At 48.9% G+C, this 71,117-nt stretch overlaps 2 protein-coding genes across 8 annotated transcripts; both read left to right on the top strand.

Moving 5' to 3' along the window:
• The first annotated feature begins 29,044 nt into the window (after positions 1 to 29,044).
• On the top strand, positions 29,045 to 55,742 carry GJB5 (gap junction protein beta 5). 4 transcript variants are annotated; one of them, XR_006552005.2, is made up of 3 exons: positions 29,045 to 29,626; positions 38,608 to 38,689; positions 40,733 to 40,760. XR_006552005.2 is itself a non-coding variant. In XM_044945278.2 (3 exons), exon 3 carries the CDS (start codon positions 54,741 to 54,743, stop codon positions 55,560 to 55,562), a length of 822 nt encoding a protein of 273 aa, XP_044801213.1. In that variant the 5' UTR covers positions 29,339 to 29,626; positions 38,608 to 38,689; positions 54,717 to 54,740; the 3' UTR covers positions 55,563 to 55,742. The 4 variants fall into 4 exon arrangements, 3 of the variants coding, with proteins under 3 accessions (XP_044801213.1, XP_006061349.1, XP_006061348.1); XM_044945278.2 differs by lacking the exon at positions 40,733 to 40,760 and adding an exon at positions 54,717 to 55,742 and having other exon boundaries at positions 29,339 to 29,626; XM_006061287.4 differs by lacking the exons at positions 29,045 to 29,626; positions 38,608 to 38,689; positions 40,733 to 40,760 and adding exons at positions 51,828 to 52,764; positions 54,720 to 55,742.
• A 1,371-nt stretch (positions 55,743 to 57,113) lies between these two features.
• GJB4 (gap junction protein beta 4) lies at positions 57,114 to 59,639 on the top strand. Of its 4 annotated transcripts, none has more exons than XM_044945280.2 (2): positions 57,114 to 57,240; positions 58,543 to 59,639. In XM_044945280.2, the coding sequence occupies exon 2, from the start codon at positions 58,839 to 58,841 to the stop codon at positions 59,637 to 59,639; it is 801 nt and encodes a 266-aa protein (XP_044801215.2). In that variant the 5' UTR covers positions 57,114 to 57,240; positions 58,543 to 58,838. The 4 variants fall into 4 exon arrangements, with proteins under 4 accessions (XP_044801215.2, XP_044801214.2, XP_044801217.2 ...); XM_044945279.2 differs by having other exon boundaries at positions 57,123 to 57,240; positions 58,773 to 59,639; XM_044945282.2 differs by having other exon boundaries at positions 57,150 to 57,287; positions 58,773 to 59,639.
• The last annotated feature ends 11,478 nt before the right edge of the window (positions 59,640 to 71,117 follow it).

The raw sequence follows: 71,117 nt of genomic DNA, 5'->3' as shown, positions 1-71,117 counted from the left end.
AGGGTGACAATAAACAGCCTTGACATACTCCTTTCCCAATTTGGAACCAGTCTGTTTTTCCATGTCCAGTTCTAACTGTTGCTTATATAAATAATTATAAATGGAGTATAGCTTTAAAAAATTGCAAATCACTAAGTTGTATGTCTGAAACTTTATAACATTGTACTTAAACTATACCTTTAAAAAAAAAAAAGCCAGTACTCAGGCAGCACCAACACAGGAATTAAAACATGTTTGCCATCCCCATCCTAGGAGAGCAGGTCTCAAAGAGTCAGGTAGAAATGGTTACAAACTCACCCAGGTCTCCTAACTCCTCATTTCATCCACAGGAAAACTGAAGCTTTCCTAAGGACACACCAGGAGTTTAATTTCCCCCCGCTACACCCTGCTGGCCTTCACATTCCAGCCTAAACCATGGGCCCCCGCACACCTGGGTGGAGAAGGCAGACAGAGCAGTCAGCTGGGATGATCTCTTCGAGGACTCCCAGGTAGGAACATCACAGTTGCTCCTCACAACGAGCCTGCTTCTGCATCCAGAGTTCCCTTCCCTAAACAACTGGGCCACTCTCTTCCCTAACCGCCATCACTGAGACTAAGACTCCTTTAAAGTCGTCCTTCCAGGCTCTGGAATGAAGTCGACCCATAGGGTGTGGTCAAGAGGCTCCAGCCAAAAGGATGGAGGGCTCCTGGTGAGGTGGAAGATAGACGGGCCACTGAGTTGGACCAGCTGTTATTTGCCAAGTGGAGTATTAACTGAAGCTTTGTTTTCCCCCAGACATTCCAAGGACAAAGCTAGTGGCAAAAGTTGAGTTCTGCTGGAGTAAAGAGGTATGACAACCACTCCTGAGGTCAAGGAAACTTCCCCTACTGCACAAATGCAAGAATATTCCTTGGAATTGAAAAGGGAGTGGGCACCACCCCATAATAAGTGTGGCCATACCCCCACAGGCCTCTGCAGTGGAATTTATCTTAGGAAAAAGTTTTGCACGCATCTTGGGGAGGCTTCTAGGGCAGGGCGGGTGTGAAGAAAGAAACAAGATAATGGTCAAAGGTAAACAAAGACCCAAAAGAACTGCCCTGCATAAGTGATTTATCCTCCTCTTCAATGTGCTCCTCCTCATTAGAGTGGACACCCATACCCTTTCTCTCTGGATTTTGCCTCCTTGAAACAGTCTTGCTTTCAAAGAGGGGCAAAAGTCAGGGCCACTCTGCTTCTAGCCTCTATCCTATGGTGGTCTAGTGGCTAGGATTCCTGGTTTTCATGCAGGTTCAATTCCTGGGCAGGGAACTGAGATCTCTCTTCAGGACTGCTCACCGCTGTCTCTTTGAGATCACTGGGGCTGGACCCAGGTCAAAGGGCCAACACATGCTCTCGAGCTGTCTCAACCTTCTTTAGACAAAGGACCCTTTGAGAATTTGAATAAAACTATGGACCCTCTCCTGAGTTAAATACATCAAAACACAACATTTTTCACTTAATGTCGAAGGGCAAGGAGAAGAACTTAAGAATTCTACTGCATGATGCTGTGATGACAGTAACCATTTCCTCTGCGTTTATCACGTGGCAGGATGGTGCTAAGTACTACAGAGCTTAACCCTATTTAACTCCCTCAACACCAGCATGAAGTAGGGACCGTGATCGCCTCCACTTTACAGATGAAGTAAGGCATAGGGAGATGATAGCCACAGGTTCAAAATTCAAATTCAAGTCTCTCATTCTTAAATGACTCATCCAAGTTTTTGATCTGGTACCACTTATGTCAGAATTTCCTGGATCACTCATTTGAAAATGCACATTCCCCAGTCTGGGGTTCAGGAATCTGTATCCGTTTTTAAAAACTATTTATTTATGTATTTGGCTGTGCCAGGTCTTCGCTGCAGCATATGGGACACGTGATCCTCCTTTCAACATGTGGGATCTTTCATTGCAGCATGAGGACTCTTAGTTGCAGCATGGGATCTAGTCCCCTGACCAAAGATGGAACAAGGGCCCCCTGCCCTGGGAGCATGGAGTCTTAGCCACCAGTCCACCAGGGAAGTGCCAGGAATCTGCATTCTTCTTTTTCTAATTTCTCTCTTTGGCTATGCTGCGTTTTCGTTGCTGCCCCCAGCCTTTCTCTAGTTGCAGCGAGCGGGGGCTCCTCTCTAGTCGCAGTCCATGGGGCTCTAGAGCATGGGATCCGCAGTTGTGGCGCACAGGCTTAGTCGCCCTGCAGCATGAGGAATCTTCCCGGGCCAGGAATCAAACCTGTGGCCCCTGCATTGGCAGGCAGATTCCTAACTACTAGACCACCAGAAAAGCCAGGAATCTGCATTCTTAAGGAGAGTCCCAGTTGATTCCCAGGTACCCAAGTTTGAAAATTGCTGCACTGTACCCAATAAGCAGTGGCCACACGGTCCAGTTTCAATGGCTGTATAACAAATCACCCAAGAATTTAGAGATGTAAAACAGCCACCATTTTATTCTGCTCCCAAATTTGTGGTTCAGAAGTTCAGGCGGGGTGTCATTTCTACCAGACCCCATTGACCAAAGTACCGAGCTGGCCCAGATTCAAGAGGAAAGGAATCAGCCTCCACCTCCCGGTGGGGTGTGACCTAGTCCCACCGTGCACAAGCTTCTGCAATGGGCGCTCCTGTCTCCGCCATCTCTGCAATGAGCAATCTGCCCTTCGAAGCCCTGTTCACATGCAAAATCGGGTCAAAACAACCAGGCTGCTTCCATGAGAAGCCTGGAGAGAACAAAGCTCAACATTCATCAAAGTCGCTTTCTAACAGGCTTGCTCATGCTCCGTGGTTCGCCCTTTCAGCTTGGGGAAGCGCCGCGGCAGCTGCACCACACACCTCAACAGCCACCCTCAGGAAGTGCCCCAGTGACCACCTTTTCCGGGCAGCTCATGATCTCATGGACTAATCAAAAAAATATGTGTTCACCCAGCTTTCTTCTTCGGTCAGATGGCCTCACCTGGGGCATAGGGTAATCTGATGAGCAACCGAGAGTTCAAATGAAAAAGGTTCAAAAAGGGACGTCGTTGAGAGGGAAGATGTAAATTGGTACAACCTTTCCAAAGGGCAGCTTGGCCATATGTATCAAAATGTAAAATGTGTGGTCCTCTTTGACCCAGCACTCTCACCTCTAGAATTTAGCCCAAGGAGATAACACCCCAAATGCAAGAAAACATATGCATAAGCACTACGTGGGCAGGAATACACAGTGTTGTTTATAGCACAGAAAAATTAGAAACAACCTCCACGCCCCCCCTGGCAGTGATAGATTAGGCAAATAAACTGCCTAGTATTAATTTTCAAAGAGTGAAGTAGCTCTGTATGGAGTGATATGGAAAAATCTCTAAGACACACAGTTAAGTTGGGAGGGGGGTGAGTATTTGAACCATACATATCATAAATCATATTTATATAAAACTATATATGCTTCAGCACAAAAAGAGATGACTGGAGGAAGGTCCCCTGGAATGTAGCATTTGGTGTGAATTTTGGTTTCTTCTGTATTGTTAAACTGTTTAATAATGAGGAGGCTTATACTTACTATGGCTGGAGCTGTTGTAATCCCCTTACGTATGTTAACTCACCTTATCCTGACAACAATGCTATGAAGTGAACACTGTTATCATCTCCATCGGAGAGGACATGCGTACGGAGGCACATAGAGACCGACAGTGCACCCCCAGCCAGTAAACGGCAAAGACGGGAGCCAAACCAGGGAGTCAGGCTCTACAATCCATGCCCTTATCCATTAAGCTACCCTGCCTCTACCCAGCAATTTCATGAAGCATATTCACCAAAACATTAAAGCCTTTTTTTAAAAGTCACCAAATGGGCCCTAACAATTTATTACGTTTCAAGAAAGAGTCTCCACGGGTCTCTGCAGGGGATTTTCCTGCCCTTTTATCCACTGGGTGTACAGACAGAATTCCTCCTGGGAGAAGTCCAAGGGATGCCACACAGTCTCCCCCAGGGAGCCCTGTGGTGCAAACAAGAAATGAAGGAGACCCAGTGGGAGGCTTGTTCCCTTGTGTCAGAGTGTGGGGTCCTTCAGGCCCGTGGCTGATCAAAGTTCAAGAAAGGGACCCCTGGAGCCTGCATCCCGCAAGCTGCAGCTCCTGACCTGAGGCTAGAAAAATGTGTTACGATAAATGTCTGTTTCAAATGAGACCCCAGTGGCTAGACCATGAGATTAGCAGATGGTGGTATCAAAGGATGATCACCAGAAGGGGTGATGGGTGGGGCCAAAGGATGCAGGGATCCATCCAGAGTCTGTCTGTGGACTCAGGCGTGCCTGCAGGAGGGCGCGAGGCCTCACACCAGCAGCTGTGGTATGAGGATGGAAGAAGAATAGGGGGGAAAACTCATCCTAAAGGAAGGGAGAATTGCAGCCCAGATCTTGGTCCAAAGACAAAGGTGGAGGTAATTCTGAGCACAGCTCCACTGTGTCACCTGGTTCCCCAGCACATCCCAAGAGCCTCGGCCCTAGGACCTGATACAAGATGCCCCCATAAACACAAGCGGGAGTTTGAGGAACGTTTCTCTCCTACCTCCCTGGGTATCTGCCAGCAGCTGAATCAGCAACAGCCCCCCACCCCCACCCCAGGACCCTAGGCACAGTGACACAGGAGTTGCAGCCCTTTTGGCCCAGGAGACTTTGCACTTCTGCAGGGTTGGGAGGGAAACAGCAGACACTGGTGGCTGTTGAAGACACTTGAGGCACTCTCGGGATGCCAGGAAGAACCTGAGAAGGGATTTAAGGTATCAGGACTTGCCTCAGAGCAGTTAAGGGTTAAGCTACCCAAGGATGGGCTTCCCTGGGGGCTCAGCCAGTAAAGAATCCACCTGCAATGCAGGAGACCCAGGTTTTTTCCCTGGATTGGGAAGATGGGTCAGGGAGATCTCCTGGAGAAGGGAATGGCTACCCACTCCACTATTCTTGCCTGGAGAATTCCATGGGCAGAGGAGCCTGGAGGGCTACAGTCCATGGGGTCACAAAGAGCTGGACGTGACTGATTGACTAACACTTTCACTTACCCAAGGAAAGTGTGTAGTGTGAGAAGCAGAGTTTCAGGTACAAGTTCGCAGATGGACAGGAGAGAAACTGAGCGTGCAAGGAGATCAAAAGTGAGATCTTCTACGTGCTGGGGCTTCCATATCCTGGGGCTTCCCACCTCATCATCCCCAGGCCACCCCAGCCTGCTCCTCCTCCTCACACTCGAGAGCCCCCTCCCCAGCTAGCTTTCAGTGCCCCCTGCCCTGTCCACACCATCTCGACACCCTGGTCGGGGTCTTCCTCCCATTAGGAGTCCTCAAGAATCAGGTACTGCTGCCAGGCTGGAGGCAGAAGGGATCTTACTCTGGAAACTTTATTTTTAAAGCAGAGCAAGAAACAAATGGCTCTGCAGTCCACCCGGATCACCTAGGATTGGAAATTTATGCTTGGGGCTGGTGCACTGGGACGACCCAGAGGGATGGAATGGGGAGGGAGGAGGGAGGAGGGTTCAGGATGGGGAACACATGTATACCTGTGGCAGATTCATTTTGATATTTGGCAAAACTAATACAGTTATGTAAAGTTTAAAAATAAAATAAAATAAAAAAATAAATAAATAAAATGCATTAAGGTTGAGAGACCTATAAACATGTCATAACATGCTCTGCAAGCTGCTGCCTCTGGGACTTGCAGGCATGGGAACCCCAATGGGCACTGGCAGACACGTTCACAGTGAACACAGATGGGCACACATGCCCATCAAGCCTATCCCTGAACACACTCCTTCACACCTGTGCTCCTATGTGCATGCACATGACAGACACACACAGATCTGCACACATGGTCCCCCAAATAGAGGTGCACATACAGACCCTGCACGCACACTCCCATAGGAAGCAATGCACAGCTACATTCAGCCCCACCCCTGGGTCTATTCTCACCGGCTGCATTCACACATGCACACAAATTTGTACACTCATCACCCCACAACCTGCACACATCTTCACCCTGCATATAAACAGATGCACACACTCACACACACTCATCGCACCCACATTTAAGGACAGTGTTTACTTTGTTGCTGTTGTTGTTTAGTCTCTACGCGTCTGAGTTTTTCAGACCCTGTGGACTGTAGCCCTCAGGCTCCCCTGTCCATGAAATGTTTCAGGCAAGAATACTGGAGTGGGTTGCCGTTTCCATCTCCAGGGGATCTTCCTAACCCAGAGATTGAACCTGTGTCTCCTGCCTTGGCAGGCAGACTCTTTACCACTGAGCCACCAGGGAAGCCCACACATTCGCATACACTCATCCAAAATGTAGACATTAATATGCATACACAGTCATCCCACACCAAACGTATGCATTCACTTTACTCAAAGCAGAGATGTGCACAAACATGAATGCGTGCCCGCCCACATGGAGTGTGTATACAAACTCAGGCCACCAGGATGAAACATAATTACATAAACATTCAGCATTCCCGCCGACTCCAACAGCCATCTGGGTGACCATCCAACAGCCTGGACTCTTGAGTTTTTTTAATTGAAGCTTTCTTTTCTTTGGAAATGGTGCCACCATTTGCCCAGTGACTCTTCCTAGAGCCTGAGCATCACCCTTGATTCTGAAATCTTCCTCGCCCTCCACATCTAGACCAACTGTAAAGCCAATCATTTCTCTCATCTCTGAAGCCATCATTCTGCTCCATGGCACCATCCCCTATCAGCACCACTGCTGGACCCCACCTCAGAGTTCTTAATTCCACTGCGGCCACCTCCAATCCCTCCTCCACACGGCAGCACGGAGCACAAGACCCTTCAGTGGCTCCCCTCACACTCTAACTAAGTGGGCAAACTCCCTACCCAAGTCCACAAGTGATCAGACCTCTGTCCCTCCCACCCTTACCTCACTTCATACCCTCCTACCCATCCCCCCCCCCACTACACTGGTCTCCTTTCACAGACTCGAGCACCCAATCCCTTCCTCCTTCAGAACTTTTCATAAACATCTCCGTCCACCTAAGATGCTCCTCACCTCTTCCTATGGCCACACACACCCTCTAGGTCTCTACCAAAACGTCACCTCCTCCAAGAGGAACTCCCTTGATTTTCTAAACAGGATGTGTCTCATCATGTTTTTATTTTTTTAATTGAAGTATAGCTGATTTACAGCATTGTGACAGCCTCTGCTGTATAGCAAAGTGACTCAGTTTTACACATATATACATTTTTTTTAATATTTTTTTCCGTCATGATTTATCCCAGGAGATTGGATATAGCACAGTTCCCTGTGCTATACAGCAGGAGCTTGGTATTTATCCATTCTAAACTTAATAGTTTGTGTCAACCAACCCCAAACTCCCCGTCTATCCCTCTCCCCACTCCTTGGCAAACACAAGTCTGTTCTCCATGTCTGTGAGTCTCTGTTTTGTAGATAGGTTCATTTGTGCCATATTTTAGATTCCACATAAAAGTGATATCATATGGTATTGGTCTTCTTCTTTTTGACTGACTTCACTTGGTATGATAATCTTGAGTTGCATCCATGTTGCTGCAAATGGAATTATTTTGTTCTTTTTTATGGCTGAGTAGTATTCCATTGTTTATATGTAACACATCCTTATCCATTCATCTGTCAATGGACATTTAGGTGATGCTGGGAGGGATTGGGGGCAGGAGGAGAAGGGGACGACAAAGGATGAGATGGCTGGATGGCATCACTGACTCGATGGACGTGAGTCAGAGTGAACTCTGGGAGTTGGTCTTGAACAGGGAGGCCTGGCGTGCTGCGATTCATGGGGTCGCAAAGAGTCGGACACACTGAGCAACTGAACTGAACTGAACTGATGTCTTGGCTATTGTAACTAGTGCTGCTATGAACAAAGGGGTGCATGTATCTCTGTGAATTACAGTTTTACCAGGGTATATGCCCAGAAGGGGGCTTGCAGGATCATACTCCCCATCATTTTGAGCCCATGCATCTCGTCTCCAGAACAGCACTTCCCCCATAAGCAGCTTATGTTCACGTCTGCCTCCCCTAAGCCTGCACTACCCAGTAGAGCAGCCACAAGTGGCTGATTCAACAAAATCAAATACAATCACAATTTTAGCTCCTTAAGCTAGCCACATTTCAAGTGCTCAGGAGCCACATGCAGCTAGTGGCTACTGCACTGCACAGCATGAACATTTCCATCATCACAGAAAGTTCTAGACTGCAGCTTGGAGAGCAGGGCAACGTCTCCTCTACTCACCAACAGGTACTGTGTGATCACCGTGGTGTCTGGCACATAGTAGGGGCTCAAGGGATACATATTGAATGAATTCACGCACGTGTACTCAGCCCTAAATGGAGAGTCCCTCTTCCTGTCAAAGACCCCTTTCAAATGCCACCTCTTTCTTGAAGTCGTCTCAACATCCTTCCCTTCCCCTTCCTCCCAGCCAGAACGCTTATATCTCTGTCACAGACAGACAGGTCCTATGGGGCACCGTCCAGCGTTCGCTGCAAGCACTTTTACCCGACACCGGCTATGAGATAAGACAAGAGGAGGAATGGGCCAGGCTGTATCCTCAAGACGCCCTTCCATCCATCTCTCTGGAGGCAGCAGAACAACTGCATTAAAAGCACAGGCACTGGACGCAGCAACCCCGGCTCACACCCAGCTCGGCCTCTTCCTAGCAGTGACTTTGGGGAGCTGGTTAAACCTCTTTGAGCCTCCACTTCCTCATCTGTAAAATGTGGGTACTAATGCAAGCTTCACTGCTATTAAAAGTGAAAGAACCCTAGTCAGAAGTGTTGCAGTGTTCCCTTGAGGGCGTTGCCTACCTTAGCAGAAAGAGGATTCATTTACATCCCACCAGCTGTATACGCAGCCTTATGTGAAAACCCCAGCTTGTTCCCAACTTATTCCAAAGATGTCTGCAATTCTTGATAGATAGGTGCTTCAGGTCACTGCCCAGATGGCCTAATGATTAACAAGGCTCTGATGCTAGCCCCATGGCTGCAAGTCAGGAGCAAAACAGCTGATGGCTGTATCTCAGTAATTAGTTTAGATGATACTAAAAAACTAGTACTCATACCAAAATTTCGCTAAAAGCAAGCTATGTTTACCTCTGAGCCCCAGGCAAGGCTTCAAAGGTTGTATCACCCAAGATGGGGTGGGAGCCACATCTGACCCTACTTGGTCCTCCTGGCTTGAGTCTCTCCAGGTAGGATGAGGGGGGAAAAGGCCCTGGCCAAAATGAATGATCAGAAAGGGAGGAGCAGTCCCCATGAGGATGCTCAGGAAGATATAGGAGGGGAGATTATAGGGAGTTTAACCCTCGAGAAAAATACAGCATGTGCAGTGCTAAAGTCATGGAATTTGATGCCAAACTGCCTTGGTTCAATCCCAGGCTGATCCTCACTGGCTGGGTGACCTTGACCAAGTAATTTGTCCTCTCTATGCCCTTCTCTGTGTAAGCAGGGGAAATGGTAGTACCTACTTCAGTGGTTCTTTGGGGGAGTGAATTAGTTAATATTATATAACGCTTAGAATAAAGCCTGGAACCCGTTAAGTTCTGTACATGTTTGTTACATAAATTGGGAAAGAGAGTGGAGGAGGGCTAAGAACTGGGTCTGGAGAATCTCCCTCCCCCTTTGCCCTTTCCTCTTTCCTATGTCACCTTACAAAACCTCCTTCCCACTTTCTCCAAAGCCCTTTGCACCTAGCCATCCCACCCCCCAATTCTAGGCAGATTCCATCAGACCCCAAGTGGCTCTGAAGGAAATACAGGGGATTGAAACATGGGGATAGAGGCTCATCATCAGCCAGAGTGTGGGAATTAAAACTGCAGTGAGGGTTCTGGAAGGCCTCACAGAGGCCAAGAAGTGCTCGGAATGCTTTCTGAATGAATGCAGCTTTGTTCAATTGGAAATCTTAATGCAGCATATAATTCTCTGGGTAGGTCTCACATGGCCATAATTTGGCTTTTTTAAAATACTGAAATAACACTGGTACATTAGCAAAAATCACCTACATTTCAGTACAACAATACACAGTACCAGAACACTGGCATATTAAATCTTAAGAAGTCTTAGAATCCCCTTATCACTCTCAGATTTCATGGTCAAGAGCTGCTTGGGAAGAGAATTCATGGCATATCCACTGAGGCAGCCTCTCAGTTGTGAAGCCTGGGACTGGGATGGAAGTCAGAGAGAAAGGAGAAAGAGAAGAAATCATTGAAATAGACAGATGAGCATCAGGCCTAAGGAAGGCAGCATAAGAGCCCCCAAGTTCAGTTCAGTCACTCAGTCATGTCCAACTCTTTGCGACCCCATGAATCACAGCACACCAGGCCTCCCTGTCCATCACCAACTCCTGGAGCTCACTCAGACTCACATCCACGTCCATCGAGTCAGTGATGCCACCCAGCCATCTCATCCTCTGTCGTCCCCTTCTCCTCCTGCCCCCAATCCCTCCCAGCATCAGAGTCTTTTCCAATGAGTCAACTCTTCGAATGAGGTGGCCAAAGTACTGGAGTTTTAGCTTTAGCATCATTCCTTCCAAAGAAATCCCAGGGCTGATCTCCTTCAGAATGGACTGGTTGGATCTCCTTGCAGTCCAAGGGACTCTCAAGAGTCTTCTCCAACACCACAGTTCAAGAGCATCAAGTCTTCGGCGCTCAGCTTTCTTCACAGTCCAACTCTCACATCCATACATGACCACTGGAAAAACCATAGCCTTGACTAGACTACTTTGTTGGCAAAGTAATATTTCTGCTTTTGAATATGCTATCTAGGTTGGTCATAACTTTCCTTCCAAGGAGTAAGTGTCTTTTAATTTCATGGCTGCAGTCACCATCTGCAGTGATTTTGGAGCCCCCCAAAATAAAGTCTGACACTGTTTCCACTGTTTCCCATGAAGTGATGGGACCAGATGCCATGATCTTCATTTTCTGAATGTTGAGCTTTAAGCCAGCTTTTTCACTCTCCTCCTTCACTTTCATCCCCCAAAGATGCCCACATTTTAGTCCTCAGGATGTGTGAACGTAACCTTGCAAGGCAAGAGACTTGCAGGTGTGATTCCATTAAGGCTTCTTTCCAGATTATCCTGGGTCTTCTGTGTGGGCCCAGTGATATCCTTATATCAGGATTCTGCAGGATCCTTATAAGAAGGGGGCAGGAGAATCAGAGTCAGGGAAAAAGAGATGACAGTGATGACAGAAGCAGAAATTGAAGTGACGCAAGGCCATGAGCCAAGGAATGAGCGAGGCCTGGAGAAGCCAGAAAAGGCAAGAAGACAGATTCCTGCCCCCTCACAGAAGTGACACAACCCACTACCCATGTTCTACTTCTGAACTCTAGAACTGCAAGGCCATACATTTGTTGTTGTCTTCAGCCACAAAGTTTGTGATAATTCATCACAACAAGGATAGGAAATTCATACAGAATCCAGGGACTTCTCTGGTGGTCCAGTGGTAAGACTCCACACTCCCAATGCAGGGGGCCCAGGTTCAATCCTTGGCCAGGTAACTAGATCTCACATGCCGTAACCAAGAGTTCACATACCGCAACAAAGATTGACACTCCCACATGCTGCAGTTAAGACCCAGTGCAGCCAAATAAGTAATTTTTTAAAAAATACAGAATCCATAACCGATAGGAGGGTGATTGATTTAACAAAGATTTACTGAAGTCCTACCCCGTGCCAGGCACTGCCCTGGGCACTGGAGAGATGGACAAAGTCACTCTCCAAAGCTTCTCATTCTAGTGAAAAGAGACAGATAAATAAATGAATAAAAAGTACATAGGGAAAATAAGAAAGGGTGACTTGAACGCTACTAGTTACAGAAAGGGGCTCCTGTAGATTGCGTGGTCAGGGAAAACTGTCATAGGAAGTGGCCAGAATGATGACGAGCCAGCCATGTACAGATCCAGGAGGAGAGCATCTCAGACAATATGGTTAGCCTTTGCTCTGTAACAAACTACCCCAGAACTCAATAGTATAAAACTACCCTGTATTTGCTCCCAATTTTGCAATTTTGGCAGAGTTCAGTGACAACAGCTTATCTCTGCTCCACGTCGCATCAGTTGAGATGATCCAACTGGGGCTGGAGAGGGTACTTCCAATATGGCTCACCCAGATGTCCCAGCAAGTTGGGAGCCAGACGCTGTGCTAGGCACTTCCACATCCACTAGCCTCCCTCTATCTTCCCAACAGCAGCGTGATTAAGAATTGGGGGCTTCAAATGCCAGGCAGAATCATTTATACAGGCACCCAAAGAGCTGCATGATGTGGTCCCTGGTGTGTCACAGACACACAGTCGCCAGTTGTCACCCCTGCTGCTTCTAGAACTCAGAGCGGAGGAGCCACTTCCTGCATGCCAGGCACACATTCTAAACTTTCCAGATGTGCTACCTCATTATATCCTCACAGTAGCCTTATGAAATAAGTCCCCACATGACAGATGCGAGCACTGAGACCCAGAGTCACACAGTTAGAAATTGGCAGATTTAGAATTTGAGCCCAGGAAGGTTAACTCCAGGGACCATAACCTATACTGCCACACAGCCAGCATCTGGAATACCCAGATCTAAGGATGGCTTCCCTCTTATGGGGGGAGGCACAGGAGATACCACAGACTTTGCTGGAGAGGGGCACGGACCAAGGCAGCATGATGCTTCAGGAGGAGAACCTGCTTGGAGTAACATACACACACTTACTATATATAAAATAGACAAGCAACAGGACATACTGTATGGCACAAGGAACTACACTCAATATTTTGCAATAACCTCTATGGGAAAAGAATCTGAAAGAGAGCTCAGATACATATGTGTAAAACTGAATCACTTTGCTGTGTACCTGAAACTAACACAACACTGTAAATCAACTATACTTCAATTTAAAAAAAAAAAAAAAAAAAAGGAACCAGCTTGAGAATAAGATCAATGTGAGGCCAAGGTCTGACTGCCACTTCTTAAACCACATCGAAAAACCTTATATTCACTGAGCCTCCACTTCCTTTCAATAACAGGGAGATCCTCATTTATCCACTCATGCATTCATTCAACCAATAGATATTGCTGCTGTTGCTGCTGCTGCTAAATCGCTTCAGTCTTGTCCAACTCTGTGCGACCCCATAGACGGCAGCCCACCAGGCTCCTCCATCCCTGGGATTCTCCAAGCAAGAACACTGGAGTGGGTTGCCATTTCCTCCTTCAATGCATGCATGCATGCTAAGTCGCTTCAATCATGTCTGACCTTGTGCGACCCTATGGACAACAGCCCACCAGGCTCCTCTGTCCATGGGATCCTCTAGGCAAGAATACTGGAGTGAGTTGCCCTTTCCTTCTCCTGCAATAGATACTGAGAGTCTTATATGCCAGGAGCTATGCCACGAATGCCACACATACACTCTCCCCTATCCTCGTGAATCTGACATTCTAGCTGGGAAGACAAATGGGAAAACAGGTGAACACACAAAACAGAGTTAAGCCCTAATGAGCACCATGAAGGAAATCAGCAAGGAACGGAGGGGAAAGAGCAGGAAGGGGATCTCCTTTGGATGAGAATGGTCACGGTAAGCATGAGAAGGAGCTGGCCACGCAGAGAGGAGAAGCGAGAACACCCAGGCTGGGGAAAGGGCAGGTGCCAGAACCCCAAAGAAGTTTGAGAACAGCCTAGCAAAGCTGGCGTGCAATGAAGGGATCATCGAGGAAGACGCTCATCACTCTTCCCGGCTTGTCATGAGCTTGAAAAGGGATCCTGCTTGGAAGGCAAGCAGCATGACAACACCTGATACGCGGTAGACACTTAATAAATGTAAGCTCTCTTTTCTCCCTCCGCGAGCCGGGCGCTCTGGGTCCAGAGAGAAAGGCTCCTTCTCGGGGAGGGGGTGGGGGCAAAACTTCTGGGCATCTTCAGCCACGAAGCCCCGATGGCTCCTAGAGGTCCCCGAGCTCCAAGCCTGTTTGCCACCATCCAAGTGCGCACTTTCTCCCTTTGTCTAATTATTCCTAATTGGGAGAAAAATTGTTTGGCAAATCAGCTGGCATCTCCTCCGCTCCGGTGTCCTAGCAACCCAGCTCTCAGGGGTGACACGGGAGAGGAGAAGCTTTGCCGCCTCCGCAACCGCAGGGAGCGCCAAGGCAGGGCGGGTGCCTCCGCGACGCCCCCAGACTGGCGGCTCCCCCGCCCCTGCGTCCCTATCCGCTGCACCCCGTCCCCTCCCGCGTGCGCACACACCCGCGCACAGACGCGCGCACACTCCCTCCGCCGAGGCCACCCGCTCCGGCCCTCCCCGAAACGTCACCTCAGCCTTTCCGGAAAGCAGAAGGTGTCTCAGAAATAGATTTCTAATTTTCCAGCCACCTGCTCGGCTGAAAGATATTCTGGAGTTTATAATTACTTTTTAGGCACTTACTAGAGTCTAGTTTCTAGGGCAACTCGGTGCACCTCTTAGTACGTGTATGGATAAATCGCAGCTTCCGGCTTAGCTGGGGTGGCCTGAAGGGCCCCAGCCAGGCCGGGGGAGGAGACTGCCTTCCAGCTTCGTTCAGGCTGTTTAAGAAAAGCAACACTGACCTCGAGGGGTGCGGGAAGGCGTGAATGAGATGATGCGGGTACAGCTCCTGGAACAGGCCCCAGGAAGTTCGCCGAGATTATTTAGCAGCTGTAGTAACGGTTTTAATGAAAACAGATGGCGTGGCCTCCACCTTCTGGAAGCATGCAGACTCGGGGGCCAGGCCTCCGAGGCAGAAACGCCTTTGGAAGCCAGAGAGTGTGGTGGCGGGACCAGAGTTCAAATCCCCACCGCACCATTAGCTGGCCATGTGATCATGGCGAGTTATTCACCGCGTCTGTGCCTCAGCCTCCCCTCCCGGGAGGTAGAGATAATAAGGGCTTCCACCTCAGAGGGCTGTGAAGGGGCTTAAAACAGTTAATTCATGGAAAGCGCTTAGCGTGGTACCTAGCTTATGGTGAGCACCAAGTATTCTATTACTGTTACTATTTAAAAAAAAAAAAAAAATCACAGAACAGCTCCCCAGGGCCAAGAAAGCCCTTTGTGGGTAACAAGAAACACCAGTGGCTTCAGGGAGCTTACAAACCAGAGCAGAGGTCTCCCAGGGGAGGAAAAATACCCACATATTGTAATTTCCTCTTATATTTTTATCTCATCCTTTTTCATTTATATTTCTTGTATGTCTTACAATGAGTATATTATGTATAAATAGCCTCATTTAAGCATGTTTCAAGGACAGGGAAACATGATTTTAAAAAGGTAGGAGAGAGGGTGAGTAAAACAAATTATTTCAAATGGAAGGGGCCCTAGGAGTCATTCAGTCAACCCACAGACACTTTTCACACGTGGAGACACTGAAGGCCAGCAAGGGAACCACACTCAACTCAAAGTCTCACCAGAAACAAGGAGCCAAAGCCCTGAGAAATCCACAGAGAGCCAAAGAAGCTGGAGCCACAGGACTCCTGGGAGACAAGGGCGCCCATGGGCAGTGCAGTCAGGAAGGCTTCCTGGAGGAGGGCATGGGAACCAAACTTGGAGTGAAAGAGCAGGGTCACATCTGGGCAAACCCAAAACAGAGAGGAGGAGCCATTGCTTACAAAGGCCCCTACAGGGGCTCCCCAAGGGTCATGATGTGGGTGGGCACTCCCCCAGGTCCTGGTCCACTGACCGTGGCACACACTCACTCTCAGTTGCCACCTCCTCCCCTCCTCCCCTTAGTCTGCCTGTCTTCTTTGGGTCAGTCTCTGTCTTTTCTGAGGTCTGTTGTCTCATTCTCTGACCTGGGGCAAGGGGCCAGGGGGGCGAGGGGGTGGGGGTCTCCTCCCTGGATCTGTGCTGTGGGTCCTGTCTCTCTGGGTCTCTCGACCTCCTCAGTCTCTCTGCCTCAGAGCAGAGCAGGCCTATGGGTTGACTGGACTGTCTGTCAGCTCCTGGGCCTGTTTCTCCAAGTCTCTCTCTCTGCTTCTGAGTATGTATGAATGGGGGCGATACACACCTGGGTTTCTTCATCTCAGAGTCTGTCTGTCCATCAGTCTGTCTGCCTGAGTTCTTTCTGGGCCTCTCTTTAAGCTGGTGATTCTCAGTCGGGAGACCAGTAGCATTTCTTGGGAATTTGATAGAAATATATATTCTCGGCCCCTCCTCCCCACAAAGATTCTTTCTTTGACCAAACTCTATTCACACTCCTTTGAGCTTGTACAACTGAGCTCTTTCCCAGTGGTTTCCACGTTCATCTCTGCATTGTCTGATTTTAGCAAGAATCCTGCTAAGTCTGTGTAACCAGAAGCCCCTACTCTCTCGATAGATATCTGATCAATTTCCTCATCCTCCACCATCCCTCACGGGATGTCTGATCACCCTGATCTGCCACCAGCAAGAGTCCTGCAAAGTTGATTTAGCCAAAATCTCCCTTCACCCATGATGTTTCCACTTAGCAGTTTTTCATCCACTGACCCTGCCCACTCTGCTCTTTGGCTGTAAATTCCCACTAGCCCAGTCTTTCTCCCTCGATGCAAAATCCCATGGCAGCACACTTGGTACCTATCTGGGTATCACCCCCACACCACACCCCAAATAAAGTCTTCCTTACTGTGCTCTAAGAAGCAGCATTGAATGTTTTTTTGCCTTTAACACCCCAGACAGACTGAATCTGAACACTGGAGATGGGCCCAAGCAATCTCTGTTTCTATAAGCTCCCCCACCCCCACCCCCGGGTAGCTGGGGGTGTCAGATAAGTTTAAGCATCAAGTCAATCTTTCTGGTCTGTTCAGAGTGGGGGATGGAGGAGGGCTCCTTACTCTCGGCCTTCTCTGTCACCGTGTCACTGTCCCTCTAGGTCTGTGTCTGTCACATCAGAGGCCACGAGACAGGAAGCATCTGCATCCCCAGGGTGTCCCTCCCTTGCTGCCCGCTGTCCCCAGTGGCTCAGATGCAGACAAAGAGTAGACAGCTGAGAAAAGGAGAGCTGCCCAGTTAGAAGCGCTCAGCAGCTTGTTGACTGACCACAAAGGCTGGGAAGTCTGCTCTGGATTAACTGGGAGAAACATCCACTGCTCCTTCTGCTGGAGAGGGTCACACGGCTCTGGTCAGATCACCTATTCCAGCTGCAGCACACAGTCACCTGGAGCTTTAGAAAAAGCTGCCAGTGCAGCAACATGGACGGACCTAGAGACTGTCGTACTGAGCAAAGTAAATCCGCCAGAGAAGGAGAAATAGCTTATGACATCCCTTATATGTGGACGCAAGAGAAACGATACAAATGAACTTCTTTACAAAACAGAAACTGGCTCACAGACTTAGTTGCCAGAGGGGAAGAGACAGTTAGGGAGTCTGAGATCAACATGTACACACTGCTGTATTTAAAAATGAGTAACCAACGAGGTCCCACTGTACGGCACAGGGAATTCTGCTCAATGGTAAGTGGCAGCCTGGATGGGAAGGGAGTTTGGTGGAGAAGGGGACCATATATATGTATGGCTGAGTCCCTTTGCTGTCCACCTGAAACTTTCACAAAATTGTTAATCAGGTATACTCCAATATAAAATAAAATTTTAAAAATAAATAAAGCTGCCAGGAAAGACTGCTGGAAATTCTGATACATTTGGTCTGGGTGAAAGCCTGGGCATCAGCATTTTTAAGCACTACCTGGGTGATTCTAATGTGCAGAAAGCAAAGTCGGAATGTAACCCTCGTTACATTCCCCTTAGAGATGGAGATTGAGATCCCCCTTTTACAGATGGAGAAACTGAGGCTCACAGAGGGAAAGGGCTTGAGCAAAGTCAGGTAACCACAGTGGCATAGCTGAAGTCTGAACCCAGAGCTGGTCCTCGGTCTTTATCCCCCTGGGTGCTTGCATTTGGCGTGTAACACTGTCATTCCATGCGACTCGCTCACTTTCAGTCTCCCAGAGTGGTGTATGCTTCTCTTTCCAGCCAAGACAATGGCAGCCCCCACACACGACCACAGTCCTCTGCCCTGGCCCTGGACCACCAGCTCTGCATCTCGGAAACAGCTGACCCCTCCCAGCAAGTGAACTCTCCTCCCTGGGCTGCTTGCAAGATTATTATTTCCCCACCACGGAGATTTCCTTCCTGATAACCCCTGGAGTGCCTTCCTACATCCCTACTCCAAGTAAACACTCTTCCCCAGGCCCAAGCCCCAGAATCTGGCTGGCAGATTTCACCTGATAAAAGGCTGGTGTTTGCTTTCTCTTGGAGTCCAGCACCCCATGCTTTGCAGCTAATAGCAGCGTGATTGCCTGACAAGGGTATCTTAGACCTACCGCAGAAATGCCCCAATCCACAGGAGCGACCCCAGACCTGCGCGCGGGTTGGACCACAGGCCCTCTTAAGCTCAAAATGTCTTTGAAGCCTCATATTTTCTCTTTAAAGCCTTGTCAACTTTGCATTCTACTCCATCATGCATCACAGTTTGTTTCAATATAAAAATCATGCCGACTGATTGAATGCTGACAAGGACCATGTATTACTTTTGTAATGTAAAATATTCAATTAGTAAGTAAATAAAAGGCTTCTAATTCCTTACCATCAAGTAAAGCTGATGATCCAGTGAGATACCAGATTTACTCTGTGGCTTTATGAATTCCCGACACACCTGGGGACATCCCATAATGTATTTATTCTTTCTTTTACTGACTCATTCAACAAATATTCTTAGTAACTACAGAGTCCCAGGCATGGGGCTCAAGTCTGAGGATATGATGGTGCCTAAAACAGAAATGCTCCCTGCCTCCAGGGAGCTTCCAGTCCACTCAGGGAACCAAGATGTTACAACACACACGTACACACACAAATAAAAGTGTAATTAATAACATAATAAATGCACTGTAGAAAAAGCAAAGGATGCACTGAGCAAGATTAATGGAGGGAACTAAACTTAATTCCAAAGGAGTGACATATAAAAGATTGACATGATTTAGGCAGGTAAAAGGGAGCAGTGGGAGAATGTTCCAGACATAGGTAATAGCCCAGGGGAAGAAGGAAAAAGAGATAAACCCAAACCTTTCAAGAGGCTCAGAGATGACTCCTTCATCCTCTGCAGCCAGAGCTCCCAGGCTGGAAGTAGGAGCAGGCCCCTTCACGAGCCCTGGGAGACAGCCAGGCACTCTGCCAGCCACAATCCAGCTGCAGTCTCTGGGCACAAGGCCACCTGTGATCACACAGCCAGCTTCCAGCTCCACACCGGCCCTGAAGGAGAACCTAGAGCCAGGTGGGGTGAGGTCTGCTGAGACCCACGGATTAAGCCCTTGATGGCAAAGCACAGGACTGTGTCAACTCTAGATCAGGGCCAAACCCAAAGAATCCTCTGGGCTTCCCCACATCTTCTCTGAAGTCTGACAACAGTATCTGCAGGGCACATGGATATAGGTGAACAGCCTTTAGGCACCATAGGCCCAGCTGCCCTCTGAGCCCAGGTCTGGTCAGAGGTTCCATCTGTTGCCAAAGTCAGCACCTCACCTTGTGCTCCGAGTGTGGACCTTTGGCCCCCGGTCCTGATTTGCTCCCCTGATGAATGAGTGAAAGGCGCTTAGTCATGTCCCACTCTTTGCGACCCCATGGACTACACAGTCCACGGAATTCTCCAGGCCAGAATACTGGAGTGGGTAGCCTTTCCCTTCTCCAGAGGATCTTCGCAACCCAGGGATTGAACCCAAGTCTCCCACGGATGGATTACTTGCCAGAGAGAATCCTGGAGTGGGTAGCCTATCCCTTCTCCAATGGATCTTCCCAACCCAGGAATCGAACTGGGGTCTCCTGCATTGCAGATGGATTCTTTACCAACTGAGCTATCAGGAAAGCAGCTCTGATACTCTCCTGGCAAACCAGTCCAGGTACGATTGGGGACTGCCCCCGTCCTGTCGGGGCCAGACCTATGTCCTGAGCACTCAGAAACCACAGCAGTGATGGGTTTCTTCGGGGGACCTAACTGAGCCCAGTTCCTCCCCAGGGTGACTCCCACAGCTACCTAGAGGCCTGGCTGGTTCCCCTCCAGGACCCTCGCCTCCTCCCAGCTGGACTACTGCCCAGCTTCCTGTCTGGACTTTCAGTTTCCATCATCCTGCCTCCCGAAGCCAGAGTGACCTTTCTAAACACACACATCTGATAGTGTTACTTCCCTGCTTCAGATATTTCTGTGAGCTTTGTATCCTTAGAATAAAGTCCAAGCTCCTTGGTAAAACTCAGGCAAATTCTGCACCCCCAGCCCACCCTTCTTCTCCCATCTTCCAGAAGAAAAAAAAAAAAAGACTTGTAAAGGAGGAGGGGACATAGGAGAAGGCTGAGGGGAGTGTGTAGGAAAGCATTCAGAGGCAGGAGCACAGGCTGGAACGTCCCAAATCTTGGGCCTGAGCGCCCCTCCACCCACCCAGCTGGCGGCAGAGAATGGCTCCTCTGCGGGCTCTGATGGTGGCCAACCTGGCCCTCTGCTGCCACCCAGAGGCTGAACAGATCAGGACAGGCAGGTGAACTGGCCACAGCGACCCAGAGGGGAGCCCCTCTCCCCAGGACTCCTCAGTGGTGAACAAGGTCGGGTCAAGAAGGGGAGAGGACAAAAGCAATGGTCTCAGACAAGGGTGACAGTGTCAGGATCCAGTTTAAAGGGTCCTAAGCACAGTTCTATTATGCATCTGCCATAATGTTTTGTAATTTACCTATTCCCACATCAGGAAGAGAAAGGGAGGACAGAGGATGAGATAGTTGGATGGCATTACCGACTCAATGCACATGAGTTTGAGCAAGCTCCAGGGGTTGGTGATGGACAGGGAAGTCTGGCGTGCTGCAGTCCATGGGGTCGCAAAGAGTCAGACATAACTGAACGACTGAACTGTTCCCACATCTGACTCCCCCACTAGATCCTATAATTTAAGGTCTCTACTCACAAAATAATCCCCTCCCCTCTGGTCAGCCAGCCTCCCCAGCCTCTCCTGCCCTTACCACTCTGCCTTTTTCTCTCCAAATCCGTGCATCCTGGGGAACCGTCTCAGGACAACTAACTCCAGTCTAGCTTCAGCCTGTCCACACACCACCCCACCACCACCACCCGCCTGCCTGAAGTGGTTCCTGCCTCTCTCACCACCACCTGTGGTCCTGTAATTTATTCATTCATGAAATACGGAGAGCCTCCTAGGAACCTGACTACACACTAGACCCTGGAGTGACCATGGTGAGCAGACAGACAAGGCTTCCCCTCTCATGGAGCTTACCTTCCAGCTGGGGCAGACAAATGAAAAAGGTACTTTCCGGTGGTGATACACTGAGTGATGATCAGAGTACTAGGAGTGGCACTGAGGAGATAAACTGTGGTTGGGAAGACCTCCCTGAAGCCAGGTGTAATTTTTTTTGGTGGGGGGATGTATAATTGCTTTGTAATGTTGTGTTAGTTCAACTGTACAACAAAGTGAATCAGCTATATGTAAATATATATCCCCTCCCTCTTGGACCTCTCTTCGAATCCCCCATCACACCCTCTAGGTCTTCACAGAGCACCAGGCTGAGCTTCCTGTGCTTTATACAGGTTCCCACTAGCTATATACACATGGTGGTATAAATATGTCAGTCCTATCTCCCAATCAGTCCCACCCTCCCCTTCCTCCCCTAGGTATACATGTTCGTTCTCTATTCCTGCCCTGCAAATAGCTTCATTTGCACCATTTTTATAGATAAATATCATATGTTAACACATATATGTGGAATCCAGGTGTCATGGTTTTACAGTATGTCCACAAAGCCTATGAAATATTTCCACCCCTTTCAAAAAGTAGAATCTCTTTGGTGACTCATTTCTAACACGAAGAATAAGGCAGAAGAATGTGTTGACCAGGTATGACTTCCAAGATTAAAAGGCACTGTGGATTCCTCCTGACATGACTCTGTCTTGCTCTTGTTTTCATCCTAGGGGACCAGCCAGTCATGAAGATGCTCAGGGAGCCCCGTGGAGAGGCCCAGATGGCTGGGACCTGGGGCCTCCTGCCAGCAACCGTGTGAGCACATCATCTTGGAAGCGTATCCTTCGGGTTCAGTCAAGCCTTTGGATGGCTGAAGCCAGTGCCAATATCCTCTGTGCGGCCACATGAGAGACCCTGAGCCAGAACTACCTGGCTAAGCCACCCTGGGCCAATTCTGCCACTAGACACACAGGCCCAGTGCCCAGGGCCCACAGGACTTTCTAGGACCCACAAAAATGTTTTCATTTCCATTCAAGTTAGGAGAAAGAAAGAAATTTTAGGCCAAAAAAAAAAATGCTTTAATATATAATATGAAGGTAACTATCTTTATACCAACACAGTCATAAAATAAAATTTTTAATATTCTTTGAAGAAGGACATGGTCAGCAAAGACAAACATCATAACGTGGTGCTGAAGCTGCCCTCAAATTCCTGACCACAGAAACTTTGAGATAACAAATATTTGCGATTTTAGGCTACTAATTGGGAGGGTAATTTGTTACGTGTCAAGAGAGCACTAATGTACTAGCCTCAGGAAGAGCACTGCAGACAGGAAAGAGCAAACATGAAGGCCCCCGGGGTAGATGTAATCTTGCTCAAAGATCAGATCAGATCAGTCACTCAGTCGTGTCCAACTCTTTGCGACCCCATGAATCACAGCACGCCAGGCCTCCCTGTCCATCACCAACTCCCGGAGCTCACTCAGACTCACGTCCATAGAGTCAGTGATGCCATCCAGCCATCTCATCCTCTGTCGTCCCCTTCTCCTCCTGCCCCCAGTCCCTCCCAGCATCACAGTCTTTTCCAGTGAGTCAACTCTTAGCATGAGGTGGCCAAAGTACTGGAGTTTTAGCTTTAGCATCATTCCTTCCAAAGAAATCCCAGGGCTGATCTCCTTCAGAATGGACTGGTTGGATCTCCTTGCAGTCCAAGGGACTCTCAAGAGTCTTCTCCAACACCACAGTTCAAAAGCATCAATTCTTTGGCGCTCAGCCTTCTTCACAGTCCAATTCTCACATCCATACATGACCACAAGAAAAACCATAGCCTTGACTAGATGAACCTTTGTTGGCAAAGTAATGTCTCTGCTTTTGAATATGCTTATCTAGGTTGGTCATAACTTTCCTTCCAAGGAGTAAGCGTCTTTTAATTTCATGGCTGCAGTCACCATCTGCAGTGATTTTGGAGCCCAGAAAAATAAAGTCTGACACTGTTTCCACTGTTTCCCCATCTATTTCCCATGAAGTGATGGGACCGGATGCCATGATCTTCGTTTTCTGAATGTTGAGCTTTAAGCCAACTTTTTCACTCTCCACTTTCACTTTCATCAAGAGGCTCTTGAGTTCCTCTTCACTTTCTGCCATAAGGGTGGTGTCATCTGCATTATTGATATTTCTGAGGTTATTGATATTTCTCCTGGCAATCTTGATTCCAGTTTGTGTTTCTTCCAGTCCAGCGTTTCTCATGATGTACTCTGCATATAAGTTAAATAAACAGGGTGACAATATACAGCCTTGACAAACTCCTTTTCCTATTTGGAACCAGTCTGTTGTTCCATGTCCAGTTCTAACTGTTGCTTCCTGACCTGCATACAAATTTCTCAAGAGGCAGATCAGGTGGTCTGGTATTCCCATCTCTTTCAGGATTTTCCACAGTTTGTTGTGATCCACACAGTCAAAGGCTTTGGCATAGTCAATAAAGCAGAAATAGATGTTTTTCTGGAACTCTCTTGCTTTTTCCCTGATCCAGCGGATGTTGGCAATTTGATCTCTGGTTCCTCTGCCTTTTCTAAAACCAGCTTGAACATCTGGAAGTTCACGGTTCACATATTGCTGAAGCCTGGCTTGGAGAATTTTGAGCATTACTTTACTAGCGTGTGAGATGAGTGCAATTGTACGGTAGTTTGAACATTCTTTGGCATTGCCTTTCTTTGGGATTGGAATGAAAACTGACCTTTTCCAGTCCTGTGGCCACTGCTGAGTTTTCCACATTTGCTGGCGTATTGAGTGCAGCACTTTCACAGCATCATCTTTCAGGATTTGAAATAGCTCAACTGGAATTCTATCACCTTCACTAGCTTTGTTCGTAGTGATGCTTTCTAAGGCCCACTTGACTTCAAATTCCAGGATGTCTGGCTCTAGGTCAGTGATCACACCATCATGATTATCTGGGTCATGAAGATCTTTTTTGTACAGTTCTTCTGTGTATTCTTGCCATCTCTTCTTAATATCTTCTGCTTCTGTTAAGTCCATACCATTTCTGTCCTTTATCGAGCTCACCTTTGCATGAAATATTCCTTTGGTATCTCTGATTTTCTTGAAGAGATCCCTGTCTTTCCCATTCTGTTGTTTTCCTCTATTTCTTTGCATTGATCGCTGAAGAAGGCTTTCTTATCTCTTCTTGCTATTCTTTGGAACTCTGCATTCAGATGTTTATATCTTTCCTTTTCTCCTTTGCTTTTCACTTCTCTTCTTTTCACAGCTATTTGTAAGGCCTCCCCAGACAGCCATTTTGCTCTTTTGCATTTCTTTTCTATGGGAATGGTCTTGATCCCTGTCTCCTGTACAATGTCACAAACCTCATTCCATAGTTCATCAGGCACTCTATCAGATCTAGGCCCTTAAATCTATTTCTCACTTCCACTGTATAATCATAAGGGATTTGATTTAGGTCATACCTGAATGGTCTAGTGGTTTTCCCTACTTTCTTCAATTTAAGTCTGAATTTGGCAATAAGGAGTTCATGGTCTGAGCCACAGTCAGCTCCTGGTCTTGTTTTTGCTGACTGTATAGAGCTTCTCCATCTTTGGCTGCAAAGAATATAATCAGTCTGATTTCGGTGTTGACCATCTGGTGATGTCCATGTATAGAGTCTTCTCTTGTGTTGTTGGAAGAGGGTGTTTGTTATGACCAGTGCATTTTCTTGGCAAAACTCTATTAGTCTTTGCCCTGCTTCATTCTGTATTCCAAGGCCAAATTTGCCTGTTACTCCAGGTGTTTCTTGACTTCCTACTTTTGCATTCCAGTCCCCTATAATGAAAAGGACATCTTTTTTGGGTGTTAGTTCTAAAAGGCCTTGTAGGTCTTCACAGAACCGTTCAACTTCAGCTTCTTCAGCATTATTGGTTGGGGCATAGACTTGGATTACTGTGATATTGAATGGTTTGCCTTGGAAACGAACAGAGATCATTCTGTCGTTTTTGAGATTGCATCCAAGTACTGCATTTCAGACTCTTTTGTTGACCATGATGGCCACTCCATTTCTTCTGAGGGATTCCTGCCCGCAGTAGTAGATATAATGGTCATCTGAGTTAAATTGCTCAAAATGACTTACTTAATCCCTTTTGGCCTCAGTTTTCTCATCTGTAAAATGGGGGTGATATCATCACAGCTCCCCATTAGGCTGTTTTTGGGGATTAAATGAACAGGATCTGGCACAGAGTAAGCCCTCTATGTTTGCTATTATTATTCAGCGTCCTCCTGACCTCTTTTTCTCTTTTCATGTCCTGCTGGCCCCTGATATCTGAAGGCCTGAGCCATCCTCTCACCTCTCACCCAGCCTTCTCCCATCCTGATCTCCACCAACAAACACATCCAACAAAAAGGTTTCCAGATGGGATTTTGAGCTAGGCGAAGTAGCTGTTCCACAGATGGGGATGGGAGACGTTCAAGTTTTGCAGCTCAGTCCTTAAATCACCACCTTCTTTGCCCATTACCCGCTTCTTTGTTAACTTTATTAAAAGTAACTTTATAAAAAAATAAAATAAAAAAATAAAAGTAACTTTATGTGTTTACTTATGGCTGTGCTGGGTCTTCGTTGCTGTGACTGCTGGTCTCTAGTTGCCGTGAGCAGAGGCTGCTCTGGTTGCGGCGCACAGGCCTCTCGCTGCAGCGGCTTCCCTTGTCGCAGAGCACGGCCCTCGCTCGTGGGCTTCAGCAGGACCAGCTCCCAGGCTCCAGGGCACAGGCTCAGTAGTTGCGGTGCATGGGCTTAGTTGCTCCACAGCTTGTGGGATCTTCTGGATCAGGGATCGAACCCGTGTCTCCTGCATGGTAGGCAGATTCTTTACCACTGAGCCATCAGGGAAGACCCCACTGGCTAACTTCCCCAGATCCACTGAAAGTCTCCTACAACCCTAGAAAATTCCTGATTCTCAGGCAAAGCCCCTGCTTTCTACTAAAACCCCACTGTTCTCCCATGCATCCCCCTGTGCTCTTCCACCACTGTGACAGTGTAAAGGCCAAAGCAGGGCCACAGCCCAGGGTCCCAGACGCAGGGTGGAGAGTGGGTCAAAGTTAACTTATAGGGACTTCCCTGGTGGTCCAGTGGTTAAGACTCCACGCTCCCAGTGCAGAGGACCTGGGATCAATCCCTGGTCAGGGAACTAGATTCCACACACCGCAACTAAAGGTGCAGCCAAATAAATTTTTTTTTAAAAATCAGATCAGTTCAGCCACTCAGTTGTGTCCGACTCTTTGTGACCCCATGAATCGCAGCACGCCAGGCCTCCCTGTCCATCACCAAAAAAAATAGAATTGCATAAAAACAAACAAAAAAAAGCAAACAAACCAAAAAAGATTAGATATATTCACATACATTCCTGTAACCAGAAAGAAGGCTGAACTGTCCCTTTGCTTAGGACGAGTCCTTCCCACAGGATCACAAACAGGTGAGATGGGAGGTCATTGTCCGTGGTGGACTGGCTGGGTGTGGCAGACATGTCAGTGAGGTTTGCCCCGCTTACTCCCCCTGCTCAGTAAACACACTGTATTCCATCACGGTAATAACAACAGCAATAATACTGATCAGTAGTCAGAGTGCTTCTTCTACACCAGGCACCATCGTACGGCATTTACATGCACTCTGTCCTCACAGCAACCCCATGGGGACTGGACCATTATTACCTCCAGTGATAAACTGAGAGTACAGAAAGGTGAAGTAAGTTGCCCAAAGTCACACAGGGGTCAAGTAGGAATTCAAAGCCAAGCACCCCATCAGCAGAGTGCAGCCTGAGCCATACCGGCCTGCATGCCCCGCCCATCTAGTCCTCAGTGGCTTGGAGCCCAGGGTGGCCAGTCCACAGGAGGAGGAGCCGAGTCCATCAGTCGCTCTGTTAGCTCACCTGGCAGCAGGGGGCACAGAGGTCACAGGAGAAGCTGAGCCTCCAGGATGTAGCGGGGACAGATGACCTTTGGGGCCCGGTGTCAGAGAGGACCAAGCAGCAGGGCAGACAAGAGCCAGGATGGGATGATGTGGGAGCTAGCGGGAGAGGAGCCTGGGACAACCTCAGTTCTGCAGCTCCCAAGTTCCAGGCTGCTGGAGGCCTGGTGGTCGAGTGCTTCTGCACTCGGAGACCTAGAAACCCTGCTGCATCTGAAACAGGAGGGAAGGAGACAGGGCACAACTTCTGAAAGAATGGCACAGCCCACGGACACAGCATAAACCTATTGGAATCAAATGGTTCCAAGATGGCAGACAGGCCAACTTCAACTAGACCTTGATCCTCAATCAGCAAGCTAAGTGACACATCCAGAGACAGTTCCAAGGCACCCTCAGAAGACCAAAAAATAGGCTGTGGCCCAATTCCTGGAAACCTCACCACCTCTCCAAAACAGTTGGAATAATCCTCCCACTCATTAGCCTATGAAATTACTTCAGTTCAGTTCAGTTGCTCAGTCGTGTCCGATTCTTTGCAACTCCATGAACTGCAGCACACCAGGCCTCCCTGTCCATCACCAACTCCTGGAATTCACCCAAACCCATGTCCATTGAGTCGGTGATGCCATCCAACCATATCATCCTCTGTCGTCCCCTTCTCCTCCCGCCTTCGATCTTTCCCAGCATCAGGGTCTTTTCAAATTGAAATTACTTAGCCCATTAGAAGTAACTACCCCACATTTTGGGGCTGCCGCACCCGCCCTCTGCAATGGCCCACACTCTGTCTGCGGAGTATGTTTGTCCCTAAATAAATCCGCTTCTTACCTATCACTTTGTCTCTCACTGAATTCTTTCTGCAATAAGACATCAAGAACCTGAGCTTCATTAGGTCCTGAAACCAGGTACTGTGAGTTTTGGCTGGGTTTGAGTCCCAGCACATGGATTCAAGTCCCAACCTGAGGTAAACAGTTTCACATCTTTAGGAAATCCCCTTCGTGAGGCGAGCTAGGGAAAGTCTCCCATCCTGGCTCTCAGAAGAGCGCTGAACGTACTATGTGACCTTGGGCAAGTTACCTAAACTGTCTGAGCCTCAGACTACTGCGTGGGATGGAATTTTTTGAGAATTCAGATACTGTGTGTGGAGCAATTTATCGCCGCCGGCACGCAATAGGTGTGAAGTAAATGGTAGAGACTTTCAGAAGATTTCGGTGTTTCTCCCCCACCTACTCTCTTTTAGGTCTTCCCTGGTGGTTCAGACAGTAAAGAATCTGTCTGCAATGCGTGAGACTCAGGTTCGATCCCTGGGTTGGGAAGATCCCCTGGAGGAAGGCATGGCAACCCACTCCAGTATTCTTGCCTGCAGAATCCTATGGACAGAGGAGCCAGGTGGGCTACAATCCCTTTTGGTGAACTGAATCCTGGGTGGGCCCAGTTCAGACTTGGGCTGGGGCCCTGGTGACACTCGGCCAATGGGACCCTAAGTGAGCTGTGTGGCCTGACTGTGGTACCCTAGGTGCCACCTCCCATGCCCTGTCTGGGTGAGAACATTGCTGTGGGACACCTGGGTCAACTGTCCACAGCCCAGCTCCTCTCTGGGGCCCTGACCTCTGCCCAGCCATCATCAACTCCCTTCCCTGCCCCAACAGCTGGAATCTGTCCCCATTATTTTCCTTTAATAAACTCGTTTGGAGATGATGTAAAAATTCACACGCAGTTCAGAGAGCTGTTGTATACCCTTTGTGCTTGCGTGCTCAGTCATGTCCATCCCTTTGCAACCCTTTGGGTGCAGCCGACCAGGCTCCTCTGTCCATAGGATTTTTCAGGCAAGAATACTGGAATAGGTTGCCATTTCCTTCTCCAGGGGATCTTCCCGACCCAGGGATCAAACCCACATCCCTTGCATTGCAGGCGGATTCTTTATCCCCGAGCCATCGGGGGAGGCTGCCGTATACCCTTCACCTAGTTTCTTTCCTGTTAACTTCTTACACAACGTGGTGGTATGCTTATCAAAACCCAGCTATTAACATTCACACGGTCTGTATCCCGAACTTCAGATGTATTCAGACTCCAATGTCACTGTCTCTTTTCCACGCAGTGTTTAACTTTACTGAGTGTCCTGTACCAGGATAGAAATGTTCCCAGCCCAGCTCTGCCCTCAAGGAGCGCACAGGCTGGGAAGGTGTGGGCAGGGCAGGGACCAGATATGGAAAAAAGTTGCTGATTAACGGTGGGAGGAAGCGTGCCTTGCCCTTAGCTCCCTCGGACGATGGTCTCAGTCTGAGCCAAGGTTTGAGAGACAAGTAATACCAGCCCCCTTTTCTTTCTTCACTGTCTCCAGAAACCAAAAGCTCTTCCCCAGGTAGTGGCCTGGGGGTTCCTGCAGACCCATTTCCCAGTTACTTCCCAGTGAAGACAAAGGCTTGAACCACAGAGCGATGGAAGACTAGGAGCTCTGGAAGCAGACAGACCGGCCAAAGCCCAGCTCTACCTCACTGCTGTGTGACTGAGCAGGTGACTTAACCTCTCTGAACTTCAGTTTCCTTGCTCTTTCCTTCCCTCTCTCTCTCCATCTCTCTTTCTGACCCTACTTTTGCAGACACTTTCAGACTCAGCGGCTTCCTGTCTCTAGTTCATCTCCCCTCAGTCACCCCCAGCCTTGGCCCTCCCCCATCTCAAACCCCTTGGAGTCCCATTAATTCTGAGAGGCTGTGTGTATGGATTGCCGCCTGGCCCAGTCCTGGGGCTCAGAGAACTGTGTAATTATCCACTTGGAGCCGAGGGGAAGCGATAACCAGTTCTTCCTCCCTCCTTCCCCGCCTGCCTTACGCTCATCCATTTCCCACAAACATCCCCAGGGAAGCTGATTACAGAGAAGCCGGAAGCTGATTACGGGAGAAGCCCGCTGGGCCGGGCGGGGTGGGGTCCTCATTAGGTTGCAGAAGGTCAGAGAAAGTGAGCAGGGGCATCCCTCCCACCTCTACCAGGACTACGGCCCTGTGTCCCTCACCCCTCCACCCCACCCACTCCACCCCCTGCCCTACCCCATCCCCCCTAACCCCCACCACACCACACCCCACTGCCCCCCAAAACCCCAGACTGGGCCATTTGTCTGCTTGTTCATCACAGCTTAATCTTTAGACCATTACCTCCAGCCTGGAGCTTGCCTGTGTTCCAGCCTCACTCAGCCAGCTCTCCCTGGAACATCTCCGCATGTACATTCATTCCACTGGCCCTTAACTCTCCAAATCTGGACACACTGTCTGCCCCTGCTCCTCCTGATGTCCCGAAGCACCAGCCACCCAGGTTCTCAGTAACACATCCGACATCATTCTTGCCTCCCTCCTCTCAGCGAATCCTCAATAACCACCCATTTCTCTGTTTACCACAGACACCAGCACCAGCTTCCATGTCCTAAAAGTCCCCTGGGAACAGACCCCTTTGTCTTGGACAGCCTGGGGTCCCTTCAAATTGGCAATGCTCAGGTCTGACTAGATCATCTTCCCCCTCCCCGCCTCTCCGATCTCTCAGCTTCTATCCATGGCACCCGTTCTTCCCAGTCACTGATCCCAAACCTCTCTGCCTCCTCCTCCTCTCTACCTGCAGCCAAACATCCCCTGTGTTTTGACAGAAGAATGAACTTCGGGGTCAGTAAGAATTGACCTACCATCCCAGCTTCATCATTTCTTAACTGTGTGATCTGGAGCAGATAGTTTCACCTCTGAACCTCCATTTGCTCGTAAAATGGGGCTAAGGGTACCCACCTTGCAAAACTGTTGGGAAGATGAGTTGTAAATGTCCAAAATTACCATCTCAAATGACTGTAGAGCCAGGCAAGTCCCGTACAGGAGTGTAGAGGCCTGGAGGGGTCAGTTCAAACTGGAGCGCAGAGGCCTTGTCAGAGGGGGGCTGTGCTGTGCTTAGTTGCTCGGCTGTGTCTGCCTCTTTGGACCCTATGGACTGCAGCCCACCAGGCTCCTCTGTCCGTGGAATTCTCCAGGCAAGAATACTGGAGCGGGTTGCCATGCCCTCCTCCAGGACATTAAACCTAGGCACAATGAAAATACCGTGCTTAATGTTAATGACTCTTAGACATGTCTATATTAGATTAGCAAACAGACATTAATACTAGATTTTTAATATTGAATATTTCCCAGTTCACGTGAACCTGAAATTCATTTAAGCTAATTTCTCTTGTATTTAGAATACAGAAGCGGGCAGCCATTCGTAACTCCAGCTATTGATGCCACAGGGAATATGGGCCCCATGTTGCTAAACTTCTAGTTTTTCAAGAGCATCCCCCAACCATCTTTTCATGTGGAATCTCCAGATTTGTGTACATTGGCAATTAGTGAAATGTTTCTTTAAGGTCTAGGAAGGCCAAACAAAACATTTGCCTCCAGGTCACCAGTTGGTATTCTCTGATGTGTGCAAGGAGTTAGACCCAGTGCACATTCATAAGTAAGAGTCAATAAACATTAATTTCCTTCCCTGCCCTGCTTATTGATTCTCTCAAAAGGAAGAAAAAAAAAAATAGTAATTCCCAGCTTCTCTTCCCACTCTACTCACATCATCATCATTACCTCCATGCAGTTCTTACTGGCCAGCAGGCCTGTCCAGTCACAGACCCAGCAGGACTCTGCACCCTCACCCAAGATGCCTCCCGTCACCAGCTCTTCCCTCCTAACCCTCACCACCCCTACCCCACCACCCCTACTCCATCCCTGCCAGTCTTCTGGGCAGAAGGGAGCTCTTTGCTTCTTTGCTTAGGTCTGATCCTTCAAAGCCCTCTCCGTTTCATTGTCTCAGTTATCCTTTCAACAATCTATAAAGTAATTATTATTGACCCCAATATGCAAATGAGGAAAATAGGTTCCGGAGAGTGTCTGTCAGTCAGCAAACGCTTTTCCAACACCTGATATCCACCAAACTCTGTTAAATGGCAAACCCAAGGTCACACAGAGTACTCTTGGTTGCAAATGTTGTTATTGTTCGGTTGCTAAGTTAGGTCCAACTCTCTGCAACCCCTATGGACTACAGCACGCCAGGCTCCTCTGTCCTCCACTATCTTTCAAAGTTTGTTCAAACTCATGTCCATTGAGTCAGTGATGCTATCTAATCATCTCATCATCTGCTGCCCTCTTCTCCTTTTGCCTTCAATCTTTCCCAGCATCAGAGTCTTTTCCAATGAGTTAGCTTTTTACATCAGGTGGCCAAAGTATTGGAGCTTCAGCTTCAGCATTTCCTTTAGGACTGACTGGTTTGACTTTTGGACTCCTTGCAGTCCAAGAGTCTCAAGAGTCTTCTCCAGCACCACAGTTCGAAACATCAATTCTTTGGCATTCAGCCTTCTTTATGGTCCAGTTCTCACATCCATTCATGACTACTGGAAAAACGGAACTCTAAACTAAACAGACTTGGGCAAAGGAACCATGTAGTAGGGAACAGGAGAAGGCAATGGCACCCCACTCCAGTACTCTTGCCTGGAAAATCCCATGGATGGAGGAGCCTGGTGGGCCACAGTCCATGGGGTCACTAAGAGTCAGACAAGACTCAGCGACTTCACTTTCACTTTTCACTTTCCTGCATTGGACAAGGAAATGGCAACCCACTCCAGTGTTCTTGCCTGGAGAATCCCAGGGACGGGGGAGCCTGGTGGGCTGCCGTCTATGGGGTCGCACAGAGTCGGACACGACTGAAGCGACTTAGCAGCAGCAGTAGGGAACAACACTGGGTTCCAAAGACAAATGGAGCCAGGGACACAAGTGTCTCCCAAGCATTCACTTGCTCTACTTTTGTTTCTGCTTTCCTCTCTGTCTGTGGATTATCGTCTCACCCAGCAGAGCAGCATTTCCAAACAGCAGGCTGCCAGCTGGTCCAGAGCCTCACTTCTCACAGTGTTCATCCCTGCCCATGTTCAAAAGCCTCAGGGAAGGACCCTTGGTAGATCAGCGTGGGTGACATTGTCACATTGGGCTGACCTACTGAGCAAGGTAAGTGTGACTCATGAGCTCAGTTTCAGGTCAGTTTCACCCTGGGCCAGTCAACAGTCCATAGAAGAGCAAGCTTATGAGGCTTGCTGGTGAGTGTAAGGATGGCAGAATCGAATCGGGCAGGAATGAGGCTGCTGCTTGTTCAACAACAGATGTCTTAGTTTGAGCCCCTCCAAAAGGCAAGTCTGAGATGCAGATTTGCAAGCCAGTTGCTTTTTGGGGAGGTGATCCCAGGAAACATGACCATGGGAATGGGGGGTAAGGCCGAGAATGGAAGGAAAATGGTGAAGGGTATGTAATTGAGTGAGTTTCTGTGAGCAACTGGGCTCGGTCATGCTGGGGATTGAACTCAGTCTGGGGAAGATTAGGATGTGGTTGAGATAGCTATCTCAACCCACCGGGGAGGAGGCTAGAGGAATCATGCCCTGACTTCCACCCATCAATATTTGAGGGCTGCCCCTGGGAAGGCATCAACCCCCTGGTACTTCCAGGCTGCCCCATACACAGACAGAGGGGTCCCAGAAGCCAAGAGAGCCTCAGCCAAGAGGCGGGTGCTGGCCACTGGGCGCTGGGGGCCCTCCTGCTATAAATCACCAGGCTTTACAAAAGTCCCCTCAACCATCAAAACAAAGCGGGTAAAGGAGAAATGGCCTGGTTTCTGACAGCACTCACTACCTGTACTGACCACCGGATGGAACAAAACTTAAATTCAGATCTGTCCAATTGTTTGCAATAAGCCATATGGTCCCCACACTAGGCTATGACTGCACAGAGGTGCTGAGCATCCAGGCCAGAGCCCAGAGGGAGGTCCTTGGCCCTGGGATGCCAGCCCTGGAGAATGTGGTGACCAGTGGCCAAAACGGCAAGAACTGTACATCGGCCTCCCCACCCTCTGCAAAGGAGGTCACACAAGCTGCTCAAAGACAGCAGGACACCCGGTGACTGGGGCATCAGTTCAGTCTTACTGTGGGCCTGGCTGGAGGGATGCAGAGCCGTGGAAGCCTTTGGGCCCCAGCTTCAGCTATTGTGGGTCACACTGCTGCCAAGATCCAGTCTGCCCAGAGTCACAGAAATAGTAGAGAGGCCAAGGGGCAAAACCAGCTCCAGCCCCCTTGGCTGAGAATTGGAGCTTAGGGAGAACTGGCAGAGGGGGGCTTCCCCCTGCACTCCAGTGGTTAGGAGTCTGCACTTCCAATGGAAGGAGTGCAGGTTCAATCCCTGGCCTGGAAACTAAGATCCCCCATGCTGTGCAGTGTGGCCAAAAAGTCAAAGTTTGTTTGTTTGTTTGTTTCTAATAAAGAAGATGAAGAACCAACTGGCAATGGGTCTAGGGCCCCAAAGGAAGAGCATGGCTATGTGCCCACCTGGGGCCAGCAGAAAATAAGAATGTCCACCCAACCAACCAGATAGCCAGAGTCTACAGAACGGGAAGTAAGAAGGATTGCTGGGCTGGGAATTAAGGCAGCTGAGTTCCATAGCCTGAGCTCTCAAAACTGTATCACTTCAGCACCCTCGTGCCCAAGGATTTGGCAGTGTTGTGGCTTTTTTACTTTTGACAACCAGAATCATTCCTCCATTCATCTTCAAATATCCATAAAGCACTTACTATGTGCCAGGTGCCATGCCTGGTGGTGGAGATGCAGCAACGAGCATGGTTCCCATGGCCCAGCCTCTGGGCCTGGTCCTTGTGAAGATCATAGTCTAAAGGAGAAAAGGACATGAAACACACAAGCACACCGATAACTCTAGGGATGCAGCTGTGATAGGGACACAAGGGAGAAGCACATGCAAAGAGAATAAAAAGCAAAGAACCTGACCTAGTTACAAGGGTTGAGGATGGCTTTTCTGAGAGTGACGTTTATGTCTGGAACTTGATGCTAGCTAGCTTGTTCTGCCACTCAGTCATTTCTGATTCTTTGCAACCCCGTGGACTGCAGCACGCCAGGCTTCCCTATCCTCCACTGTCTCCCAGAGTTTGCTCAAACTCATGTCCATTGAGTCCGTAATGCCATCCAACCACGTCATCCCCTCTCCTGCCTTCATCTTTCCCAGCCGTCAGGGTCTTTTCCAATTGGTTGGCTCTTCACATCAGGTGGCCAAAGTATTGCAGCTTCAGCTTCAGTATCAGTCCTTCCAGTGAATATTCAGGGTTCATTTCCTTTAAGATTGACTGGTTTGATCTCCTTGCTCTGCTAGGGACACTCAAGAATCAAGCACCACAATTCAAAAGCATCAGTTCTTCAGCACTCAGCCTTCTTTATGGTCCAACTCTCACATCTGAACATGACTACTGGAAAAACCATAGTTTTGACTATATGGACTTCCCTGGTGGCTCAGACGGTTAAGCGTCTGTCTACAATGTGGGAGACCCAAGTTTGATCCCTGGCTCGGGAAGATCCCCTGGAGAAGGAAATGGCAATGCACTCCAGTACTATTGCCTGGAAAATCCCATGGACAGAGGAGCCTGGTAGGCTACAGTCCACGGGGTCGCAAAGAGTCGGACGCGACTGAGCAACTTCACTTTCACTTTGCCTATATGGACCTTTGTCAGCAAAGTGATGATGTTTCTGCTTTTTAAGATAGTGTCTAGGTTTGACATGGCTTTTCTTCTAAGGAGCAAGCGTCTTTTAATTTCGGGGCTGCAGTCACCATCCCCAGTGATTTTGGAGCCCAAGAAAATAAAAATCTGTCATTCTTTCCACATTTCCCCCATCTATTTGCCATGAAGTGATGGGATCAGATGCTATGATCTTAGTTTTTTGAATGTTGAGTTTTAAGCCAGCTTTTTCACTCTCCTCTTTCACTTTCATCAAGAGACTCTTTAGTTCCTCTTCACATTCTACCATTAGAATGATTTCCTTGTATATCTGAAGTTGTTGGTATTTCTCCCAGCAATCTTGATTTCAGCTTGGGGTCCATCCAGCCTAGCATTTCACATGATGTACTCCACATAGAAGTTAAATAAGCAGGGGGGCAGTATACAGCCTTGATGTACCCCTTTCCCAATATTGAACCAGTCCGTTGTTCCATGTCTGGTTCTAACTGTTGCTTTTTGACCTGCATGCAGGCCCCTCAGGAGGCAGCTCAGGTGGTGTGGCATGTTGTGACCCACACAGTCAAAGGCTTTAGCATAGTTGAAATTAAGCAGAAGTAGACGTTTTTCTGGAACTCTCTTGCTTTCTCTATGATTCAACAGATGTTGGTAATTTGATCTCTGGTTCCTTTGCCTTTCCTAAAACCAGCTTGTACATCTGGAACTTCTCAGTTCACGTACTGCTGAAGCCCAGATTGAAGGATTTTGAGCATTACCTTGCCAGCATGTGAAATGAGCACAATTGTGCAGTAGTTTGACATTCTTTGACATTGCCTTTCTTTGGGATTGGAATGAAAGCTGACTTTTCCAGTCCAAAATTTGCTGAGTTTTCCAAATTTGCTGACATATTGAGTCCAGCACTTTAACAGCATGATCGTTTAGGATTTGAAATAGGTCAACTGGCATTCCATCACCTCCACTAGCTTTGTTCTTAGTAATGCTTCCTAAGGCCCACTTGACTTCACACTCCAGGATGTCTGGCTCTAGTTGAGTGCCCACACCATCATCATTATCTGGGTCATTAAAACCTTTTTTGTATAGTTGTTCTGTGTATTCTTACCACCTCTTCTTAATCTCATCTGCTTTTGTTAGGTCTTTGCCGTTTCTCCCTTTTATTGTGCCCATCTTTTTGCATGACGTGTTCCCTTGGTATCTCCAATTTTCTTGAAGAGATCTCTAGTCTTTCCCATTCTATTGTTTTCCTCTATTTCTTTGCATTGTTCTCTTAAGAAGTCTTTCTTATCTCCTTGCTATTCTTTGGAACTCTGCATTCTGTTGGGTATGTCTTTTTCCTTTGCCTTTCACGTCTCTTCTTTTCTCAGCTATTTTAAAGTCTCCTCAGACAATCTTTACCCACTCCAGTGTTCTTGCCTGGAGAATCCCAGGGACAGGGGAGCCTGGTGGGCTGCCGTCTGTGGGGTCGCACAGAGTCGGACATGACTGAAGTGACTTAGCAGCAGCATCAGACAATCATTTTGCCTTCTTGCATTTTTTTTTTCTTTGGAATGGTTTTGGTCACTGCCTCCTGTACAATGTTATGAACCTCCATCCATAGTTCTTCAGGCACTCTGTCTACTAGATCTGATCCCTTAAATCTATTGGTCACTTCCACTGTATAATCAAAAGGGAATTTGATTTAGGTCATGCCTGAATGCTCCTGTGGTTTTCCCTACTTTCTTCAATTTAAGTCTGAATTTTTCAATGAGGGGTTCGTGTTCTGAGCCACAGTCAGCTCCAGGTCTTGTTTTTGCTGACTATATAGAGCTTCTCCATCTTTAGCTGCAAAGAATATAATCAGTCTGATTTTGGTGTTGACCATCTGGAGATGTCCATGTGTAGAGTCATCTCTTGTGTTGTTGGAAGAGGGTGTTTGCTATGACCAGTGTGTTCTCTTGGCAAAACTGTTATCCTTTGCCCTGCTTCATTTTGTACTCCAAAACCAAACTTGCCTGTTACTCCAGGTATCTCTTGATTTCCTACTTTTACATTCCAGTCCTCTATGGTGAAAAGGACAACTTTTTTGTGTGTTCTATAAATTCTTATAGGTCTTCATAGAACCATTCAACTTCAGCTTCTTCAGCATTAGTGGTTGAGGCATAGACTTGGATTACTGTGATACTGAATGATTTACCTTGAAAACGAAAAGAGATCATTCGATCTTTTTTGAGATCGCACCCAAGTACTGCATTTCAGACTCTTTTGTTAACTATGAGGGCTACTCTATTTCTTCCAAGGGATTCTTGCCCACAGTAGTAGATAAAAGGGTCATGTGAATTAAATTTACCCATTCCCCTTCCATTTTAGTTCACTGTTTCATAAAATGTAAATGTGCAAAATGTAACACATTCATAAAATGTCAGTGTTCACTCTTACCATCTCCTGCTTGACCACGTCCAATTTACCTTGATTCATGGATCTAACTTTCCAGGTTCCTAAGCAACATTGTTCTTTACAATATCCGGCTCGGCTCTTGAGGTACAGCCTGCTCTGTTCCCCTTTGCCTGGCAAAGTAATAAAGCCAGTCTTACTTCTCCTCCATTACTCTGTTTCTGTGTTTCTGTTTGACATGGATGCACAGAAAGCCAAGATTTTGGCAACAAACCTGGGGGCTCGTCCTGGATCTGATCACTGGCAGGCAGCCCCTCAGGGCCACTCAGCTTGATTGGATGCTTGGGGATTTCTCTCTGCACCAGCTTCCTCCAGGGGAGTAGAAGGTTGGAGGATTTCTCTGAGGTCAGATGGTCAGGGTTCCCCTGCTGTAGGGTTGGGCCTTGGTCACACCCCGTCCACCACCTTGGCTGTGGAACTCGAGGCTGCCGTGGAGAACAGGGCAGAGGTTGCCCTAGCAGCTGCCCGGGCTTTCTTTGTCTTGAGGATACTTTCGTTTTCCCTTCTCTGCATTGCCCCAGACTTCCACTCCTAGAAGACGTTACTTCTGGAGGATCAGAAAGAGGGCATTTGGTACCTCGCAACACACCTGCCAGCAATTTGGTAAGTCTCCTGGAGTGCACACCAGGGCTTCCTTGACCTTGCCTGTTTGGGGAAACTTTGATTCCAATTTGGGGAGCTCTCCCTGTGAAAGGCAACTCCATTTGTAAGGTGTGCGTTGGACAAGGTCACATGTCTAGTGGGACTGGGAAGTCACATTTGAGGGCATTTGTGCCATTTGGCTTTTGACTTCTGGGCATCTCTTTGCCATCCATTTTATTTCTAGTGTGACTTCCAGCTGGCGAGGTTCTGCTTCAGTTTGGTTGGCTTGGTTTGGCTCTTTTGGTTTGAGCACACTGACATCTGGTATAAATTGCCTGAGCTGAAACGGGGAGCACTTCCTCTAAGCTCCCACTCACAGCATGAGAAGCCCTTTGGAAACATTTTAAGTGACAGGTGGACATACAGCTATGATCCAATGCCCAAAAAAGAGGCCTAAAAATGACCCTCTTACAATTAGATTTTTATTGCCACAAGATGAGAAAATAGACTGAAGTTCCCTAAGGTTCAGGATTCTTCTATAATTAACAGTCTGGGGCTGATCATACCAAGACCCCACCTCCCCAGAGGAAAAATCCCTGCTGGGACAAGTCTGCTCTTGTTATCAGGGCCAATTTGACCACTGGTCTAAATTTGGGCTGTGAAACTATGACCACAGAAAAAGATGATTTTTTTTTTTTTTTTTTACTGTATTGCCACAATATTCTTTAGACTCCAGAGAAAACTGGTTAAAATTTTTATGAAATTGTCCTACTAGGAGAAGATGCTTTTCTTTCCTTGTGCCTTGAGACCATGGATCTCAGGGACATTTATCTGAACCATCTTTAATTCCTAAAAATGAAAAGAAAAAAAGAAAAAAAACAGGAAAAGAAGCCTTAAAATTTTTTTCTTATTCCAACTGTTATTTTTAAACTAGTGTTTTATATTATGATATCTGATTCATGACTAAGTTTGGAAAACAAAGTTATGAGATCTCTTGTTGTGTCTGTTTGGATATATGTATATCTCAGTATGTATCTTTGTCTCTTTTTATTGCTTCTGAGATTAATTTGTAAGTGAGCTCTATTTAATTGGCTTAAAGAAAAGTACGTGCATGTTTAGGTGTTCAGTTGTGTCCAATTATATGGGACCCCACGGGCTGTAGCCCACCAGGCTCCTCTGTCCATGGAGCTCTCCAGGCAAGAATACTGGAGTGGGCTGCCATTCCCTTTTCCGGGGGATCTTCCTGACCCAGGGATCCAACCTGTATCTCTTGAGTTTCCTGCATTGGCAGGCAGATTCTTTACCACTGGGAGGTAGGCACTTAAAAATCAAACAATTCTAAGTGCAAGAGAAATTAAGCTAAAGGATTTCAGGTTCATGTGAACTGGGAAATATTCAGTATCAGATTACTACTTGATATTAATGTTTGTTTGTTGATCTATATGTCAGTACTCGTAATGACTGTGGTAAATATTGGTAACAAGACAGGGCTCACACGTGGCAACAGCAGGAAACCCTTCCCCGTTGCTTCAGGCTCTGCCTGTGGCAAAAGAGTGGTTGGGATTTTCCCTCTTTGACCAGCCTTGTTATGGGTAAGATTTGTTCCATCTTGAAGCCACCACCCCTTCAGGGTATTTTTACAAGACTAGGAGATCTTCAACTATGCCCCCATGAAAAACAACTGGTATTTCTCTCCCTGTGCCCAGGCCCTCGGGAGAAAAAAATAGAGTGGGGAATGGGGAAAAGCCTTTTGAACTCAAGAGGAAAAAATTGAGATTTCTCATTCAGTCTTTATGTAAAAGTTAACTTGTAAATGGACTATTTTAATTGACTTGAAAGTAAGCACTTAAAATTAAATCTATAGAAAATTGGCCAAGATAAATTTTAGGACCCATGATCTGGGAAAGATTCAGTACTGAATTGATATCTACTATTGAAAGTGGCTTAAACTTGTTGGTTTGATTAATATAGAAATGTCCTTAGAGTTATCAATGTTAAGTATAGTATTATTGTTGTACCCAGGTGTATTAGAGGTCAAATAAGACCTTATTCCATCTTTTACAGATTTGTCAACAAGAAAAGTAACTCAACGTAAAAAAAAAAAAAACAAAAAGAAGAACTTCTAAGAAAAGTAAGATATGTGTTTTTCAGTAGAAGATGTAAGAAATCAGATATTGAATTATGTATGATTAGGATTCTCTGAGATTGGACCCAGTTTAGTTGGATAAATGGATTTTTTGTTAGAAAGGGACTAGAACAAGACTGGATTTGGTTTCTCCCTCAAGTATTCTTGAAACACTGCTTTTGATGAAGGATCATGTGAGTTTCTGTGCCTTTAAGTGATCTGTATGATTTACTTTTGATGACAGATCATGTGAGTTTCTGTGCCTTTAAGTGATCTGTATGATTTACTTTTGATGACAGATCATGTGAGTTTCTGTGCCTTTAAGTGATCTGTATGATTTACCTTTGACATCTGTGGTCACTTTAAGGAAGTATATTGTCTCACACTGACTGATGATCTTAATCAAGTGTTTTAAAACTTTTTGACAAGCTTCCTAATATCAAATTTTAATTAAAGTTCTTTTGATTTCCAGCTAGCTTTGGGACACATGAGATGGCCCCCAAGTTGTCTTAAAGAGAAACATTTCGCTAGCATTATTTTGTATGTTAAATATGATCATTCATACTTCTGGCTCCTGTAACCCAGTTTCTTTATCAATTAATCAGATGTTTAACCATACCTTTTTGTACTCTGATGCTGTTACAAAAAGTGTTTCATTATCAAGGAAAATGAAAGTGTTAATCACTCAGTCGTGTTTGACTGTGATCTCATGGCCTGTAGCTTGCTTGTCTGTCCATGGAATTCTCCGGTCAAGAATACTGGAGTGGGTTGCCATTCCTTTCTCCAGGGGATTTTCCCAACCCAGGTATCAAACCCAGGTCTCTAGCATCATGGGCAGATTCTTTACCATCTGAGCCACCAGAGAAGCCCTTCATTATCAACACGATTCATAGGAAGGCATAGAAGCAGTTACAATAGCTCCTCATTAAGGTGATGGTTATGCAAGGATTCCAGCCCAAACTGACTAAAATCAGAAACCGCCCCGCCCCTGGGGCCCCCACATCGCAGTCCAGAGATTTTCACTCCCTGACAGGCAGAGTGGACACCCCTGCTCAGCCTTGAAGCAGTTACATAAGATGGACATCACCCTTCTGCTTCCAATAAGAGTATGGGAGTAAAATCTGGGGGTGGGGCATGGGGGATAAAATAGGAGGGAAGGGGCAGGGCACAAACTTTGAAGGAATGAGGTAGCCTGAGGACATGAAATGGATTAATTAGAAGCAAATCAGTCCAAGATAGTGGACTAGTACTTGAGCTTCAGTATACATTCTTTATAACACATCAGCAAGCTAAGTGAAGGAGGTCACTTGGTTTTTGAAGGGGGTCGCCATTATCTTCCTTACCTCCACCATAGTTTGGCCTCAGGTCAAACAACAGGGAGGGAACACAGCCCCACCCATCAACAGAAAATTGGATTAAAGATGTACTGAGTGTGGCCCTGCCTATCAGAACCAGACCCAATCTCCCCCTCAGTCTATCTCTCCCATCAGAAAGCTTCCATAAGCCTCTTATCCTTATCCATCAGAGGACAGACAGACTGAAAACCACAATCACAGAGAACTAACCAAACTGATCACATGGACCACAGCCTTGTCTAACTCAATGAAACTATGAGCCATGCAGTGTAGGGCCACCCGAGATGGACAGGTCATGGTGGAGAGTTCTGACAAAATGTGGTCCACTGGAGAAGGGAATGCTAAACCACTTCAGTATTCTTGCCTTGAGAACTCCATGAACAGTATGAAAGGGCAAAAAGATAGGACACTGAAAGAGGAACTCTCCAGGTCGGTAGGTGCCCAATATGCTATTTGAGATCAGTGGAGAAATAACTCTAGAAAGAATGAAGAGACAAAGCCAAAGCAAAAACAACACCCAGTTGTGGATGTGACTGGTGATAGAAGCAAGGTCTGATGCTGTAAAGAGCAATATTGCATAGGAACCTGGAATGTTAGGTCCATGAATCAAGGCAAATTGGAAATGGTCAAACAGGAGATGGCAAGAGTGAACATCGACATTTTAGGAATCAGTGAAACTAACATCCAAAAAACGATGTCCTTTTCATTATAGGAGACTAGAATGCAAAAGTAGGGAGTCAAGTGATACTGGGAATAACAGGCAAACTTGGCCTAGGAGTACAAAATGAAGCAGGGCAAAGGCTAACAGAGTTTTGCCAAGAGAACACACTGGTCATAGCAAACACCCTCTTCCAACAATACAAGAGAAGACTCTACACATGGACATCACCAGATGGTGATAATTAGATTGATTATATTCTTTGCAGCTAAAGATGGAGAAGCTCTATACAGTCAGCAAAAACACGACCTGGAGCTGACTGTGGCTCAGAACATGAACTCCTTATTGCCAAATTCAGACTTAAATTGAAGAAAGTTGGCAAAACCACTAGACCACTCAGATATGACCTAAATCAAATACCTTTTGATTATACAGTGGAAGTGACAAATAGATTCAAGGGATTAGATCTGATACACAGAGTCCCTGAAGAACTATGGACAGAGGTTCATGACATTGTACAGGAGGCAGTGATCAAGATCATCCCCAAGAAAAAGAACTGCAAAAAAGGCAAAATGGTTGTCTGAAGTTGCCTTAAAAATAGCTCAGAAAAGAAGAGAAGCTAAAGGCAAAGGAGAAAAGGAGAGATATACTGATTTGAATGCAGAGTTCCAAAGAATAGCAAGGAGAGGTAAGAAAGCCTTCCTCAGTGATCAATGCAAAGAAATAGAGGAAAACAATATAATGGGAAAGACTAGAGATCTCTTCAAGAAAATTAGAGATATTAAGGGAACATTTCATGCAAAGATGGGCACAATAAAGGACAGAAATGGTATGGACCTAAGAGAAGCAGAAGATATTAAGAAGAGGTGGCAAGAATACACAGAAGAATGATACAACAAAGATCTTCATGACCCAGACAATCACGATAGTGTGGTCACTCACCTAGAGCCAGACATCCTGGAATGTGAAGTCAAATGAGCCTTAGAAAGCATCACTATGAACAAAGCTAGTGGAGGTGATGGAATTCCAGTTGAGCTATTTCAAATCCTGAAAGATGATGCTGTGAAAGTGCTGCACTCAATATGCCAGCAAATCTGGAAAACTCAGCAGTGGCCACAGGACTGGAAAAGGTCAGTTTTCACTCCAATCCCAAAGAAAGGCAATGCCAAAGAATGTTCAAACTACCGCACAATTGCACTCATCTCACATGCTAGCAAAGTAATGCTCAAAATTCTCCAAGCCAGACTTCAATAGTATGTGAACCATGAACTTCCTGATGTTCAAGCTGGATTTAGAAAAGGCAGGGGAACCAGAGATCAAATTGCCAACATCTGCTCGATCGTCGAAAAAGCAAGAAAGTTCCAGAGAAACATCTGCTGCTACTGCTAAGTCACTTCAGTCATGTCCGACTCTGTGCGACCCCATAGACAGTAGCCCACCAGGCTCCCCCATCCCTGGGATTCTCCAGGCAAGAATACTGGAGTGGGTTGCCATTTCCTTCTCCAATGCATGAAAGTGGAAAGTGAAAGTGAAAGTGAAGTCGCTCGGTCGTGTCTGACCCTCAGCAACCAAATGGACTGCAGCCTTCCAGGCTCCTCCTTCCACGGGATTTTCCAGGCAAGAGTACTGCAGTGGGGTGCCATTGCCTTCTCCAAGAAAAAACACCTACTTTTGCTTTAGTGACTATGCCAAAGCCTTTGACTGTATGCATCACAACTGTGGAAAATTCAAGAGACGGGAATACCAGACCACCTGACCTGCCTCCTGAGAAATCTGTGTGCAGGTCAAGAAGCAACAGTTAGAGTTGGACATGGAACATCGGACTTGTTCCAAATAGGGAAAGGAGTACATCAAGGCTGTATATTGTCACCCTGCTTATTTAACTTATATGCAGAGTACATCATGCGAAATGCCAAGCTGGATGAAGCACAAGCTGGAATTAAGATTGCTGGGAGAAATATCAATAACTTCAGATATGCAGATGACATCACCCTTATGGCAGAAAGCAAAGAACTAAAGAGCCTCTTGATGAAACTGAAAGAGGAGAGTGAAAAAATTGGCTTAAAACTCAGCATTCAGAAAACTAAGATCATGGCATCTGGTCCCACCACTTCATGGCAAATAGATGGAGAAACAATGGAAACAGTGACAGACTTTATTTTTCTGGGCTCTAAAATCCTTGCAGATGGTGACTGCAGCCATGAAATTAAAAGACACTTGCTCCTTGGAAGAAAAGCTATGACCAACCTAGACAGCATATGAAAAAGCAGAGATATTACTTTGCCAAAGAAGGTCCATCTAGTCAAGGCTATGGTTTTTCCAGTAGTCATGTATGGATGTGAGAGTTGGACTATAAAGAAAGCTGAGCACTGAAGAATGGATGCTTTTGAACTGTGGTGTTGGAGAAGACTCTTGAGAGTCCCTTGGACTGCAAAGAGATCCAACCAGTCTATCCTAAAGGAAATGAATCCTGAATATTCATTGGAAGGACTGATGCTGAAGCTGAAACTCCAATACTTTGGCCACCTGATGGGAAGAACTGACTCATTTGAAAAGACCCTGATGCTGGGAAAGATTGAAGGCGGGAGGAGAAGGAGATGACAGAGGATGAGATGGTTGGATGTTATCACTGACTCAACGGACATGAGTTTGAGTAAGCTCCAGGATTTGGTGATGGACAGGGAAGCCTGGCGTGCTGCAGTTCATGGGGTCGCAAAGACTTGGACATGACTGAGTGACTGAACTGACTGAAACTGAAAGCTAAATGACACTCCCACCAGTGGGTGGTGGCCCAATTCCATATAAAGAAACTTTTAAGGAAAGAAAATGTAAATGAGGAAGCTTTCAGATAAGCTGTTTAGAATGATTATGCTTTAGAAATATGTCTAAAATATTCTCTCCAGATTTTTGTAACTTGAAATTCTAGAGTTATACTAAATTAAGTGAGGAAAGTTTATTGAATAGCTGGGTCATTCCCAAATAAGATACCAAAACATTAATTACTGAATATTGGCTTCCTCTTACAGAGAAACTAAAGGTATTTGGGCATGCCTGTTGGTTCAGTGGTAAGGAATCTGGCTACAATGCAGGAACCACAGGAGAGGCAATTTCAATCCCTAGATCAGGAAGATCCCCCAGAGGAAGGCATGGAAACCCACTCCAGTATTCTTGCCTGGAGAATCTCATGGACAGAGGAGCCTGATGGGCTACAGTTCATCGATCGCAGAGTTGGACACCACTGAAGCGACTTAGCACACGTGCAACATTGTTCTTTACATCATCAGACTTTCCTTTCACCACCAGGCACATCCCTTGTGCTTTGACCCAGCCCCTTCATTCTTTCTGGAGTTATTTCTCTGTTCTTCCCCAGGAGCATATTGGATACCTACCAACCTGGGGTGCTCATCTTCCAATGTCATATCTTTTTGCCTTTTCATTCTGTTCATGGGACTCTCAAGGCAAGAATACTGGAGTGGTTTGCCATCCCTTCTCCAGAGAACTCTCCATTATGACCCGTCCATCTATGGCATGGCTCATAGCTTCATGGGGTTGCACAGGCTGTGATCCACGTGATCATTTTGGTTAGCTTTCTGTGATTATAGTTTTCATTCTGGAGTCTGTGGATTGTAGTTCTTGCTTCTTCTGTCTCATAGATGAGGATAAGAGGCTTGTGCAAGCTTCCTGATGGGAGGGACAGACTAAGGGGAAAACTGGATCTTGCTCTGGTGCTCTGGGCCATGCTCAGTAAATTTTTAATCCAGTTGTCTGCTGTGCTCCCTCCCTGTTCGTTGTTTGGCCTGAGGCAACCCAATCCTAGGGTCTACAAGCTCTTGTTGTTTTGTTGTTGTTTAGACTCTTTTCGACCCCATGGACTGCAGCACACCAGGATTCCCTGTCCTTCTCTATCTTCCAGAGTTTGCTCAGATTCATGACTACAGGCTCTATGGGAGGGCTGTTGGCAACCTCTAAGAGGACTTATGCCAACCTCCCAAGACTGCTGCTGCTGGTGCCCTTGGCCCTGCAGCAGGCGACAGCTGACCCATGCCTCCACAGGAGACCCTCAAACACTCACAGGCAGGTCGGCCTCAGTCTGTTGTGGGTCACTGAACCTTTCCTCAGAGAAAATGAAGAAAGAGCATTAAGGTATGTGCAAAGGCCCTGAGATAACAAAGAGATTCCTCCATTCTAAGAACTAAAAGAAGGCCACGGTGCTAAAGCACAAACACGGAAGGAAACAAAGGGTGGCAGAGGCCAGATGGCTCAAGACTTTACAGGCCATATTAGCCAACAGGAGATTTTTCATTTATTTTGGGTTGGGCTTCGTTGCTGCACGGGCTTCTCATCTCGGTGGCCTCTCTCTTTGCGGAGCACAGGCTCTAGAGTATTTGGGCTTCAGTAGTTACAGAACATAGATTTGGTTGCCCCACCACGTGTGTGATCTCCCCAGACCAGGCTTGAACCCATGTCCCCTGTATTGGCAGGCATATTCGTAACCACTGGACCACCAGGGAAGTCCAACAATAAGACATTTTTTATTTCAAGACAATGGGGGGAGACTCTGAAAAACCTGGAACATTTTAAGGCCTGTTTTACCATGTTTTGCATTTTCCAAAGATGACTGCTACAAGTGGGCAACATCTTAGAGAGGGGTGAGGTAGTTCTCTCTCTTAGAGAGAGAAGAGTGGGCAGTGTTACACGCCTGATGCATTTAGAGGGTTTGGCCCAGTTTCTGGCACAGAGGAGGCATCCAGTGATGAAACTGACATTATTACCCAATCACCCAACCTCCCCACCTCCCGAGTGGGAAGTGAAAAGACACCACCTTGGCCCCACAGGCAGACCTAGCTTGTTACTGCAGGACCCAAAGTATGCTCGCTGTTAGGAATAGCAGTTTTAATAGGTAACTGGTAGGGTATCAGGTCCTGGTGCCTGTGCATTCAGAAGGGAGCCTGGGGGGATAACTGGTCGCTGGAAAAGACTCCTGCTCTCACCTACCCTACACCCATTAACTGGGAGAACAGGTAGGGGTCAGTCCAAGCCAGAACATGTCAGAGGTGATGACAAGAGTCGGGAATGCCTGGGCTAAGGACTGGGGGAACACAGAGGGCAGAGAAGGAGCCAGGGAACAAGAAAGAGCAGAGTGCGGAGGGGAGAGGATGGCAGGTCTATTTGCAGGTCAAATGGCTCTGCAGCAGCTCCTTTGACACGTCTGTTCCCATCTCCCCAGAAGGAGCAAGCCCTTCTCCAGCCCTGATTCCCACTGCCTATCTCCCTCACTTGCCGGCTTCCTGAACACGTGCAGTCTGCACTTTCCCCACCCACTGCTCTCTGGCTTCCGTCCCCATCACTCTGCAGAAATCCCTCTAGCAAAAGTCCCCAGGGACCTGACAGCCTCTCTGACACTAGGTCTCCTCCTCTCCGCCCTGTCTTTGCTTTCTCCTCCAACAGCATCTTTCTGATCTGCTTCCTAAAACGTCAGTGCTCCTGAGAGCTCTGCCTGGACCATCATCTCTTCTCACTCCACACACTCTCCCAAAGCCACCCGGTCCACTCCAGTGGCTCCCACCACCTCCTTGGGACTGGGAAGCCCCAAAGTACCTCCCCAGCTATTGCTGCCAACTGCTGGCTATGAACAGTCCACGTGACCGCCCTCCACACCCTCTCATCCAGCACGTGGAACACTGAACCCACTAACTCCCGAACATCCGGGAAGAACCTCCCATCATCTTCCCCTCCCCACCTCCAACAACTTGCTCTCCTCCTGTAAACTGTTTTTTTAAACTCGTCTCACATGCCTCTTCTCTTGCACAGAGGGAGCTTTCTACACATACAAGCATCATTTTTACAGATATTTACAAGCATCATGTTTACAGATTCCATATGGGTGAGTTCATCGAGTCACTAAAATTTACTTGTTTAACCCCGAAATCAATGCCTTCGCTGTCACCTGTGGACAGGCACAGGGCAGTGGAATGCTTGAGTTGCCTGATGTGCAAGGTCCCAGCTGAGGTTGAACAAGCAGATGCTTTGCCTTCCACTTTCAGCTGATACTGTAAACAAATGTCCCATGGGAGGTCAATTGGTTGCTATTTTTTTCACATTTTTGGGCTTGTGGAGGTGATTCTGCTGTTTAAACTGGCCTCCAAGTATGGCACTGAAATTGTCTGGTATTCCCAAGCACAGAAAGGTTGTGGCGGGCCTTGGGGAGAAAATACCAGTGTTAGATGAGTTTTTTGGGGGGATATTTGGGTCCAGTGGTTAAGACACTGTGCTTCTGCTGCAAGGGGGCACAGGTTCAATCCCTGGTTGGGGAACTAAGACCCTGCATGCCAAGGCCAAAAATAAAAAAAGGATAGAAGGATGAGCTTTGTTCAGGAGTGAGTTATAGTGCTGTTGGCTGTGAGTTCAACATTAATAATTCCACACTGTATATAAGTAAGGTATGTTTCAAGAGAAACACACATAAAACATGGTTATATATTGATCAGTTGATGAAAATGTCATGGTCAGAGGCTCGTAGGAACCATCCCCTATATTTCCCCTGCTGAAGTCTCTGGATTTGCTAATTCAGTGTTTGTGGTGACTTACAGAACATCACTACCACAGAGAATGAGAACTGACCATACTCATCTGATCACGTAGCCTCCTTCCTTCCCTGAGGCCTCCCTCTGCACAGGAGATAATCCAGACCACTTAGCAGAGTGTTCCAGATCTTTCTTGGTCCAGAACATCCTTGCTTTTTAGCGCCACCACTGATAGGGCCCACATGGGGTCTTATTGATAAGATGGCTCGTTATGTCGACTTCGCAAGCCAGCAAGCAAAGAATAAATCACAGTGATCTGTGAGACTGACCAAATTGCCCAAATGGCATCCTGTTATCTCACTGGCGCCTGTCTTCTCAAAGCTGCGAGATCACCAGATTCTAGACCTCTGGCTACGTGACATCCTTCCAGAGAGCTTTTCATGGGTGGAGTCTAAGGACTCTGTCAGAAAGGGAGGACACTGGTTCTCCTAAGAGCCAGTCACCCTCTCTCTTCCCTCTAATAAATTTCCTTTTCTTATCTGACTGCCCTGCTCACTCTCTTTTTCTCTGCACTCGCCTTACACCCACCACTCCCTCCTTCAACCCACTCTCCAAAGCTTTTCCATCATCTTTCACTGCAGGCTCTAAGCTCTCTGCCTCAAAGGCCTTTCCTCCTTGTTGCCTCTTGATGAATTCCTACACGTCCTTCAAGACCCAGCTTACATGTCACCTTGTCTGGGTCTTCCTCTGGCAGAACTTGACACTCCCTCTCTGTTCCATGTCTCTTTGGCTCTGATCACAGTGTCATATCCAATCTAGTCACGTGTCTCCTCTCTCCTGTACTCGGTGATAGCGTGGAGGAAGAATGCAGAGGGGGTAGTTGTGTGTGTCTCTCTCTTTGCAGAGTGCATGCGCTTCACACATCATTCATTCCATAAACGTAAACGGAGGCCTAACATGGTACCTAACAGGCCCCATCCTAGGCGTCCAGGGTCCAGCGCTGCCCCACACGTGTGTAGCACTGGGCCAAAGTGTGGCCTGTGTGTAAGAGCGTGTGCGTGTGGGATGTGCCACGCTTGCTGTGGACCTGCAGTGTTTGTGGCTCTCGGACACATCGTCCATTGAATTCAGGCCCAAGTGACCTGCTGATAAAGAACATCTTAGAAGCTAACCCAACAGGCTGCATCCAGGCACTAACGAGAAGCCCTCCAGGGTATGCCCTGCCTACCCTCCCCACTCCCCAACAGGCACTGCCTGACCCAGGTTCTGTCTTTTTGTCCCAAAGACATCATCCATCCCGTGAGATTTTCTCTGGTGAGCTGTCTGTCTCCCATCCTTTCTCTGCCTTCCTTCATCTCAGGGAAGAGGAGGTGAGGAGTAGGGAAAGAGAGGGGAAGCCGTATGGGGACCCACCACATGCCAGACGTGTGCAGGCAGCTCACACGCCAGAGGCAGTGGCAGGAAAGGCCTCCTCTGTGCCAGGCACTGTCTGGCACTGTGCCTCTGTTGGCTGGGCTAATCCTTGTGCCAACCCTCTGAGGTAGGTGGTGCTACCGTCGCACTGCACAGACAGGGAACTGATGCCCAGCAGGGAGAGGCAGCGGCCAGGCCGGATTCAGGCCACAAAGCCACCGCCCTGCACTGCACATGTTGTCCTTACAGGGCACACCTCACGGGCGCAATATGCCTCATTGTGCACCCGAGAGACAGGCCTGAACGCACCAGAGGTGAGGTTCAAGTCCAGGGTTGTGAGGTTCCAGATCCAGGGCTGGACCCATATGTAGCGGTGCTTGAGCTCCAGCTGTAGGGGAGTGATACCCAGATGCAGATGTCCCCTGCCGTCAGGCAATTCCTTCATCTGCCTGCCCCATTAGACAGGGAGGCACCTGCTCTGGACAGGACTTGCCCACCCCAAGTCCCTTCTACTGGAGCTCCCCCTCAAGGACATCTTTATACCTGTGTGTCTCTGGGCCCATCTGTGTGCCAGGGGGTGCTAGTGGTAAAGAACCCGCCTGCCAATGCAGGAGACACAAGACGTTAGTTCAGTCCCTGGGTAGGGAAGATCCCCTGGAGGAGGAGGGCGTGGCAACCCACTCCAGTGTTCTTGCCTGGAGAGTCCCATGGACAGAAGAGCCTGGCGGGCTGCAGTCCATGGGGTCACAAAGAGTCAGACACGACTGAAGAGACTGAGCCCACACCCAAGTAGGGAGACCCTGTCAACCGCTCCTGATCCTCTCTTTATCCGTGTAACCTAGCGCCAAACACAGTACCTGGCTCAGAGCCAAATCTCAGGAATGATTCTTGAATTTAAAGAATGGGGTAGAGAGTAGCTCCTCAGGGCCAGGGGTGGAGGGTGAAGGACAGGCACCTGCACAGGGGTTGGGGAGGGGCTCGGTGTACATATTTTGGGGAGAGATGGGGCTGTGTATGTAGAGGAGAGGTTGACTTTCTGTGTAAGCCCTTATGCGCTCAGTGTCAGGGTGCAAAGACTGAACTAGATTCCAGCAGCAGTGGGAGCCTGGGCCTTGCGACTGTCCCCTGACATCTGTGCAGTCGTAAGAGGCTGTGCAGCTGGTGCTGGACTTATCAGCTGGTAATTAAGACCAAGTGGGTGAGTTCCTGAGGGTCTGGGGCTGATCTGTGTTGCATCTTGCTGAGGACAAGCCCCTAAAAAATGTCCATTGGTGAGGACTGATTTGCTCATTCAACAGGTGAGTCCCACCTGGAGCAAGTTCAACTATTTCAATGCCATCCGATGATAATGTGAAAGCTCAGGGCCGTGGAAGCCCTGAGATGAGGCCCTAAGCCATCTGGGGCTGCACAATCAGGGAAAGCTTCTTGGAAGAGTAGGCCAGGCAAGGAGAAAGGTGAGGGAAAGGCATCCAGGTGGGGGCTATAAATAGGCAAAAGCATGTGGGCTGGAGACAGAATTTGGGACTCAGTTCCACAGGTCACTGAAGCCGTGAGAACAAAAGGCCCTGAGGAGTAACTGGAGAGGGAGGAGAGTCTGGAGCAGCCCACAGAGTTCCAGGAAGAATCAGAAGGAATTTCTGGAGAGGACAGGCCTTGGCTCCTCCCACACAAGGCCAGGGATAGGAAGACAAGCCGGGGGTCAGAGTGGACCTGTGGTTGTCCCCAAGAGGATGCCAGGATTTTTAGGCTCAGCGCCCTGAAAGGAGGGCAACCATAAGTCTCCTGGGCCTCAGGAGAGGCAGTCCTGGGAGGCTGGGGCCCAGCCAATGGCAGTTCCCGGCCCAGCTGCTCCTCCTCCTGGCCCGCGGCACACCCAGGCTGCCTGCCGAAATCTGCGGGCTCTGTCCTAGGTTTTCCCAAACAGCCTCCCTGGTTCTGACATGAGTGCCGGCTGCCCGCCGAGTTGGAGTGCTGGCGGCCAGGACTCGGTGCCCAGAGAGCCCTGAGGAGTAGCTGCTCAGGTAAGGCCAAAGGCCATCTGTGTCCAGAGGTGCCCTCGGTACACCTGGCACACCCAGATGCGGGAAGACTTCGCTGACTGCGAGTCAGGGGAGTGGCCGGGGCACATGGCCATCCTGACGGTGGAGAAGGGAAGGGCGCCTCCCGCTCCTGCTCTGGGTTCTCCCCCTTCCTCCTCAGCTGTGAGCAGAGGTGGGAGCCAGGGACTGAGGGGGAGAGGGGCTCACAGAGGGGCCAGGAGCTGAGCAGGTGGGGCATCCCTGCCTGGGCCTGCGAAACCCCGCCCCCGCTCTGGGTTGGGCTGGGCAGGGAGCCCCTGGGCTGGAGCCTCCTCAGATGCTCCCTGAGAAGCTGCCAGGGGTTCCGCCCACCTCAGGCAGGACTGAGCAGAGACCGGCGGGTAATTCAGAGCAGGGGCCCCACATTCAAGTTGTAGGTGGTATAGACAGGACAGCAGAGAGACAGGGTAGAGGGCAGAGTCACTCCAGCCTCCCTCCCTGGGGATCTGTGGGGCTGGGGCAGGGACTGTGCACAGCAGGCAGCTTCCCAAAATCTGAGGAAAGGGGCCCAGACCCAGAGCATGGGCCATGAAGCTAGCCTGCCTGGGTTCAAATCCCAGCTCTGCTGCTTACCATCTCTGTCACTGTGGGCAAATGAACTAACCTCTTTGTGCTCCACTTTCCGCATCTGTAAACAGGGAATAAAACCTGTACCCTTTTGCACAGTTGCTGTACTGATTCATGCCAAGTGCTCAGATAATCTGGGGGGCAGGACGTGAAGGGGAGAACAGCATGGTGACCTCCGATATGGAGCAGACTTGGAAATGGCAGCAGGAACCCCTTAAAGCAGGAGGCTGTGCAGACAGGCTCCCTGAGGTTCTGGGGAGCCCAGGGGGCTAAGACCATGCTGCATGCATCAGTGGACCCCCCAGGAACCTGACAGAGTTTCCAAGAGCACACACAGGCACTCCTCACTCTGAACCATTGTCACGTTGCCTAATTGGAGGTAAATTGGATTCCTGTGTGTTCACAAACTCACCAGTAGAACTGACCAAAATGGCATTTCTCATTTTGGTGTCTTGACAAGGCTGTCCCACAAGATGACAAAAAAAAAAGTTTCTGTGATCAGAAGAGTTGGTGCAGTGCTACCTATTCTGACCCCTTATTCATAATGTGAATGTATTCACAGGGTCAAGCAAAGGGACCTGTTTAACTTTGCACTGAACACAGTGCTTGCCTACCTCTCTTAAACATGGAATCCTTCTCTTTGCTTCTGTTGCCAGGCCACTGAGCAGGGTTCCAAGGAATGCCAGTTTGGGAAGCACAAGAACACGAGGCTCCTCTATGAAGCCTAACATACAAAGAGAATCAATGTTCCCTCCTTTTTTTAGCTGGTTTGCCATTGGCCTTGCTTCAGATGAGTCACACATGAGCAGGACAACTGTCTGGATATTTCTAATGTTAGACCAGATGGGAGTTTGGGGACAAAGTTCCAACCTTCTCTTTAGCCCCATCTCCCAAGCCGAGTAAAAGGCACAGAACAGGCTCCCCTTGGGAGGAGGCTGCCTAAGGGGAGAGAACCGTGCTCAGAAAGGAAAAAAAAGTCATTCCAAAATCTGGACCACTGAGGAGGGGGAGGGGTCAAGATTAGGACAGAGAGGGAAGGTGGCATTAGCCACCCCCTTAAGCCCTGGGAGGAGCAGGTGGCTTTGCTTACTTTTATGGGGGAGAGTTGGTTCTGGGCTGAATTACCTGTGCTCCAGGCCCACCTCTGCACCTGATCAGGTGACCCTGCATAACCCCTCTGAACCTGAGTTCCCCCATCTGTAAAGGGGACGAGGATAGAGCCCAGCTCTTCCATGGCCATGAGGATCAAAGCTGATGACCCGGTTCTATAAAGCAGGAGAGGGAGTGCTCTCTAAACGTGGGAAATGACCATCATCCTCTCTCCGCAGCAGCTGCGAACACCAGGGGTCACCATGAACTGGGGGATCTTCGAGGGGCTCCTGAGCGGGGCCAACAAGTACTCCACGGCCTTCGGGCGTATCTGGCTGTCCCTGGTCTTCATCTTCCGTGTGCTGGTGTACCTGGTGACAGCCGAGCGAGTGTGGAGCGACGACCACAAGGACTTCGACTGCGACACTCGCCAGCCGGGCTGCTCCAACGTGTGCTTCGACGAGTTCTTCCCTGTGTCCCACGTGCGCCTCTGGGCCCTGCAGCTCATCCTGGTCACGTGCCCCTCACTGCTCGTGGTCATGCACGTGGCCTACCGCCAGGCCCGGGAGAAGAAGCACCAAGAGGCCATTGGGAAGGACGGAGGGCGCCTCTACCTGGACCCCGGCAAGAAGCGGGGAGGGCTCTGGTGGACATACGTCTGCAGCCTGGTGTTCAAGGCCGGCGTGGATGCCACCTTCCTCTATGTGTTCCACTCCATCTACCCCAGATACACCCTCCCCCGTGTGGTCAAGTGCCACGCGGCCCCGTGTCCCAACGTGGTGGACTGCTTCATCTCCAAGCCCGAGGAAAAGAACATCTTCACTCTCTTCATGGTGATCACGGCCCTCATCTGCATCATCCTCAATCTGGTGGAGCTGGCCTACCTGGTGAGCAAGAGATGCCGGGAGTGCCTGGCAGCCAGGAAAGCCCGGTCTGAGAACATGGACCACCGCCTGGACTGGGTCACCTCTTCTTCCAAACAGGGCGATCTCCTCTCAGGCGACCTCATCTTTCTGGGCTCAGATGTTCCCCCTCCACTCTTACCAGACCACCCTCAAGACCACGTGAAGAAAACCATGCTGTGAGGGGCTGCCTGATCAGGCCTGGGTTGGAAGGAACCGGAAGCCAAGGTGCAGCCTTGGGGATGGGGGTGCTGAGCTGAGAGTAGGGGCAGACAAGAGGGAGAGTCAGGTAGCCTGGGTTCAAATCCTTTCTCCCCAGGTTCCTGCCACCTGCACCAGCTGTGTGACCTTACGCAAGTTACCACCCGGAGCTGAACCTCGGTTTCCTTTTGTATACAACGGAGATGATGAGCCCAGCTGAACAAGGCCGGCGCTGTGAGGAGGGCTTTAATGAGAGAATATACGTGCACATGCCTCCAAAGTGTGGGGTCCACGGTCAGGGCTTAATAAAATTCAATTCATTCACTGATTCAAGGTGACCTTTGCTCCTTCAACCTTGGTGAGCTTTATTGACTCCTTTCATCAACTTTTTGGCCCCTGCACAGGCTGCACGTGATCTAGCCAGGTAAGGACTGATGTGACTTAGCAGCAGCAGCAGCAGCAAGAGGACCCCCAGCACTCCTGGGGGGTCATGCTCCTTGCTCTGGGTCAAGTCTAGCCTTTATCCCCAGTTGCAGTTTTAGGCCCGTGGATTGTCTGCAAAGAGAATGAAGCTTAGTGAATAAGCAGTTGTGTGTCTCAGGGGAAAGTTCATGGACTTCTAGTCAGAACACTTGACTTTGAACCCAAGTTCCACTGGGACTCTGGGAGAGCAAGTGCAGCTCCTCTCCAAAGTGGGTTAATAACATCGAGCCGGTGGGATGGCTGTGAGGTGGGATGAGCTCCCGGCTTCAGACGAGGTTAACCGGCTGTAAAAGGCCACATAAACGTTAATCACTGGTATTAGGAAGTGCTCTATAAATGCTTGTGGGAAATGAGACAGAGGAGCCCCTCCCTGGCTGCACATTAACCTTCCCTATCCCAGGGTCAAGGCCTGTCTGCAGCCCCCGCCGGGTCAGGCTTTTACTTCCCCGAAGCCCAGGCCCATGAAGGGTGGACCGGGAGGCCGTGCCTGGCCCCATGCCAGCTGGAGAATCTCATGCTGCAACCTGCATTCCTTGTCTCCACCTGGGCAGCGGTGCCTTACCGAGAGGAACAGAGGGTGGGTGGATGGGTAGGCCCCCCCCGCCCACATGTCTCACCACCACTCAGATACGTCCTGCCAGAAGCAGGGAGCAGGAGGAGGGGCAGTGCAATCCTGGGCTGAATCAAGATTGCCCCTTTCCATAGATGTGAGCTGCTGAGGGTCTCACCACCAGGCTTCCAGAGAAATGGGTAGGAGAGAGGCCTAGGGACAAGAGGATAGGGATATTTAGGCAATGGCGTGGGAGGCAGGGGCAGGAAAAATGCCATTTGGTGCTAACCTGGGCCCGAGCATGAACATACCAGGCTCTGGTGCCTGCTCAGGCAGTTTCACCCATATACCTGTCAGCATGGCGAGCCAGACCCAGCCATACCCACTGAGCTGCAGAGAAGGCGTGGGCCTGCGGAGAAGAGCCACAGGTGTTTACCCTGAACGCGTGCCCGGGAAGTCCGCCCACCTGTCTGCCTGCCCACCCAGTCACTCCCGTTTGGCTCACTAGTTTGGAAAGCCCCACCCAGCAGGGGAGTGAGGAACAAAACCTGCCTCCTGGAGGTCCCCAGGCAGGCGGGCAGACACGCCAGCCCAGGGCCAGGAGAGCGGCTGCTAGAACCAAGCAAGGTGAGGACCAAATCGGGCAGGAGACTGAGCTGGGAGGCAGAGACCAGGTGGGCTGAGGATCCCAGGGGACCGAGGGCGGTGGGTTGGGCTTTGGGAGATGTAGGGGCAGACAGGATCTCTGGAGAAACTCCAGGGAAGCCTGAAGGAAGGGGAAGGACTGTCCTGCCAGACCAGAGGGAAGACAGGAGACTGGAGATGAGATAAAGTAAGAGGTGGGATAAGGAAGTAGTGGGGTTTCAATTGGGTTGAGGACACATAGAACACACAAACGTCTACTGTGTGTTCACTAGTCCAGGCTCGGTACTGAGTCCTAGGGAATCAGAGATGAATGAGATATAGAGGCTGCCCTCCAGAAGCTGCCAGTCTGGCATGCAAAACAGGTAAATAGACCATTTACGTACCCATGAGGCAGTCTGCCAGGACAGATGGAGGGGGTGCTCAGAAAATGTCCCAAAGGCACCAGGTCTGAAGATGGCTGATTCCTGAGTTGGGCAGGGCAGGGGCCAGAGGCAGAGTAGGACAAGATGGCACTCCAGCTAAGGGGTGTGGAGGATGGAGCACGCAGGACATGGCCTGAATGACACAATGGCCCACATGGGCAGCAAACAGCCAGCAAGCCGACGGAGAAGGAAGGTGTCTCTGAAAGCAAAGGTAGATGGTGGGGGGAGGACCATGCCAGAATCTTGCCTCTGTCCCTTCCCCAGTGCCTCCCAAAGGCTGGAATGGTTAGAATTCCAGAGAACCCACTGGGGTGAGGACAGTCAGCCCTCAGGCCCAGCACCGAAACAGGAGGTGGCAGGATGATACCAAGCCACCGTGATTCCAAAGAGTCTGTTTGCTTTGGAAGGGAATGTCAGTTGGGGGATGTCCTGGAGCCAGAAAGAAGATGAGGGTAGATATTATCTGAGGTCTGCACAGGGCCTGGCTCAGGCCGGTGCTCACTTGGAGAAAGTTGAAAAGTAAAGATACATTTTCCTCAGACTTCCCCAGTGGTCCAGAGGTTAGGACTCCAGGCTTCCACTGCAGGGGGCATGGGTTCAGTCCCTGACTGGAGAAGTTCTGCATGCTGTATGGTGTATGGTGTGGCAAAAAAAAGAAAAAAAACAGATACACATCCCTCCCCTCCTGCCCGGTCCAGCCCGGCAGCTGACCAAACAGTGGATCATCCAATCCACACTTTTTTACTGTTTCTTTAGAAGTTGTGTGACACATAGACACATAGAGCTGAAGGCTGGAGTCAGCAAGGTTGGAGGCACATCATTACAGGATGATTATCCTTCACATGCACCTATTACTTTATAGAATGAAATACGTCCTGATTTTGGAACTGGAAGATGGAAGCTCAAGACCAGCTCTGCCACTTCCAGCCATCCACCTTGGGTGGGTGCCTCTCGGGGCTTGAGCTCCCTCCCTCTGAATCTAGGACAATGGCAATCCCTACCCCACCAAGTCATGGCCAGTGTGGACATGATAACACGATGGTTGTGAAATCATGTGCCCATCACGCCCTTAATGAAGGTGCCCATTTCCAGGTTCTTCCAGCCCTGTGACGCCAGGGGCCAAGATCGTCCACTCAGGGAAGCCAGGCCGGGGTCAGCATGAATTGGGCATTCCTGAGGGATGTGCTGAGCGGGGTCAACAAGTACTCCACGGCGCTGGGCCGCATCTGGCTGTCCGTGGTCTTCATCTTCCGCGTGCTGGTCTACGTGGTGGCGGCCGAGGAGGTGTGGGATGACGAGCAGAAGGACTTCATCTGCAACACCAAGCAGCCGGGCTGCCCCAATGTCTGCTATGACCAGTTCTTCCCCGTGTCCCACGTGCGCCTCTGGGCCCTGCAGCTTATCCTGGTCACGTGCCCCTCACTCCTCGTGGTCATGCACGTGGCCTACCGCCAGGAGCAGGAGCGGAAGCACCGCCGGAAGCACGGGCCCCATGCCCCGTCCCTGTACGACAATCCGGACAAGAAGCGGGGTGGGCTCTGGTGGACCTACCTGCTGAGCCTCCTCTTCAAGGCGGCCGTCGACGTGAGCTTCCTCTACATCTTCCATCGCCTCTACAAGGACTATGACATGCCGCGGGTGGTGGCCTGCTCCGAGTCGCCCTGCCCCAACACCGTGGACTGCTACATCTCCCGGCCCACCGAGAAGAAGATCTTCACCTACTTCATGGTGGCCACGGCCATCCTCTGCATCCTCCTCAACCTCGGTGAGGTCTCCTACCTGGTGGGCAAGAGGTGCCTGGAGATCCTTGGCCCCAGACCCCGGGGGTCTCGGCACCAGGCTCGCCTGCTGGAGGCGTGTCCACCATATGCCCTCTCCCCGGGGGAGCACCCCCAAGATGGGAACTCTGTCCTAATGAAGGCTGAAATGACCACAGTTGATGCAGCTGGGTTTCCATAACTGGTGAGGTCAGCAGTTGAGACCACCAGAGCCTCTGCCTGCTCCAGAAAGCCACCACAGGGCAGGTGGGGAAGGCAGGTGTGGAGCTCCAGACGCCCACCCAGGGACCAATGCTAGGAAGCAGTTTGGTTTCTGGGTTCTGAGCCCCGGGGGAGGCAGGTTGATAGCTGATGGGGACTTTTGTATATGGAAATAGGGTATGTCAAGTCCTTAATAAATATGATTTTCTCAGTACTTTGCAGATCGGGGACAGGGAGGGATGGGAAGGAAAGCGGAGGGGTGGGGTCATGATGGACCTTGGAGAGGCAGCCAAGACCATTCAGTGGGCATCTGAGTCCTGGAACCTCAGATCCAGGTTTACCCATCTCACACACACACACACACACACACACACACACACACACACACTCCCACCACACACCCCACAGAGCATGCTTCCACAAGGTGGTGGGAAGCCCAGAGGTTGATCCAGTGGTCTCTGGACTCTGCAACCAGCTGGTCAAAGAAGGAGGAGAGATCCTAGGAGACCCTGTGCCAGTAAGAGTTGGTGCCCCTCAGCTAAGTGCCAATGGCTCCCCCATCCAGGCCTCCCTAACCCTGCCCAGCACAGGTACCCAGGGGTGAGTCCTTCGAAGGATGAGGGGGAAGGCCTGGTGTGGGTGGGACAGCGCTGACAGGGAGTCTGGGATGGAGCGTCTGCCTGCATGTTTAAGAGGCCCATCCCCACGGGCCAGGACCCATGGAGCGCCTCCAAGCTGACAGGTTCTTCACAGATCCTTAAGGCTGAGGGACTTCTCTTTACTGAACACACAATCCTTCCACCCTACACATACCACTCAGACCTCAACAGCTCCTGCGATGACCTGGACTAGCTAGAGTCCCAGCACCCACACCAGTCTGACTCATGGGACAACCCTCTGGGAGACCCCCAGGCACCTCCCATTCAGGAACCCCTAAGCTTACAATGTCATCTTTCCCCAAACCTGCTCTCCTCAAGCATCACCGCCCACCCACCCCCTAACACCCCACCATAAACAACACTGCCACCCACCCAGTTGTCCGAGCCAGGAACGGGTCTGGCATCCTGTGCCCCTCCCCACCTCCCAGCCCCTCATGGCCCACATCTCAGTGTGGCACCAAATCCCACTAATTTCAGCCCCTGAAAGTTTCCCGAGTCTGCCTCTCCTCTCCCACCCCATAGCCATATCCCTCCCACTGGGCCTCTCCCCCTGCCCTCCTTTACAAGGACAGAGTGGTTGTGTACAAATCTGACAACACTCCTCCGGCTGTGAAAGTCCCTCCACTACGACCACCATCCCCATTGCCCTCCACCAGGCCCTGTTGACCTCCCCAGCCTCACAACACCCCCTCCTCTCTCCTGAAAAGTCAAAGTCTTACTCACTCAGTTGTGTCCAACTCTTTGTGATCCCATGAACTGTAGCCCACCAAGCTCCTCTCTCCATGGAATTCTCCAGGCAAGAATACTGGAGTGAGTAGCGATTCCCTTCTCCAGGGGATCTTCCTGACACAGGGATCAAACCCAGGTCTCCAGCATAGCAGGCAGATTCTTCACCGTCTGAGCCACCAGGGAAGCCCCCTTTCTCCTGGTACCACCAATAACATACCAAAGGGCTTGAGGATCCTCAACCAGACACGTCATGCTGGGCCGTGCCTCCAGCCTTCAGACATGCTGTTCCCTTGGCCTGGAATGCGCTTCCTCCCTCCTCTGGGACGCTTCCTCAAACCCCAGAGACAGCCTTGACCTCCTCCGTGTGCCAGCCACTCTACCCAAACTGGAGGGGTCTGTTCTCCCCATCCTTCTGTGAGCCCTTTACACATAGGACGCTGAGTCGTCCAGCTCCCCAGCTGCCTTCAATAAATGTTTGTTAAATGACTAAATGGTCTATGAGCTGCTTGACACAAGGGACCGTGTCTCGTTTATCTGAATCTGAACCCTCCACCACACCTAGCCCAGGGAGTTCAGCAAAGTGTTTCCTTGTTTGTGTGTTTTGTTGCTGGTGTTTTAATTAATCCAGCCTACAACATATTTTGGCCACCTGATGTGAAGAACTGACTCATTGGAAAAGACCCTGATGCTAGGAAAGATCGAAGGCAGGAGAAGGGGACAACAGAGGATGAGATGGTTGGATGGCATCACCGACTCCAAGGACATGAGTTTGACCAAGCTTCGGGAGTTGGTGATGGACAGGGGACCCTGGCGTCCTGCAGTCCATGGGGTTTCAAAGAGTCGAAAACAATTGAGCAACTAAATTGAACTGAAAGTTTGCTGTTGTTGTTTTTAAGTGTAACTCTTTTTGAGAACATATTTTAAAAGCAGTCTAGGAACATTTAGGACAAAGAAATAATAAGGATACCATAATTAAATGAATTCAAGACATCCTTAGGGGTATAGTTTATTCAGCCATCCCTTGATATCCATGGAAGATTGGTTCCATATCCTTTTTCTTTAATTAATTTTTATTGGAGTATAGTTGCTTTACAATGCTGTGTTAGTTTCTACTGTAGAGCAAAGTAAATCAGTTATATGTATACATATTAATACATCCCCTCTTTTTGGATTTCCTTCCCATTTAGATCACCACAGCAGTGAGTTTCCTGTGATATATAGTAGATTCTCATTAGATAGTAGTGTATATTTCAGAGAAGGCAATGGCACCCCACTCCAGTACTCTTGCCTGGAAAATCCCATGGACGGAGGAGCCTGGTAGGCTGCAGTCCATGGGGTCACTGAGAGTCGGACACCACTGAGCAACTTCACTTTCACTTTTCCCTTTCATGCATTGGAGAAGGAAATGGCAACCCACTCCAGTGTTCTTGCCTGGAGAATCCCAGGGACGGGGAAGCCTGGTGGGCTGCTGTCTATGGGGTCGCACAGAGTCGGACACGACTGAAGTGACTTAGCAGCAGCAGCAGCAGTATATATTTGCCAGTCTCCCAGTTCAGCCTACCCCATCCCTTCCCCCAGCCTAAAGGTTTTTATAGGTGAGGAAACTTTGGCCTGGAGAGGAGACAGGAACTTCCAAGTCCAAAAGGATGAGCTGAATCTGTGGGGGGCTAGGTCCCCCATGACCCTTGGAGAGCCTCCACGCCCACCCCTGATTATGGGACAAGATCAGAGAGTTACCCCCATCTTAGGTCAGGGTCCCTGGAAGCAGGGCCAGTGGCAGGAGTTTGTGTGCGGGTGAGGAAGAACAAAGGAAGCAGTAGAGTGAGAGGGCAGAGCTGTGCAGGGTATGTGTTCTGGGAAACTCAGCCTTGGCCTGAGCCCCATGGCATGAGGGGACCTTTGGATCGTAAATCCCATCACAGAATTGTCCCCCCAGAGTAAAGAGCATCTGATTTTGGAACTCCCATAGCTGTCAGTCATTGGTTTCAGGCTTCCCCAAGCAGGAGGGCTGGTGGGGAAGGGTTGATGGGTCCCACTTGGTCAAGGTCAGTTCTCTGGGGGCAGCTATAAGCCAAGAGTGGATGTCCCCCAGGAATGAGAGTGTGGGCGGGGCACCAAAACCATCCACTGACCACCCAACCCCAGGAAACAAGATGGCCCCCACCACCAAGCCAGACCAGAGCTGTGACCACCCAACTGCAGAGAACAGGGCGGCCGTCTCAACCAGTTCAAAACCAGACGGCCCCACACTGCTCAGCCCGAGGCAGGTCCCGCATGTAGACCTGCAGACCCGCCATAGACAACTCCCTCTGACACTCCAGGCTCCTTACTCCAGAAGCTTCCAGGTCCAACACAGGGCAAGAGCATCATAGAACCTTGACTAACCCCACACCAGGCCTTCTCATGGGCGCTCTTCCCAGAGGTCTTTAAGTCCCAAGCCACTGAGCCCAGTGGAGACGAAACACCACATGACCAGCCAGAAGCCATCATTCTCTGTGCTTCCAGCGCCATCTTCCTGAAAACTCTTCCCTCGCTTTGGTCCTGCCATCTTTCTCCTCCACCTTATGCCCACCCCCACAGCCGCACCTACTTCTCCTTCACTAAAGACGGGAGCACGTGACTGTGGCCTTCTGGTATTCTCTCACGGCCCACAGCCGCAGGGACCACTCGTGTGTCACTCTGCCCTCTTCATTCCATGCCAGCCTCATGGCCCGGGACCTCCTCCTCCGCTGCATTTAGCCAGCCGCTCACAGGACCGTAATGCGGTCCTGGCTTCCCCCAGAACTGCTTCAGCTCTAGAATCTCCCATCCAGTTCAGGTCGGTAACTCTTTACTGTTCACTTCAGTCAGGTGCACAGGATTTCTCTGGGAAGAATCAGGCAACAGTCCCTGACCTCATGGAGCTTACGTGCTATGAAGAGGATGGCTAATGAACTCCTGACATGCCCGGAAGCCGCGGGTAGGGGGCGGGGCCAGCAGTGGCTGGGGAAGAGGGAGGGGAGTTCAGGCACCCAGGAAAAGCTTCCCCGGGACTTCTTAAACTGACCTAGAGAAAGAGGAAGATTTTGCCAAACACAGAGAGGAAGGGATTCCAGGCAGAGGGGAGAGTATATGAAAAGCCTAGCACAGAGATCAAACCTCATGCCAAGGATCAGAAGGAACCCAGGTGGGCTGGATTCAGGCGAGCGGGCTCATAGTAGGCGTCAGGCTGAAGTAGACAGCGGCTGGACGTGCAGCGCTTTCTCTAGCAGTCTTTGTTAATGATTTCAAACTTTATCCTAAAAACAATGAAAAGTTACCAGGGAGACTTTGCACAGAGGCCATGTGATCTAATTTACAGGGTCTGGTCACAGTGCGGAGGAGCCAGGGCAGGGCTCTCTGTTTGAAGCCTGATGCAATAGTCCAAGTGAGAGAGAGCAGTGGCCTCAACCAGGGTGTGCACAGGGGTGATGGAAAGAAACAGCTGGATCAAAGAAATGCTTACGAGACCGAATCAAAACGATGTGGTGACTTGGTTGGGTGTGGGGATCAGGAAGAGAGAGGAATCAAAGTGACATCCAAGTTTCTGGTTCTGGGTGGTGCCACTTGCCGAGCGCAGGGGTAGGTGTGCGGACGATGCTGGTAACTTCTGTTTCAGATATGTCGAGTTTGAAATGCAAATAAGATGCCTGGTCACCCCCTCTCATTCACTGACCATATTACATCCTGGCTCGCTGCTAAGACACTTATTATTGTTCACACCCAAAACCTTGACCACTCACTTTCTGGACTTCCTTGTTTCCAATAATCTTTTTTCCTCCACCTGTCGAATCTCACCACATGCGTGCTCATAGCCTAGACCCCATTTGTAATGAGAACTGCACTGTCTCCTCTCTCTTGTCCCCCTCCAGCAATCTTTCTGCCACATCTACTGGTCAATAACCCCACTATCTCAATATCCATCACCCCCTTCACATCCCCACCTTCCCTCCTAACTCCAGTTAAATTCTCCAGCTGGCCCCTGTTCCAGAATATCTGGAGAATAATACCACTGGACTGGCTGGTTTCAGGCGCATCTTCTGGCCTCAAAACTCAAGTGGGCACTCCACATGTCTAAGAAATTCTGCATTTTCCTAAAACTTTAACCCTATTCTCCAAGATGACCTTATCATACCTCTCTTTCCCCAAACCTCGAGCCCCCATTCTCTTAATCCCCCATTTCAGCAGAGAGCCTGGCATCCTATGCCAATGGGCAATAGAAGCAGTAGGCAAGCACTGGCTCATCCCCGTCCACCAAGTCCACCTTCTCCCCTTAACATGGATGAAGCATCGTGCTCCTGGTAGCCCCTGCTGCACGTGGGCACTGTCCCCCGTCACCTATCACCCACCCCTACCCCCGACTGTGTTCTACAGCTATTGCTTCACTATTCCTTCTCTGTAAATATATCTTATAACATTTCCCTCTCTCTTTTTTTAAAATATCCTTCTCCAGCTACTACCCCACTTACAAAAAAACAAAATGCTCTAAAAGTTGTCTGCACTTGACATCTCCACTTCCTCATCACTTTAGCTATTTCTATGAGGACTGCTCTTATCAAGATCATGAATGGCCAACACTGTTGCCAAATCCACTGGTCATCCTGATCTTACTCCCTCAGCAACACTTGGCCATTGAGAGCTCCCTCCTTAAACACCATCTCCCCTTGGCTCCCAGGCAGCACCCTCTCCTGACCTCTTCCCAGCTCACTGATGGGTCTTTCTTGATTTCGCTAATTGTTCTTGCTGATCTCTAAACGCAAAATGCCCCAGGGCCCAGTTCTCCACCCTCTTTTCTCCTCTATCTACGCTGTGATCTTGTCCAGAAACATCCATAAAATCATCTCTAAACTGATGACTCTCACATTTATAGGTTCACACCTAACCACTCCCCTGAGTGCTAGACTCACGTTTCCAACTTCCTGTTGATCATCCAAAATGGAAGTCCTAACCTCCCAAAAGAGGATAGATTTATGTTCTGTCCTGGTCTTCCCCATCTTGGAAGATGACATTCCCATCCACCCAGCTGCTCGATTCAAAGACCTAGATGTTTCTTTCCTCATAATTGCGTCCCCACTGTTAGCGAGTCAAGCTGGATATAATTCCAAAATGTGTTCAAAGTCCATTCCCTTCCTACCACCTCTGAGAGCCACCTCATTGAACACTGGATACCTGAAGTGGCTCCCTGCCCCAACTCTTGCTCCTCCACACTTTCTCCTCCATATGGCAGCCTGAGAGATCTTTCTATCATGTAAATCAAACCAAGTCACTCCCTTCCTTGAAACCCTCCCAGTGACTTCCCATCGTGGTTGTAAAAATTATGATAAAATCTTTGCTATGGCCTGCAAGGCCCTACCTGGTTAGGTGCTGGCTTCCTCTCCAAATTCATCTCCCTAAGCCCTTTCCTTCTCGAATGCCACCTCCCCTCCCCCACACTCCAACCCCCCTCCCCCCACCCCAATCCCCCTCTCCCACACCCCAACCCCCTCCCCCACATACACCAGCCTTCTCCTACCACAATGGAGTCTTTTTGCACCAACTTCTGCCAACCCTCTTCCCCAGAGCTTCACACGACTGTCTCCTTGGCATTCTCATCTCAAATCAAACACCCTCTCCTCCAGGAGGCCCTTTCTGACCCACACCTCCCGCCATGAAACAAACACACAGGCCACACAGTCACCCTCTACCACACGACCGCATTTTATATCCTTCATGGTGGCTGCTAGTCTAGGACATTTTCTCATTTGTCCACATGTTTATTCTCTGTATCAGCCCACTAAGATGGACTCCTTGAGAACACCGACTCTGTCATGCTCACCCCTTTATCCACCCGCATCCAGGATGGTGCTTGACACACAGTAGGCACTCAACAAAAATGCTTCGACCCACTGAGTGAGTGGTACCCAGGTGAAGACATCTAGTAGGCTGTGGGTATAAGGCGGGAAGCCCCAGCCAGGAGATATAAATTTGGGAGTTGTCAGCAAAACATCTGAATGCTCTTAGACGCTCAGTCGCGTCTGACTCTTTGCAACCCCACGGACTATCGCCTGCCAGGCTCCTCTGTCCATGGGGATTCTCCAGGGAAGCATACTAGAGTGGGTAGCCTATCTCTTCTCCAGGGGATCTTCCCAACCCAGGAATCCAACCGGGGTCTCCTGCATTACAGGCAGATTCTTTACCAGCTGAGCTACCAGAGAATATATGAGATAAGATTTTGCTCCAAAATTATCTCTGAGGTAGCAAAGATCTGTCTCATATTCCAGTCCTTACAAAGTCTCCCACATTACAGGGCACGATCTCAATTAGCACATTTAGAACAACAAAATGCTCTTTGGGGAAAACTTGTTAGCCTGAAATAACCTCAATCAATGAAGTTTTGGATATGTATGGGGGTCACTTGGTAGAATCAGAAAATAGTGGAGGCAAAGACATTTCAATTAGATTCAAATATTATTTCTGGGGGAATGACCTTATAATTGCAAGTATTCATCTTTTTAAGCAAGCCATTCTTATAAAAAGTCACTTCAAGAACAATAAAGAAAGTGGCTGTGTTGTGGAGACAACAAATACACACCTACCAAATGTTTAGTGTATTTTAGTTCAGTTTATTTATGCAGCCTAGTATTATGCAATCAGGCTTTTATGGCAAAGAACAGAGTTTACAGCATCATACACTGATTCCAAAAGCACTATGACAAATAACTTGGGCAAAAATAAAGTTCATGTGTTCTATAAAAGGTTCATGATAACAAAGCTTTATTGATACTAACTCAGGTTTTAAAGAGAAATATTAAAAGTTTAAATAAAACTACTTCATAAAATAGGAGGAAAAAAAATAAAATGTCTTGCTACAATGTCTTATACGACATCTGATTTTTTAAATGTATAGTGAACTAAGTTAATAAAGGACATTATTTCAACCACACTAAAAGTTTACAAATTCAAGTTAGCCCCCCACTCTTTGGCAAGTCTCCTCACTGGGAATCTAGGGGATTGCTTTTAATTTGGTTTTTATCTTCTATCTGGACCGCTATGGTAGGTGGTTACTTAAGCTCTGAGACTGGATAATACTATACAGAGGCTATTTGGGGGACAGATAAGAAGAAGCCCTTGGATGGATGCTTAAAGACCAAATGGAGTGGGACTGTGGGGTAAACTGTTATCATAAAAGCCCAGGGGATACAATGTCACAGAGGAGGAAGTTAATGTCAGAAGCAGGGAGAAGATTCTAGGAAGAGTTTCTAAGAGAAGAAGGTGCCCACTGGGGCCGAACACTGTCATGGGTCAAATAAAGACCGCCAAGCGTTCATTAGATTAATAAAGATGGTCATAGGTACCCGTGGCAGGAGGATCATCCACAGAGAATGGGCTGCAGAAACCAGGCCCCAGTGAACTGAGGGGACAGTGTGAAGGCCAAGCAAGTGGGGACAGCAAGAGAGGACAACTGGATGGAAAATGGGGGCTCAAATAGAATGGAATAGAATAGAATAGAAAATGAAAGGATATTGACTCAAGAGAATGGGGGCAGTCAAGCAATTTATTTATACATATATATATAAAATGAGAGAAACTTGGGAATATTTAGAAGTGGTGAGATGAATACAGTAGAGGGGAAAGAAGGTCAGCATCCCCAGGAGAGTCAGAGGGGATGGGGAGAGCCCTTGGAGGCTCAGACTTCGACAGGAAAAGGACAGGTCAGCTATTGTAACAGGAAGGGAGGGAGGGAAGGGCGGGGCAGGGACGAGTCACCCCACTCTCTAAGGACAGCTTCCCTCAGCCTTCACTCTCCCACCACATCTGCCCGTGTGTGTTGACCTCACAGGCACCTCCAGACCTGACCCTGTGACCCCCTCTCTGTCTGCCAGCCCCTCCTACATTCCTGTCCATCTGTATCCAGCCTAGACTCCATAGAATCCCTCCCATCACCCTCATCTCACATGGGAGCTTCTAAATAGATGTTTGCCCAACCCCCCACCCCCGCTAAGCAGAGACATTACTTTGCCAACAAAGGTCCATCTAGTCAAGGCTATGGTTTTTCCAGTAGTCATGTATGGATGTGAGAGTTGGACTATAAAGAAAGCTGAGTGCCGAAGAATGGATGCTTTGAACTGTGGTGTAGGAGAAGACTCTTGAGAGTCCCTTGGACTGCAGGGAGATCCAACCAGTCCATCCTAAAGGAGATCAGTCCTGAGTGTTCATTGGAAGGACTGATGCTAAAGCTGAAACTCCAATACTTTGGCCACCTGATGCAAAAAACTGACTCATTTGAAAAGGCCTTGATGCTGGGAAAAATTGAAGACAGGAGGAGAAGGGGACAACAGAGGATGAGATGGTTGGATGGCATCGCCGACTCCACGGACATGAGTTTGGGTAAACTCCGGGAGTTGGTGATGGACAGGGAAGCCTGGTGTGCCGCAGTCCATGGGATTGCAAGGAGTCCGACACAACTGAGCGACTGAACCGCACTGAACTGAACCCCTGCTAGAGGCCAGCCTCTCTGAGGGCAGGAACACAATCTACCTGGTTTGCCGATGTGTCCTTAGGCCCCACACCATGCCTGGTGTATAGTCAGATGGTAAGAAATACTTGCTGAGATAAAACTGGAATGAACTGCTATCCCACCAATACCCTCATTGTCCCTCTGCCCCTCCTGCTTGGCCAATCCCCAGCCCAGATCCATCCAACCATGCCGTCCCACCTCCATACCCTGCGCTGGGCTCTACTGGTGAGAATCAGGCCACCAGCCCTAGGCTGCTGCAAATTCATGCTCTCCAGTCCATGTGAGTCTCCGTATTCCTCCCTGCTTCACTCTATCTGCTGCTCTTCTTGCTGGTTAGCCTTCTCAACTTTCTCCACTCTCCTTGCACCTTCTAGCCAGTTCCATCTTGTTTTCATCCGACCTCTCAGAGAAAGTAGAAGCTGTCTGAGAAGAACGCTTTCCTATACACAGTCACCAGAACTACAGACCTACCGTATCCATATAGGTCCTCCTCCTTCCCCCCAGCACAGAAAAGGGGGTGAGCCTGCTCCTGCCAACACTCTAATCTGCCCCCCACCCTGTGATCAGATGCCCTCCCTCCCCACCTCCTCACTCTTTCCTGTTTCTTCAACCTCTGCTTCTTTCCTGGCTCTCTCAGCATCCAAGCATGTTCACCTCTCTCCCATCCAAAAACCAAAAACAAAATCCTTCTTTGAACCCCTATCTCCTGCAACTTCCCCCTCATCTCTCTCCTGTCTCTACATGCTGACCTCCCTCTGATTCCCACCAGCTATGAGCCAGTCTCTGGCCCAGCACCCCACTCACACCTTCCCTTGCCAAGCACACCAAAGATTCCTTTGTGAGTAAGCCCAGTGGGTGCTCCCAGGCCTTGTCTTAAAGCATGAGTCATTTTAGAGATTAAGCAGCCCTTCCTTCTTGAGCCTCTTCCCCGATGTATCCTGTCCACTCAGGATTCTCCTCTCCCTCTAATCTGGCGTGCTAAAGTGACAGACAGATTCAAAGGATTAGATCTGATAGAGAGCCTGAAGAACTATGGATGGAGGTTCATGACATTGTACAGGAGGCAGGGATCAAAACCACTCCCAAGAAAAATAAACGCAAAAAGATAAAATGGTTGTCTGAGGAGGCCTTACAAATAGTTGAGAAGAGAAGTGAAAGGCAAAGGAGAAAAGGAAAGATATATGCATTTGAATGCAGAGTTCCAAAGAATAGCAAGGAGAGATAACAAAGTTTTCTTCAGTGATCAATGCAAAGAAATAGAGGCAAAAAATAAAATGGGAAAGACTAGAGAACATTTCAAGAAAATTAGAGATACCAAGGGAACATTTCATGCAAAGACGGGCTCGATAAAGGACAGAAATGGTATGGACCTAACAGAAGCAGAAGATATTAAGAAGAGGTGGCAAGAAGACACAGAAGAACTATACAAAAAAGATCTTCATGACCCAGACAATCACTGTGGTACGATCACTGACCTAGAGCCAGACATCCTGGAATGCAAAGTCAAGTGGGCCTTAGAAAGCATCGCTAGGAACAAAGCTAGTGGAGGTAATGG

Source organism: Bubalus bubalis, chromosome 6 (genome assembly GCF_019923935.1).
Source record: "Bubalus bubalis isolate 160015118507 breed Murrah chromosome 6, NDDB_SH_1, whole genome shotgun sequence".
Lineage (NCBI taxonomy): Eukaryota > Metazoa > Chordata > Mammalia > Artiodactyla > Bovidae > Bubalus > Bubalus bubalis.
This window is presented reverse-complemented; position numbering and strand designations above follow the sequence as displayed.

Excerpts from the sequence above, each read along its gene's own strand:
- GJB4 (XM_044945280.2), top strand. The coding sequence starts at position 58,839 with ATGAATTGGGCATTCCTGAGGGATGTGCTGAGCGGGGTCAACAAGTAC.
- GJB5 (XM_044945278.2), top strand. The coding sequence starts at position 54,741 with ATGAACTGGGGGATCTTCGAGGGGCTCCTGAGCGGGGCCAACAAGTAC.